Source organism: Ranitomeya imitator, chromosome 7 (assembly GCF_032444005.1).
Source record: "Ranitomeya imitator isolate aRanImi1 chromosome 7, aRanImi1.pri, whole genome shotgun sequence".
Lineage (NCBI taxonomy): Eukaryota > Metazoa > Chordata > Amphibia > Anura > Dendrobatidae > Ranitomeya > Ranitomeya imitator.
In genome coordinates this window covers 29,593,758-29,665,846 of record NC_091288.1, presented here as the reverse complement: position 1 = coordinate 29,665,846, position 72,089 = coordinate 29,593,758, and the positions used below count along the sequence as shown (strand labels likewise).

Genomic DNA, 72,089 nt, shown 5'->3' with positions numbered 1-72,089 from the left:
AGGACGAGGTTACAAACTATTGTGTACTCACTGTCTCTGTACTCACTGTCTCTGCTGCCAGGGTGGTTGGGGGCTGAATGGCAGATACACTCTATGGGCAACAGAATTTTTAATAATTTAATTTAAAAAAAAAATGTATTCCTATTGCCCCCTGTGCAAAACATTCGGCCACATTGCCCCCCGGTGTATAATCTCTAGCCCCCCACTATGCTTTCTGCCTTTACTAACATCGGTGACAGAACGGCCGGTGGAGCAGAACTCACTGATTCCAGCGCAGTCCTGTAATTGGAACCACCGGGGTAACAAGTCCTTCTGTGATATTTCTTCCCTCCTGGTATTAACATAAGCACAAAAAAAGTGCCCTCTCCAGGAATTTCCTAGCTGAGCAGCTGCACGCAGCCTTACATCACCAAGCACAATGCTGAGTGTCAGATGGAGTGGTGTAAAGCCGCCACCACTGGACTTTAGAGCAAAATTTCCACAGACGACTCCAAAATCACGTAGAAATTCTTCTATGATGTGTGGAAGTTGTTTTAGCTGTGAAGGAGGGAACAACTCCATATCGATGTCTGTGGATTTAGATGTGAATTTCATCAAAGCTCCTGAAGGTGTAAGGTGGAAGGGGCCCAATACTTTTATCCATATATTGTATGCACAGTAAGTTTTAGACAAATTGGGACCCTGGAAAATGTTCGAAGTGGGGCCCCCTATCCCAAAATATTCCATCAACAACACTGTTAGGCCCCCTTCACACGTCCGTACAAAACACATATGTGTTACACCAGTACCAGTGTCATCCATGTGCCGTCCGTGTTTTTCCAGTAAGGATACAGGAAATGAAATAATGCTTCGTCTATCATTTCAATGTTAAACACGTACAGCACACGGATGGCATACATGCACACACACGATATACATGGTCATGGCCAAAAGTGTTGGCACCCTTGAAATTGTTCCAGAAAATGAAGCACTTCTCCTAGAAAATGATTGCAATTATACATGTTTTGTTATACACATGTTTATTTCCTTTGTTTGTATTGAAAAATCACAAGAAACAGAGAAAAAAGGCAAATTGGACACAATTTCACGCAAACACCCCCAAAATATTCAGAACAAAGTTGTTGGAACTTTTCCAAAATTGGCGGTAAATAACTTTGTTTCAAGCATGTGATGCTCGTACAAACTCACCTGTGGCAAGCAACAGATGTGGGCAAAATCACACCTGACACCACATAAAATACTGATGAGGAAGGGGACAAAGACAGGACTGCAGTCATCTTCCTGTCCCACTGCTGTGCTGTGAGACAGCCCCCTGCCGGGGGAGAGGCAGAGAGATGAGCGCAGGGTCTATAGAGGATGCGCAACATTATTTACTGTAAGTAATGCACCCTCTGTGAACTTCATAAAGAGGGCCCTCTTTGTGCGTGGGGGCCCTGGGCATTTGCCAAGTTTGCCTCCCCTTAATGCCGGCCCTGATTGTATGTCTAAGTACGGAGTAATACATTGTCAGCTTCAATATTAGCACTTAAATGTGCAGATTTGCCTTTCAAGATTCAGAAAAAGCCAACTGTTGTGGGAAGTGGAATGTTGGTCTGAAAACTATTTGTATTATCGATTATGAAATTTCAAATGTTTTGTTTTCTTCTTTTTGCGACTGTCTATTTGATATTAATAAATATTGCAGTTTTCATACTCGCCGCTTGAGTAGGCACAATAAGCTGCAGCTTCCTTTATGGCTGTGCTGTGTAGACTGGAACAGAGTCAGCAGAGTCATCTCATTATCATTAGAGATCTGTTAAGCTTCAGGAGACTAGATAATGCCAGATGGTAACACTATACACTAAGCATATAGAGAAGGATATGCATGCACCTTTCTTGTCACTTCCAGGTTTTTGGGAATGCACGTATATTAGATCACTTCTTCTGCAGACTGCAATAGTTTGTTATTACAAGTCATCATTTACTCTTAAAAACAGCTTTAAAAAAGAGGGGCTGAGGGTCTCTTTAAGTAAGATTCTTCATGCCTATTGAAGTTTATAGAGAGGAAAGGGGACAAAGGAGCACAGTATGAAGCAGAGAGAAAGAGAAGGGCAGCGATACACACACAGACCCAGACATCATCTTTTTAGTAAGTGTTTTATCTCTCCCCACAGCTGGATTCACAGTTACACAGCTCAGTAAAGCTGTTTATTGTGCTCAATGCTGCTGCTTTTGAGTAAGTGCTTTATCTTTCCCCAGAGCTAGATTCACCTTGAGACTGCTCACTAATGCTGTAACATGTCATCAGTGCTGCTTCTGCTGTATAATGTCCTCCATGCTGGTGCAGCATTTAGAAAGATTTTTTCCTTCTCTCCCCAAAGCTGGATTCACAGCTACACTTCTCAATAATTGTGGATAGTGTCCTCCATGCTGCTGCAGCATTTTAGTAAGTGTTTTATGTCTCCCCAGAGCTGGACTCACTGTTTCACTGCTGAAAAATGCTGCATAGTGTCCTCCATACTGCTGCTTTTTATTGGTTTTATGTCTCCCCAGAGCTGGATGCACAGCTACATTGCTTAATAATGCTGCATAATGTCTATAATATCCTCTATGGTGCTGTGTTTGAACATGGGCTACATAGACACATGAAAGCAGGAATCCCTCATTCTGTGAGACCTGTGTATGGGAGCTATCATAGAAGATAGTCACCTGCTAATTAAAAATACCTGAAGATGGTAAACTGGAACTGGGACATACACATGAATACTGATTCTGATCAGTCACCTGAAAGTACCAATACAGTTTTAAACATTAGAACAAACATATAATTTTTACAGACTGGCATCTAAGGAGTTTAATGCATGAAACATTACTCACAAAGTTGTATAACCCCAAAGTGGGGACATTTCTACCCTCCCGGGGCTCTCCTGCTGTGCAGCTTTTTTTTAATATTTTTTTATACAAGTAATAAAATAGCCATGAGATAATTAAATATGAGCCTGCCTTACCATGCAAGATCTAAACACTGTTGAAATGGGAAATGGAGATGGTGAACAGAAGCAGAACCTGCACCAGCCTGTGACCTGACGAGACCCTAATGTATTTTATAGCCTCCGGAGCTTTGTCAAGCCTTTCTGTTCCACCGCATACATTTATGTAATATGCAACTGAGTATGTCGTCCACAATCTGTAAAACCATTTTCCTGGGACAAAGAGTTTTGCAGATTTGAAAATAAGTTGACAATAGCAGAGATTTTCAGCATCAAATTGTATCACGAATTTGCTGTATCCACGGAAATTGGATTATGTCTACGGTTTGATTCAGAAGAGGAGAAAAAAAAAAAGCACGAATGCTCTGCAACCGTAGGCGCTGCCGACTCTTCATCGTGCGGGATCTGAAATCTCTCAGATGAAAGGAACTATCTCAGGGGCTATTGCTGTGCTAAGGATCAGAAACTTTTTGTATTTTCATACTGGATATTTACAGTCCATTTCTACTTTTTTTTTTCTGTCAATAAGGAGCCAAAATAAACTCACCATTTATAATTAAATTAGGTGCACGGAGCTCCGTTCTGATCCCACGTTGTCACATAAATTAGTAAAACTAAAAAATAGGTCCAGCTCCCGATTTTAAAAAATTGTAAAATGTTATGTCAACAAATGTAAGGGTGATGGACTGTTTTGCTGCGTTTCTGCCCCTGAAGACAACAGTCGGGCAATGTGTACAGGGCCATGCGGTTTTACATGTAATGTGAATAGTGTTGTCCATTTTTTTATGTTGTATGATGGTAATGTACGGTGTGTAAGTAATGTAAAGTGTTAATGTACAATGTGAGTAGTGGATAGTGCGGAGAAAGCGCAAGCTAAGACTTGGAGAGTATATGAGTACTGTTCATACAGTTAAGTGGCTTACCAACGGCATAGGACATAAGATAAGGACAATGGATTTAGTTTATAGGATAGGATATAGTTCATGGAGAGAGCTAGTCCAGTGGGTGGGCACTAGTGTTAGTGAAGGGTGGGCACTTCCTGGTAATGAGTCAGATAGGGAAGTACCATGACAAGATCAAGTTCAGGTGCAGTGGGCTGCTAGGGCCAGCATGCGCCAGTCTTCCGAAACAGTGGGAAGCCCTATTGGAATCCTGAACGGACGCTCTTGTCGTGTCCGGAGCCCAGGTTCTGGTATAAGGGCTGCTGAGCACATTGTGTACTCTAATATACAGGGGAAGATGGACAGGGACCCGTGTAGACAGAATGTGGAGGATCCCGGGTGCACTGTTGAAGTGGATAGGTAATCCCTGTCCACTTTCTATTGCAGTTGTTCATTAAAAGAGTTGACTAAAATCATAAAAAAAATGGTTCTGCATGAGGAATGCGAGTGCACCCGATCTGACCCTGCGCACCCGTATGAGTTAATGGGTGTGTTTAAAAATTCAGACTGCACTCGGATGTCTATAAGAAAAAACTCCGTGTGCACTGCTATAGACCGATGCAGAGACTAGGTACCCAAACCATAAAGTGCAATATGAAAAAAGTCTCGCACTCAACTTTAGTATATTTTGTAGATTTATTACTAGAGGTAGCACTGGAAACGTTTCAGCCCCACAGTGGGCTTTCATCAGTCACGTGCTTGTGCCAACTAGTTTGTGGCAAAGAGTCCTTATATATTTAGGATGCAGACCTGAATATGGTGCAGGAGATGACCCCTTAAGGGAAAATTATAGTGGTAGATGAGAGGTGGATGCAGTTTCTGATGGAATGTTACTTAGAATTATGTGTAGATGGCTGGAGGTTATCACCTAGTACGGCCAAATAAGAGACCCGGGCTGTTGAGAAGCTTGGATAGTTCTCTCAGACGCGGAGTCCACCGCTCGTCTCGAGGGATCATCTCCTGCACCATATTCAGGTCTGCATCCTAAATATATAAGGACTCTTTGCCACAAACTAGTTGGCACAAGCACGTGACTGATGAAAGCCCACTGTGGGGCTGAAACGTTTCCAGTGCTACCTCTAGTAATAAATCTACAAAATATACTAAAGTTGAGTGCGAGACTTTTTTCATATTGCACTCGGATGTCATCACAGACTATTGAGAAGATGAAGAAATTACCGTATTTGTTGGACTATAAGACGCACCCCAAATTTTCAGAAGAAAAACAGGGAAACAAATTAATGCGTCAAATGAGGGTCTATGTGCATCATTCAGCTTACCTGGGTGGTAGGGTGTGATCGGGAGCTCTGGTGGAGCAGCTTCACAGGAGGTGTTCGGTGGTCTGGCTCACCCCAGGCTGGTGCTGCAGGTTCGGTGGCGCTGGGGCTCCGCCTTTTTGTGACAACCCCCACACATCCATCCCAGGCTGATGCGTGGCAGTTTCGCAGATGATGGGTGGTGCGGGGACTCTGCCGGCATACAAAAGTGCACACACCAGCCTGGGATAGATGTGTGGGGGCTCCAGGATTTCCACAAATGCCAGCGGTGCCCCCGTATCACTGATCATCTGCAAAACTGCCGCATATCAGCCTGGGATGTGTCTCCTGGTAAGTGCATCCGGCCTATAAAACGCACCCCCATTTTCCCCAAAAAATTTTTGGGAAAAAAGTGCGTCGTATAGTCCGATAAATATGGTAAGTTTTCCATCTTCTCCACACCTGTGCTGCCATTCACAGTAAACTGACAGTCAGCTCAAACGCTGACACATGGCACTGTGAGCGAGCCCACATGCTCCTGTTTCTATACTTTGCAGGCCTGAAGGCCATTTCTAGGCTTCCGAGTCCCATGGTAAAATATCAGTACTCTACAATTGTATCGTGGAACCAATGCTCTGACCAAGGGAGCTCCTTTCCTTGCTTAGCTTTGTAGATGTATCAATATTGAGCACTTATGGGGGTTAGGGTCAGGGACATCGCCAGTCCTGGCCATTATAGTAGGGTGCCTGCTCTATATCACATCTGGCACTTACAAATGATGCACTGCACTAAAACACAACTACGAATAATTCTACAGCATTAGTCCTGCAACATACTACTATGGAAAGGTAAAAGGGTAGAGAAGACCACCCCATATCGAGGGCAGATTTTAGGACATTTATAAGTTGAGTCTACTTGCTGCCCTCATCCCCACCACAAGACAAATCTCTTTGGTAAACATATCAGTCTAATATGTCGAGGAAGTGGCCCTCGACAAACGCCAATTCCCTCTCCAAACATCCATCTTTTTTAAGTAGGCGGTTCTACATAATCTTCATTTTTTTGAGCCCTATAGGTGCAGGAACTTCCTTTGCTCAGTTTATTTATTTTACTCACTTATATAGCACCTATAATTTCCACATTACTTTACATACCTCATCATTATTGCCTCTTTATGGGGTCAAAATCTAAATTTCCTATCAGTATGTTTTTGTAATGTGGGAGTAAACCAGAGAACCCGGAGGAAACTCATGGAAACATGGGGAGAAGATACAAACTCCTTGTAGATATTGTCCCTGATGGGATTTAGATCCAGGATCCCAACACTAAAAGGGTACAGTGATAATCGCTGAGCCACTCCGCTGCCCATCTTACAGTGTGGAAAATAAGCATTTGACACTCTGCCGATTTTGCAAGTTTTCCCACCTACAGAGAATGTAGAGGTCTGTAATTTTTATCGTAGATAAACTTCAACTGCGAGAGACAGAATCTAAAAATAAAAGCCAGCAAATCACATTGTATGATTTTTACATAATTAATTTGCATTTTATTGCTTGAAATAAGTATTTGATACAAAAGAAAAAGAGAACTTAGTATTTGGTACAGAAACCTTTGTTTGCAATTACAGAGGTCAGATGTTTTCTGTAGTTCCTGACCAAGTTTGCACACACTGCTGCAGGGATTTTGGCCCACTCCTCCACACAGATCTTCTCCAGATGTTTCAGGTTTCGGGGCTGTTGTTGGGCAATAATAAGTTTCAGCTCCCTGCAAAGATTTTCTATTGGGTTCAGGTCATGAGACTGGCTAGGCCACTCCAGGACCTTGACATGCTTCTTATGGAGCCACTACTTAGTTGCCCTGGATGTGTGTTTCGGGTCATTGTCATACTGGACAACCCAGCCACGACCCATCTTCAATGCTCTTACCGAGAGAAGGAGGTTGTTGGTCAAAATCTCGCGATACATGACCCCCATCCATCCTCCCTTCAAAACGATACAGTTGTCCTTTCCCCTTTGCAGAAAAGCACCCCAAAGTATTATTATGTTTCCTTCTTCCTCCAAGCACAGAGAGTGGAGTTGATACCAAAAAGTTATATTTTGGTATCATCTGACTGCATAACCTTCTTACAATCCTTTTCTAGATCATCCAGATGGTCATTGGGAAACTTCAAATGTGCGAGACTGTGGTCCCAGCTCTCTACAGGTCATTGACTAGCTCCTACTGTGTAGTTCTGGGCTGATTCCTGACCTTTCTCAGAATAATCCTTACCCCGTGAGGCAAGATCTTGCACGGAACCCCAGATCGTGGAAGAATGACAATCATCTTGTGTTTCTTCCATTTTTTAATAATTGCCTTCTCACCAAGCTGCTTACCTATTGACCTGTATCTCATCCCAGCGTGTGCAGGTATACAATTTTGTCCCTGGTGTCCTTAGACATCTCTTTGGTCTTGGCCATGGAGAAGATGTAGTGTGATTGATTGAGTGTGTAGACAGGTGTCTTTTGTACAATTAATGAGTTCATACAGGTGCAATTAAAACAAGTAATGAGTGCAGAGTAGGAGGCTTCATGAAGAAAATCTAAAAGGTCTATGAGAGCCAAAATTCTTGCTGGTTGGTTGGTGATAAAATACTTATTTCATGCAATAAAATGCAATTTCATTCTTTAAAAATCATACAATGTGATTTTCAGGTTTTTTTTAAATTATTTTTATTTCAAATTTCTGTCTCTCAGAGGTGAAATGTACCTATGATAAAAATTACAGATCTCTCTGTTCTTTGTAGGTGGGAAAACTTGCAAAATCAGCAGCATATTATTTTTCCCACTGGATGCTGCTCCCTCCTTTTCTAGTACCTTGTCTACCCCAAACTGTATGCCCAACTCTCTTTTATGTTTGTACAGTATGTAGTTTCACAGATAACAGAGCAGGAGCAGGGAGACAAAGACCAGCCCCCACTTCTAGCAGAAGGCTAGAGATCTAGCTCAATTCTTGTAGAGTCAAGGCTGCCTTCACTTGCTGTAGAGAGTAAAGGCCCCACATCTACTTGCTGTAGAGAGCAAAGGCCCCGTCTCCACTTGCTGTAGAGAGCAAAGGCCCCGTCTCCACTTGCTGTAGAGAGTAAAGGTCCCGCCTCTACTTGGTGTAGAGAGTAAAGGTCCCGCCTCTACTTGGTGTAGAGAGTAAAGGCCCCACATCTACTTGCTGTAGAGAGTAAAGGCTCCGCCTCTACTTGCTGTAGAGAGTAAAGGTTCCGCCTCTACTTGGTGTAGAGAGTAAAGGCCCCACATCTACTTGCTGTAGAGAGTAAAGGCTCCGCCTCTACTTGCTGTACAGAGTAAAGGTTCCGCCTCTACTTGCTGTAGAGAGTAAATGTTCCACCTCAACTTGCTGTAGAGGCTAAAGGTTCCGCCTCTACTTGCTGTAGAGAGTAAAGGTCCCACCTCTACTTGCTGTAGAGAGTAAAGGCCCCACCTCTACTTGCTGTAGAGAGTAAAGGCCCCACCTCTACTTGCTGTAGAGAGTAAAGGCCCCACATCTACTTGCTGTAGGGAGTAAAGGCCCCGCCTCTACTTGCTGTAGAGAGTAAAGGCCCCACATCTACTTGCTGTAGAGTAAAGGCCCCACCTCTACTTGCTGTAGAGAGTAAAGGCCCCACCTCTACTTGCTGTAGAGAGTAAAGGCCCCACATCTACTTGCTGTAGAGTAAAGGCCCCACCTCTACTTGCTGTAGAGAGTAAAGGCCCCGCCTCTACTTGCTGTAGAGAGTAAAGGCCCCACCTCTACTTGCTGTAGAGAGTAAAGGTTCTGCCTCTACTTGCTGTAGAGAGTAAAGGTCCCACCTCTACTTGCTGTAGAGAGTAAAGGTCCCACCTCTACCTGCTGTAGAGAGTAAAGGCCCCACCTCTACTTGCTATAGAGAGTAAAGGTTCTGCCTCTACTTGCTGTAGAGAGTAAAGGTCCCACCTCTACTTGCTGTAGAGAGTAAAGGTCCCACCTCTACCTGCTGTAGAGAGTAAAAGCCCCACATCTACTTGCTGTAGAGAGTAAAGGCCCCACATCTACTTGCTGTAGAGTAAAGGCCCCACCTCTACTTGCTGTAGAGAGTAAAGGCCCCACCTCTACTTGCTGTAGAGAGTAAAGGCCCCACCTCTACTTGCTGTAGAGAGTAAAGGTTCTGCATCTACTTGCTGTAGAGAGTAAAGGTCCCACCTCTACTTGCTGTAGAGAGCAAAGGTTCCGCCTCTAGTTGCTGTAGAGACTAAAGGTTCCACCTCTACTTGCTGTAGAGAGTAAAGGTCCCACCTCTACTTGCTGTAGAGAGTAAAGGTTCCGCCTCTACTTGCTGTAGAGACTAAAGGTTCCGCCTCTACTTGCTGTAGAGAGTAAAGGTCCCACCTCTACTTGCTGTAGAGAGTAAAGGCCCCACATCTACTTGCTGTAGAGAGTAAAGGTTCCGCCTCTACTTGCTGTAGAGAGTAAAGGTTCCGCCTCTACTTGCTGTAGAGAGTAAAGGTCCCGTCTCCACTTGCTGTAGAGAGTAAAGGCCCCACATCTACTTGCTGTAGAGAGTAAAGGTTCCGCCTCTACTTGCTGTAGAGAGTAAAGGTTCCGCCTCTACTTGCTGTAGAGAGTAAAAGTCCCGTCTCCACTTGCTGTAGAGAGTAAAGGCCCCACATCTACTTGCTGTAGAGAGTAAAGGTCCCACCTCTACTTGCTGTAAAGAGTAAAGGCCCCGTCTCCACTTGCTGTAGAGAGTAAAGGCCCCACATCTACTTGCTGTAGAGATCAAAGGTCCTGCTTCTACTTGCTGTAGAGAGTAAAGGCCCGCCTTTACTTGCTGTAGAGAGTAAAGGTCCCGCCTCTACTTGCTGTAGAGAGTAAATGTTCCGCCTCAACTTGCTGTAGAGGCTAAAGGTTCTGCCTCTACTTGCTGTAGAGAGTAAAGGCCCCACCTCTACTTGCTGTAGAGAGTAAAGGCCCCACATCTACTTGCTGTAGAGTAAAGGCCCCACCTCTACTTGCTGTAGAGAGTAAAGGCCCTGCCTCTACTTGCTGTAGAGAGTAAAGGCCCCACCTCTACTTGCTGTAGAGAGTAAAGGTTCTGCCTCTACTTGCTGTAGAGAGTAAAGGTCCCACCTCTACTTGCTGTAGAGAGTAAAGGTCCCACCTCTACCTGCTGTAGAGAGTAAAGGCCCCACATCTACTTGCTGTAGAGAGTAAAGGCCCCACATCTACTTGCTGTAGAGTAAAGGCCCCACCTCTACTTGCTGTAGAGAGTAAAGGCCCCACCTCTACTTGCTGTAGAGAGTAAAGGCTCCACCTCTACTTGCTGTAGAGAGTAAAGGTTCTGCCTCTACTTGCTGTAGAGAGTAAAGGTCCCACCTCTACTTGCTGTAGAGAGCAAAGGTTCCGCCTCTAGTTGCTGTAGAGACTAAAGGTTCCACCTCTACTTGCTGTAGAGAGTAAAGGTCCCACCTCTACTTGCTGTAGAGAGTAAAGGTTCCGCCTCTACTTGCTGTAGAGACTAAAGGTTCCGCTTCTACTTGCTGTAGAGAGTAAAGGTCCCACCTCTACTTGCTGTAGAGAGTAAAGGCCCCACATCTACTTGCTGTAGAGAGTAAAGGTTCCGCCTCTACTTGCTGTAGAGAGTAAAGGTTCCGCCTCTACTTGCTGTAGAGAGTAAAGGTCCCGTCTCCACTTGCTGTAGAGAGTAAAGGCCCCACATCTACTTGCTGTAGAGAGTAAAGGTTCCGCCTCTACTTGCTGTAGAGAGTAAAAGTTCCGCCTCTACTTGCTGTAGAGAGTAAAGGTCCCATCTCCACTTGCTGTAGAGAGTAAAGGCCCCACATCTACTTGCTGTAGAGAGTAAAGGTCCCACCTCTACTTGCTGTAGAGAGTAAAGGCCCTGTCTCCACTTGCTGTAGAGAGTAAAGGCCCCACATCTACTTGCTGTAGAGATTAAAGGTCCTGCTTCTACTTGCTGTAGAGAGTAAAGGCCCGCCTTTACTTGCTGTAGAGAGTAAAGGTCCCACCTCTACTTGTTGTAGAGAGTAAAGGCCCCACATCTACTTGCTGTAGAGAGTAAAGGCCCCACATCTACTTGCTGTAGAGAGTAAAGGCCCCACATCTACTTGCTGTAGAGAGTAAAGGCCCCATCTCTACCTACTGTAGAGAGTAAAGGCCCCACATCTACTTGCTGTAGAGAGCAAAGGTTCCGCCTCTACTTGCTGTAGAGAGTAAAGGTTCCGCCTCTACTTGCTGTAGAGAGTAAAGGTCCCGTCTCCACTTGCTGTAGAGAGTAAAGGCCCCACATCTACTTGCTGTAGAGAGTAAAGGTCCCACCTCTACTTGCTGTAGAGAGTAAAGGCCCCGTCTCCACTTGCTGTAGAGAGTAAAGGCCCCACATCTACTTGCTGTAGAGATCAAAGGTCCCGCCTCTACTTGCTGTAGAGAGTAAAGGCCCGCCTCTACTTGCTGTAGAGAGTAAAGGCTCCACCTCTACTTGCTGTAGAGAGTAAAGGTCCCACCTGTACTTGCTGTAGAGAGTAAAGGCCCCACATCTACTTGCTGTAGAGAGTAAAGGCCCCACCTCTACTTGCTGTAGAGAGGAAAGGCCCCACATCTACTTGCTGTAGAGAGTAAAGGCCCGATCTCTACCTGCTGTAGAGAGTAAAGGCCCCACATCTACTTGCTGTAGAGAGTAAAGGTCCCGCCTCTACTTGCTGTAGAGAGTAAAGGCCCCACATCTACTTGCTGTAGAGAGTAAAGGCTCCGCCTCTACTTGCTGTAGAGAGTAAAGGTTCCGCCTCTACTTGCTGTAGAGAGTAAAGGTTCCGCCTCTACTTGCTGTAGAGAGTAAAGGCTCCGCCTCTACTTGCTGTAGAGAGTAAAGGTTCCGCCTCTACTTGCTGTAGAGAGTAAAGGTTCCGCCTCTACTTGCTGTAGAGAGTAAAGGTTCCGCCTCTAGTTGCTGTAGAGGCTAAAGGTTCTGCCTCTACTTGCTGTGGAGAGTAAAGGTCCCACCTCTACTTGCTGTAGAGAGTAAAGGCCCCGTCTCTACCTGCTGTAGAGAGTAAAGGCCCCACATCTACTTGCTGTAGAGAGTAAAGGTCCCGCCTCTACTTGCTGTAGAGAGTAAAGGTCCCGCCTCTACTTGCTGTAGAGAGTAAAGGCCCCACCTCTACTTGCTGTAGAGAGTAAAGGTCCCGCCTCTACTTGCTGTAGAGAGTAAAGGTCCCGCCTCTACTTGCTGTAGAGAGTAAAGGCCCCACATCTACTTGCTGTAGAGTAAAGGCCCCACCTCTACTTGCTGTAGAGAGTAAAGGTCCCGCCTCTACTTGCTGTAGAGAGTAAAGGCCCCACATCTACTTGCTGTAGAGTAAAGGCCCCACCTCTACTTGCTGTAGAGAGTAAAGGCCCCACATCTACTTGCTGTAGAGAGTAAAGGCCCCATCTCTACTTGCTGTAGAGAGTAAAGGTCCCGCCTCTACTTGCTGTAGAGAGTAAAGGTCCCGCCTCTACTTGCTGTAGAGAGTAAAGGTCCCGCCTCTACTTGCTGTAGAGAGTAAAGGCCCCACATCTACTTGCTGTAGAGAGTAAAGGCCCCATCTCTACTTGCTGTAGAGAGTAAAGGTCCCATCTCTACTTGCTGTAGAGAGTAAAGGTCCCATCTCTACTTGCTGTACATCATAAAAGCCCCACATCTACTTGCTGTAGAGAGTAAAGGTCCCACCTCAACTTGCTTGTTGTTGAGGATAAAGGCCCCACCTCCAATTCTTGTGGAGAGTGAATTCCCTCCCCTCCACTTCCTGTAATCTTTCTCAGCATCTTTGCTGCTAGAGTCGGATTAACCTTGATAACAGGCAGTGGATATCAGGTGATATAGATGGGAGAAGCCTACGAGCTGGCACTTCAGAGTTCATTTTTGGTGGTAAGAGTATAAAATTTATAGATAAAGCCATTTGCAAATCGTCTGCTTATCATATTATCTATCAAATCAGATGAAATTGTCTGAAATTAAAGGGACAATTTAAATAATAATAATAAAAAAGTGCAGAATGTTCCATAATCTTACACAATTGCTACAATTCTTCAGCGCGCTGTCAATGCCTGGGCCCAATTATAGGAGATCGAGGATGGACTCACTTGTAGGTATGCAGATTATCCATCAGCATGCTAGGCTTTTACAATCCATTCGCATATATTAAACTCACACAAAAATAATAATGGACAAATCTCACCTTCTGCTACAATTTATTTCTTAAAATCTTAATTTTACAGTACTTTGAATAGTGGCAGGTGTACCCTTCAATTACTCCGGCGGTGACTGACAATCCATACACTTTCAACCTTTTCCTGCAGGAAAATTAGGAATGTAATGTATGTTAAACTGTTTGTTTTTCAACATTCATCATACACACAATACGGGGCTAATTGTAATTTCCTGTGACACAGCCGTGAGCGCGGCAATGTTTTCTGTCAAAGCCGTTGAAATTCTTAGCACAGTTTCAAGTTCAGACACATTTCAAATGCTGTCATACGACAAATGACACGAGAGGAACTTGCGGTGTTTCCTTAGTATTTAGCAAATGGCTTTGTAAATGTCTCGTTATATTTTGCGGAAGATGGGATCACACTTTTCAGGGGGGGGGGAAAATAGACTAATGTTTGTCAGGATGAGAGGAGAATTTTAAATGATCTGAAAGTCAAAGCTTTACCAAAATAGTTGATGCCGGTGGTAGAAAGAAGAGGAAAGAAAGCGACAGCCTCGGGCTCATGCGTTACACCACTCATGAAGCTTTCCACTTCCAGACAATTTCACCTGCATGACCTTTTTTTTTTGCCCATTTTTCTCCTAAACATACTACGATTAGCTGATATCAAACACTTTGCAAACAGTGGAATCTTTCTTTTGTTTTTCAACACCTTCTAGTGCATCTTTGGGGGGTCCTTCCCTTTTTTTTTTGAAAGCCCAAACAAATGTTGCCTTGAAGAGATTGTCCAGAATTTGGGTTAAACCTACAGAGTCCAAGAACAAAAAATGGAATCCGAATTTAAAAAAAAAAAAAGAATATCACAATTTATTAACAAACAAATATAGATATAACAGACAATGGTGCAGCTGAGATAGGTCACAATAGACAGAAAACAGAAGCAAAGAACTGAACACCAACAAAGGTATGATCTAAAGTGACTCCAAACATAGATGGTCATATATAATATATATTAAACTGGCATAGACAGAAAGCAAAAGGTAACTGGACAAATATCCTAAATATTAGCAGCTCAGTATGTGAAATCGTTGAGCCTATAATGGATCATTTGGCCATGTATATGATACAATTATATTGTAAATAGAACATTTAAGTACTAAGGTGGAATATAAGACTGACTATGATATGTACAAAACATCATGCAACCAAAAATATTTAACATTCCATATTATGCATTGATTAATTAATTAAAATGATTATAACCTGCGGTCATGGTGGATGAAAGTGGCAATAGCATAACCTCGACTATTGCTTCTTTTAAAAATATTTGTGGCGACCTAGCTTATGTGCGCCATTGCCTGTAATTATTATTATTTATTATTATTGTTTGCTATTATAGCGCCATTTATTCCATTACACTTTACATGTGAAAAGGGGTATACATAGCAAAAACAAGAACGGTAATCTTACCCAATAAAAGTGACGACCGCTACAGGAGGAGAGAGGACCCTGCCCACGCGGGCTCACAATCTACAAGGTAATATCTGTATATGTTTGTAAATGCATTTTGATATTTTTTTGTGAAAAATTTGGATCCAATTTTTCCATCTTGTAGGTTAGATACGATATTTCAATGAAGGGATTTTATATTTTTATAGAGGATTATTATATGTCCTTTTGGTTAAAGTCTGCAGTCACTGCAGGAATATGTATCGAGAAAGGAAGGATGGTCCAGGGTCAGGATCTTCTTAAAATCACCATGTATATTAGTTAAGTATAAAAATATATGATAAACAAGTCACAACCCCCGCGGGGACATTTTACAATAGCAAACGCGTTTCAGACCGAGCGTCTTCAATCATTGCAAAGACAGGTTAGTCGGCATTATGTCATGTCCTGTCCTGATCCAACCAGAAATGACAATCCAGGCATATTAAAAATCCGTGAAAACAGTTAAAAACAAATAAAAAAAACCTGTAAGAAGAAATACTAAATGTGACCAAACAGATCTGCAAACTTTCCTCCCTGCCCTGTTCTAACGAGCATGCTGATTAGTGTATCCCCTGGTAATGTGTTAGATCCTATCCAAGACGCCGTGTCCTGTGGTCCTAATCATTCACAGACTATCATCCAGTGTTAAAAGCCATGCTGCACGCTATACGTCAAGTGGTCCTTGATTATTCGGAGACACTTGTTGGCTCCTTATTCCTCCTACACCCTCACCATGGCCTCACAGAAGTCTGTTTGCATTAAAACAAACTCCATCGTGTTCCATAAAGTTATTTCCATGTGTGAAACATAAAGTTGTAAGCCTTTTCTGCGATATGCAAGCTAGATTCCTCCAAACTGGACCAGGCTCGAATTTTGGAAGCGCAGTTGACACTCAGCACAATGATGAAGCCAATATAGGGTTCCTATAAATTGTGCACGTGACATTCTGCCTCCCGGTAATGCACAGTGAAACTGGGTGTGCGTTCCTTGAATGTGCATGTCCAAGGACGTACAAGAATTTTGCATTTTGCAGACAAGGATTCTAACTTTCACCCAAATAAATACTTATATTGCACATTTGGAAGTTTGTTGCAATGCAGCAATGCTCTTATATAGAGTCATGATTGGGATTTTGGAGGTGTAGGGGAGCGGACAGGGTGTGGTTGAGATTTTGCATCCTGTGGTTCTTCAGTGTTGGGAATTATTCTGAATTCAGCTTCCGGTCGCCCTTCAGCATAGAGAGCTTCGTTGAGTCCTGCATGCCGTGGACCTCCAGTGCTAAAGAGTTATTAATAAATGCTGCACTTTGTAGTGGTCCTGTGACAAAAGTCATTTATGGCACCTCATGGGGTACCGTGGCTAACTGTTTTGCTAACACTTAGAGGACAGTGTGGGAACTCTGTGGCTGACACCTGTAGCGCCTCCGTCCCGCTCTGCTCCCCGGTCCTTACCTGTGGTCTCGGGGTCGCAGCTTCTGCGGGGTACCCAGCGGGGACGCTGGTCTCTGGGGGCTTCCGTCCCACATCCCATCTTGTCTGCCTCTGCTTCTGCTTCCTGGACTCTACGCGTGCCTCGCAGGTCTCCAGGCTCTTCTCTAAGGGCGCGCGCGTGCACTCCCGGTTTCTTAAAGAGAAAGAGGGCCATTTTCAAAATAGCTTTCAGCCAATGGCTGAGTGTCTCAGACTATTTCAGGCACCTCTGCCCTTATGGAGGTGCCTGAGCAACAAGTGTTTCCTGTTGCTGGTTCTCAGGTTCCTGTGCCTGTGTGTTATGCTCTGCTAGAACCTCGCTAATACTGGTTTGTTTCCTGAGCTTCTACTGTGCTTTCCCACGTCTTCTGGGACTATGCCAACATCATCTGCTGCTCTCCGTGCCTACTGTCGCCTGTTACCCACTAGAGCGGCATATCTAATGCCTAGTTCTCCACTACTTGCAGTACCTGCCTGCCCGCCAGTTCGGCCGAGTCAGCTTCCATGTACTCAGAGTCTAACTGGAGGTAGCACCTTGCGTCTCTCGAACTTTCAAATTCTGATCCTGTTCAAGGGGTCTTACTACGGGAGTACGGGGCTCGCTTATTCACACCCCCTTCAGAGCCCCCTGGGTAGTCGTCCCGTAGTTCCACGAAAATTTCAATAAACGAATGTGCACTTTACCATCTGTGCCTCCGTTTCCATTCGTTACAAAACCTATGGGGCATTGTATTTAACATTTATGGGGCACTTTGCAAACACATGGCAAGCGAGGAGGGGTTACTTGATAATAATAATAATAATAATAATAATAATGGAACTGTGGCACTTTAGAAGCACAGCAGTGCAGTACCAATCATGGCCACTACACAGTGATGGCGCTGTCTCACTTTAGAAGCACAGCAGCTCCTTTATTTAACTGATCGACTGATCTATAAGGTCATCAAGATTAAAACGCCTTTAATACTAAATATTAAAACTGATGCAAACAATGGGGTACAATCTATAATAGGAATGGACGTGACGTCCCATTGTCTTCTCAGCAAAAGCTTTTTTTATGGCTTCAAGTCTCTCCAGAAATTTCCGTTTTTTACATGTACAAGTTCCAATGACATTAAACTAGCAATTTAAGGGGAAAAAAAAAAATCACAATTATCTCTCCTTTATCTCACCCTAATTAAGGATATCCTCCACTGTGCTTAACTGCAAGATGAAAACCTATTGTAAGTGCTTTAATAGCCTTTTTGAGTAATGAGGACAGGAAATCATCCACTGTCTACTAACGCAGAGAAGTGCTAATGTTCTTTCTCAAAATAACTTCGAACTGATTCCTGTTTCCAAAACCACTTTCTATGGAAGGTGTAGTGGGCGCGAGGTTAAGTCATAGAAGTATCTGTGCTAGACGGTGACAACAACCTGTAGGCTGCAGCCGAAATCCTGACAACGGCTGATTTGCATAAAGTCTTAAGATCTAAGATCTGCTTTGGTGTCTTAGCGGAACATATATTATTTCTTGTTTATTGGCGCAGTCCACACTTATCTTTATTTTATCAAATACTAATTAAATAAATATATTTTATCTCCTTAACCCCTTCATGACCAGGGGATTTTTCGTTTTTCCGTGTTCGTTTTTCGCTCCCCTCCTTCCCAGAGCCATAACTTTTTTATTTTTCCGTCAATTTGGCCATGTGAGGGCTTATTTTTTGCGGGACGAGTTGTACTTTTGAACGACATCATTGGTTTTAGCATGTCGTGTACTAGAAAACGGGAAAAAAATTCCAAGTGCGGTGAAATTGCAAAAAAAGTGCAATCCCACATTGGTTTTTTGTTTGGCTTTTTTGCTAGGTTCACTAAATGCTAAAAATGACCTGCCATTATGATTCTCCAGGTCATTACGAGTTCATAGACACCTAACATGACTAGGTTATTTTTTATCTAAGTGGTGAAAAAAAATTCCAAACTTTGCTAAAAAAAAAAAAAAATTGCGCCATTTTCCGATACTCGTAGCGTCTCCATTTTTCGTGATCTGGGGTCGGTTGAGGGCTTATTTTTTGCGTGCCGAGATGACGTTTTTAATGATAGCATTTCGGTGCAGATCTTCTTTTGATCGCCCGTTATTGCATTTTAATGCAATGTCGCGGCGACCAAAAAAACGTAATTCTGGCGTTTCGAGTTTTTTTCCCGCTACGCTGTTTAGCGATCAGGTTAATACTTTTTTTTTCGGGCAATTCTGAGCGCGGCGATACCAAATATGCGTAGATTTGATATTTTTTTTATTGATTTATTTTGATTGGGGCGAAAGGGGGGTGATTTAAACTTTTATGTTTTTTTTATTTTTTTCACATTTTTTTAAACTTTTTTTTTAAACTTTTGCCATGCTTCAATAGCCTCCATGGGAGGCTAGAAGCAGGCACAGCACGATCGGCTCTGCTACATAGCAGCGATCTGCTGATCGCTGCTATGTAGCAGAATTGCACGTGTGCTGTGAGCGCTCACAGCGACGGGCAATCAGTAACCATAGAGGTCTCAAGGACCTCTATGGCTACAATGGAGACGCATCGCCGACCCCCGGACATGTGACGGGGGTCGGCGATGATGTCATTTCCGGCCGCCCGGCCGGAAGCGGTAGTTAAATGCCGCTGTCTGCGTTTGACAGCGGCATTTAACTAGTTAATAGGTGCGGGCAGATCGCGATTCTGCCCGCGCCTATTACGGGCACATGTCAGCTGTTCAAAACAGCTGACATGTCCCGGCTTTGGTGCGGGCTCACCGCGGAGCCCTGCATCAAAGCAGGGGAGCCGGCATCGGACGGTATAGTACGTCCGATGCCGGTAAGGGGTTAAGGACCCGGCGATTATTCACTTATGCGCTTTAGTTTCTTTCTTTGCCTTATTCCAAACTCTATTACTTTTTTCAGTTTTTCATCGGCAGTCATAAAATGGTAACAAAAATAGAAATTTACCATTGTTTTTTTGGTTTGGATTTTGTGGTGTTCATTGTATGGTAAAAATGATTTCCCAGGTCAATATGATTACGGTGATATCAAGCTCACATAAATTTATTTTTTTTTGCACTACTTAAATGAAAAATAATTTCAATTTCAGAAGTAAAAAAAAAAAAGATTGTTGGCTTGTGTCGCCATTTTCTGAGACCCATTATTTTTTTTACTTTTTCATCAATGGATTTGTGTGAAGGCTTGTGCTTATTTTTTGCATCCTAAATTAATGTTTTTTTATTGATCCCATTTTGGGATACATATAACGCTATTGTATTTTTTAAGGAGATGTTGTGACCTAGAAACCGACCTTAATTTGGGTGTTTTGATTTTATTTTTTCTTTATAGCATTTGCTTTTGGGTTAATGAATTTGATATTTTGATAAAACATACATTTATGGATATGGCAATATTGTAGATAAATAATGTTTTTCATTTATTTTTTTAATTTCTTTTTGTTTAGTGAGGGAAGAAGGGGATATTACATTTGTTATATTATTTTCAATTGTTCTAATATATTTTTACAACTTTTTAATTTTTTTCTGTTTAACTTTTAGTCCTCTTAGAGGTCTTGAACCTGCTATCATTGCAGTATATGTTGTAAATCTGGGTATCCTATAAAGCTTAGCCTGTGGTTGGGCTTCACAGGAGTACCAAGATTTCAGCCATGGGGGCTTTCAACAGGGGGTGCTAATAGGAGGCAGTGTGCTTGTGTACCTTCATCGGCTACATTTAAATGCCATTGTGAGAGATTGAGAGCATAAACTAAATGGTTAACAGCAGCGGTTGAAGCATCCACTACATTTAAATGCCATTGTGAGAGATTGAGAGCATAAACTAAATGGTTAACAGCAGCGATTGAAGCATCCACTACATTTAAATGCCATTGTGAGAGATTGAGAGCATAAACTAAATGGTAAACAGCAACGGTTGAAGTATCCACTACATTTAAATGCCATTGTGAGAGATTGAGAGCATAAACTAAATGGTTAACAGCAACGGTTGAAGCATCCACTACATTTAAATGCCATTGTGAGAGATTGAGAGCATAAACTAAATGGTTAACAGCAGCGGTTGAAGCATCCACTACATTTAAATGCCATTGTGAGAGATTGAGAGCATAAACTAAATGGTTAACAGCAACGGTTGAAGCATCCACTACATTTAAATGCCATTGTGAGAGATTGAGAGCATAAACTAAATGGTTAACAGCAACGGTTGAAGCATCCACTACATTTAAATGCCATTGTGAGAGATTGAGAGCATAAACTAAATGGTTAACAGCAACGGTTGAAGCATCCACTACATTTAAATGCCATTGTGAGAGATTGAGAGCATAAACTAAATGGTTAACAGCAGCAGTTGAAGCTCAACTCCAGCTGATGTTAGAGACAAATGCCGGCTATGTAATACAGCCGGTATTTACCATGTGTGAAGGGAGCTCAGCTCTGGTCTCTTGTTCTGAAAATGGCTCCCAATGGAGGTGCATGTATATCCGTCCTCCTCCATTTGAAAAGCGGCTTTTTCATTCTCAGTTCTTCTCAATTAGAAGAGACTGATGGCCAGATTTGAACACATGTTCCTCCATCAGTGTACCTCTGCCATTCCTGTTAACGGTGTTTCAACTCTGTTTTGATCAGTTCCCGTAGTTCCAAATCTGCTGCCTCATTTGCCGTCCTGCGACGTCGGTCTCCGTTGTTCCATGTGGATATTCTTACTTCACCAAAATAATCATCTATCCATGCCTAATAACTACTGATCCGGACCCAGGCCTTTGAGAATCAACCTCATCAGCTGAGATATAACAACAATTGTCAACATAAAGACAACCATGAGTAGGCATAAGCAAGTGGAAAATGTCACATTTATCAAGATATGCCATATCTATTGCATAGCCCGAGTCACTGTGATAAATTTGGCACGTTTTTTTCTAATGCTGGATTTGGATTTGCATGGGACGATCCATGCTGTTAAACGACATGCAAGCCGATCGGCGGTTGTTTACTAGCCTGTTCAGGCATTGCTAATCATCCTCTATATATCATACACGGCTTATCACCTATATCCAAAGTAATAATAATAATAATAATCTTTATTTATATAGCGCCAACATATTCCGCAGCGCTTTACAGTTTAACAAGTAAAGTGAATTACGTACCATACAATGCGGATTGATCCCTAACGTTAGTATTTGCATTGGCATTTGATTCTGTTTTCAAAGTTTCTAATGATAAAGGTTAGTTCTGGACTGGTCAGAGAGAACAACAATGAAAAATTATAGACTTGATGGGGAACAATGTAAATTATGAGGACAATAAGTCCTCTAACAGCTGTATTCATTTACATGGTAATGAAGCCAGCTGTTCTTCTGTAACCGGGATATTGAATGGAACATTAGGACTTTGTTAACCCTTCAGTGAACCAGAGAAAAGGCTGATATTATTCACATTAGAAGCATCACTGTATTTGCCTGTATAAAATATTGTGTATTATGGGATCATCAACAAAATTATTTGATTCGAACAGTTTGGGGAAGACCCTTTTCGGTTTCAGCATTACTGTACCCCACTGCATTAAAGAGGCTGTCCACTACTTTTACATTCATTGATGGCTTATCCTTAGGATAGGTCATCTACATCTGATTGGCTGGGGTCTGACACCGTCTGGAAGTACTCACTTTCCACTGGGCGGAAGTACTCACTTTCCACTGGCCGGAAGTACTCACTTTCCACCGGCCGGAAGTACTCACTTTCCACCGGCCGGAAGTACTCACTTAACACCGGCCGGAAGTACTCACTTGCAGAGCTTGTAGGGGCCAATGCTTAGTACTACACATCCACTTCTATTCAAATCAATAGGAGGCAGATGTGTAGCACCTTGCAGCAGCCACTACAAGTAGACGGCCAGCTCCACAAGTAAGTAGTTCTAGCCAACAGCTGCCGCCATCAATAACAGCTGATAGGCGGGGGTACCAGGTGTTGGATCCGATCAAACATTGATGACCTATCCTAAGGATAGGCCATCAATGTAAAAGTAGCAGACAACCTCTTTAAGCAAGGTCCATAAAGGTACATGGTTGGGGCAGTTTGGTGTAGAAGAAGATGACTGCCCGCATAGAGTCCTGACCTCAACCTCATCCAATACTTTTGGGGTGAACTTGGATGGAGATTGCACCCTCGCTTCCAACATCTTCCAAAATCTTATAGAAATTTTTCACACCAGAGTAGAAGCTGTTATAGCTGCAACGTGGTGTGGGTGGTCCTACTAGTGATTGGCAGCTTTCATCATATACGTGTGTATAAAGAGATAGCTGTCAATCACTGTTTGGACCACCCATTAAGCAAAAAAATACCCTGAAAGAGCAGAGATTTAAATGATTAAAACACAAGTTATACTGAGTTTTTTATAGCAAAATTATATATCAATCTTCTTTTCTCTCCCTGCTGTATAACATGGTGCATGCAGAATAGATTTTATTTTCATGTTGACAGGTTCCCTTTAATGCAATTCAAATGTACATGATGGCTGACCTGACTTTGCAATTGATCGCTGTATTCGTGTACTGATGACAACTGTTGTATGAATGTAGTGATGCTGGCTCTAACATGGGGGTTCTGGTTCTGCATTCATGTATTGTTGGTGGTTTTAGTGCTGCATTCATGCACCGATGGTGGGTCTGATGTTGTTTTCCTGTTCTGATGATGATTCTAATGCTGCATTTATATATTGATGGTATTTCTGCTAATCCATTCATGTATGGATGTTGCTTCTGGTGCTGTAGTAATGTACTGATGGTGGTCTGGGGATGTATTTGGAGCTCCCCCGGAGGGTAGTGGGGTACTTGGAACCGGGTCCTTCGGCTCTCAAGGGGGATGTCACGGTGGCTGACCTGGTCCGTGGGCCTCAGGAGGTCCGTTGTAAAAGGGAAAGGTCTTTAAGGGGGAAATGTTTGTGACGCCACCTGTGGTATTCGGTCAGGGTGACCGACGCTGCTTAGGGGTCCATTGGGGTGATGTTATGGCAGCTAGATGTTATACAGTACCTTCCCACAGGTGAAGTATGTCCCCAGAGCTTCCCAGTATGTAGATGGTGGATGGTGAATGGTGCAATGTGCAGAGAAGAACGAGGACACATGGTTGCAGTCTCTTTACCTTTTTACTGAAGACTTCAGCATCCACAGTCCAGAGCACAGATCACAGGGCAGGCAGAGTCCGACCGGTTTGGAGGCAAATCCAGAGTCCCCTTATCCAGGTGGAACTCAGTAGCCTTCCTCTTGCGCCTGGGTGTTGTAGTACCTTACTGCTAAGCCTCTCATAAGGTCCTCACAACTGTTGTAGATGTTCTAGATGTTATGTCTCTCTCTGTCCCCCAGATGGATAGGACAAACCCATATGACTGGTGGCTTGAGGCTTTTTACAAGAACTCTAGCATACCCCGGCCCCCGAGGGGTGCCACCGTGCCTCCTTGGTATAGGGTGGATCAGTAACTTGCAATTAGCTGTCTTGCCGGTCTCTGGAGCAAGGCATAAAGGACTGTTGCTCCCTCGGTGTTCCGGCTGCCGGATTCTGCGCCTCAGAAGGAGGCAGCCTGTGCAGGGCAGAACTCCTTCTGGTTTCCTCTCCTTTTGCTAAGACTTCTTCTCACTCTCTACAATAGAGTTCGCTGTTCGTGTCTCTTTCTTGGGAACTGCCGCACATGGGGCAGGCGCAGCTCCGTGTCCTTCTGTCTCGGCCTCTGACAGCATCCCACCCCTGTCAGGGACCAACTACCTGAGCACAGCTCAGATAGCAGCTAACTGGGAGAAGCCCAGCCAGCATCTGCCTAACTTCCTATCCAGACCACCAGTTTTACCTAATTGTGGAGTGCCCTAATAAATAGGAGCATAGCTCCCCCCTGGTGGACTGGAGTATGAAATTTGTTGTATGTTGGTGTTACCTGGTAGTGAGACCTCCAAACATAACATCACTCCCCCCTAGTAGAGGAGAATGATATTACTGCAACGACCAGGACCCTGGGGCGCTGCATATTCATGTACTTATATTGATTCTGGTGCTGTATTTACAGCATAATAGTTATGGTGCTGTTTTCATATACTGATGATGGTTTTGGTGCTGTATTCATGCACTGATGTGGTTCTGGGGTTGTATCCGTGTACTGATTGCAATTCTTATTCTGCAGTAATGTAGATGTAGTAATTCTTACTTTGTCAGGTGACATGCTATATGAGTATGTTATTAAAGTAGTATGCTATCTGACAAATTTAGGAGCACTAGATCTGTATTTAAATCATGTTAAAAGCGATAAGACATTGTTTATTCTGGGGAGCAGAAAAAGGGGAATTCTACCTTGGTGTTCTGTATAATCTGTGTAGATCCTGTATTCTCATGAAATTCCTGTCCATTAACAGTACTCAAATAGTTATTATTGTGTGCTACGCATCTTTAACACAATAGCGATTGTGACACTGAGGCTTACCTGCTGCTAGACACTGCTTGTAGATCTTGTCTCTTGGTTTAATAATGGCGATATTAAAATTCAACATTCTATATCTTGTATTACCTGAACATTAGACAATGGGGGATAGTAATATTTGGTCTCATACATGCATTATTGTTGTTAGAGCCTAGCCACAATTATGTAACACTTAGGTCTGGAGTCATCTAACTATGTATCATTCCTCACCACCCTGTGTGTAGTAGTAAGACAATTGGCTGCAGCAGGAGCCTCTCCCCTCTCCCCTGTTTAGAATTAGATAAAACTTGCTAAACCTGCTCTCCTGATTGTGAAGCAAAAGGGAGATTGGGCTTTTGTTAGCTATCAGTCAAACGTGTTCTTTGTAGGATTTCTACTAGACTGTTTCAGGACCAGGCAAAAAAATGTCAAAGTAAATGTAAAAAATGTAAATCGCACCCCCCATTACTAAACAACCGCAGACAATTGTATTTCTTGCCTATTTTAAACATTCATTTCTAGGTTCCATTTTCTTTCGAACACTAGTGGATAATTATTTTCCATACTTCACGAATGTCGTTACATCAAAATTAATTTGACAAATTAACAGAAATTCTAAATAAGAGCATTAATGCCGATGATGTTAATCATCCAGCAGACTCCAGGGGTCTTTGCATTGTCAGATGTGGGCATTTAGCTTCTCTTTGCTCATGACAGGTAAAGTGCATTGACAGTTTGCCATTTCAATGAGTAAATAAAAGTGGACAGTACCTTGTCATGTTCGTCTCCGGAGACTTCATAATGTAAACTTGGCTCGACAAAGTCAAGACTACGCAGAGTAAACATTTTAAAGTTGCAGATTCAGTTTTAATATATTGGACCTTGAAAGAGAAAACATAATTTTCCGCTGCATGTTAAGTTAACTAGTCTACTAGAATAAAATTATAGCCTGTTTGCAATACGTATGATATAAATAGGGTGTAATTTTGCCATCTTAAAATTAATTTGTCACCAAATCTGAGAGCAGCATAATGTAGAGACAAAAAAACTTGATTACAATGATGTGGTCACTTATTGGGCTACTTGCTGTAGTTTTCATAAAATCACAATTTTATCAGCAGAAAATTATCACCAGGGGACTAATAATCCTTCTACCATGTAGTCTTCCATATTCGTGAGCTCTGTACAACCCCGCTCCATCACTGATTGTCAGCTGTCTGCCTATGCACAGTGCACACAGAAAGCTGTCAATCAGTGGTGTAGGTGGGGATATTCAGGGAACTGGTAGATCTGCAGCAGGTAATACAGTGATTATATGAAAACTACAGCAAGCAGCCCAGTAAATTACACATCACTGGAGTCAGGGTATCTGTATCTAAATTATATTACTCTCAAATGAAGCATAAACTTGGTGTCCAATTCCCTATAGAGTCAGTTGTAATTATTTTTAGACACATCTTCAAGCTTTAGAATGAATATTTATCTGCACCTGCCTGTTGCTAAGTCAATGCTCACTGGTAGTGTTGAGCGATACCACTCCGATACTTGAAAGTATCGATATCGGATAGTATCGGCCGATACCCGATACCCGATACCAATACAAGTCAATGGGACACCAAGTATCGGAAGGTATCCTGATGGTTCCCAGGGTCTGAAGGAGAGGAAACTCTCCTTCAGGCCCTGGGATCCATATTAATGTGTAAAATAAAGAATTAAAATAAAAAATATTGATATAATTACCTCTCCGGAGGCCCCTGGACATCACCGCTGGTAACCGGCAGCCTTCTTTGCTTAAAATGAGCGCGTTTAGGACCTGAGAATGACGTCGCGGTTTCTGATTGGTCGCGTGCCGCTCATGTGACCGCCACGCGACCAATCAGAAGCCGCGACGTCATTCTCAGGTCCTAAATTCCTAGAATGAGGAGTTTAGGACCTGAGAATGACGTCGCGGCTTCTGATTGGTCGCGTGGCGGTCACATGAGCGGCACGCTACCAATCAGAAGCAGTGACGTCATGGAAGTCCCTAAACGCGCTCATTTTAAACAAAGAAGGCTGCCGGTTACCAGCGGTGATGTCCAGGGGCCTCCGGAGAGGTGAGTATATCAATATTTTTTATTTTAATTCTTTATTTTACACATTAATATGGATCCGATACCGGTTCCCGATACCACAAAAGTATCGGAACTCGGTATCGGAATGCTCAACACTACTCACTGGTGCTCACTCCTGTCCGGTTGGACCTGTCATTGTTTTTCAGTGGAGAGGAATAACTGTGTGAAAAGGTGCAAATATATATCTGAAGATAACTTTCTTTCAGTTATTTCTTTCACTAAATATATATATATATATATGTATATATATATATATATATATATATATATACAGTACAGACCACACCTTCTCATTTCAAGATTTTTCTGTATTTTCATGACTATGAAAATTGTACATTCACACTGAAGGCATCAAAACTATGAATTAACACATGTGGAATTATATACTTAACAAAAAGGTGTGAAACAACTGAAATTATGTCTTATATTCTAGGTTCTTCAAAGTAGCCACCTTTTGCTTTGATGACTGCTTTGCACACTCTTGGCATTCTCTTGATGAGCTTCAAGAGGTAGTCACCGGGAATGGTCTTCCACCAATCTTGAAGGAGTTCCCAGAGATGCTCAGCACTTGTTGGCCCTTTTGCCTTCACTCTGCGGTCCAGCTCACCCCAAACCATCTCGATTGGGTTCAGGTCTGGTGACTGTGGAGGCCAGGTCATCTGGCGTAGCACCCCATCACTCTCCTTCTTGGTCAAATAGCCCTTATACAGCCTGGAGGTGTTTGGGGTCATTGTCCTGTTGAAAAATAAATGATGGTCCAACTAAATGCAAACCGGATGGAATAGCATGCCGCTGCAAGATGCTGTGGTAGCCATGGTGGTTCAGTATGACTTCAATTTTGAATAAATCCCCAACAGTGTCACCAGCAAAGCACCATGATACCTCCTCCTCCATGCTTCACGGTGGGAACCAGGCATGTAGAGTCCATCCGTTCACCTTTTCTGCGTCACACAAAGATCCAAAATTTGGACTCATCAGACCAAAGCACAGATTTCCACTGGACTAATGTCCATTCCTTGTGTTCTTTAGCCCAAACAAGTCTCTTCTGCTTGTTGCCTGTCATTAGCAGTGGTTTCCTAGCAGCTATTTTACCATGAAGGCCTGCTGCACAAAGTCTCCTCTTAACAGTTGTTGTAGAGATGTGTCTGCTGCTAGAACTCTGTGTGGCATTGACCTGGTCTCCAATCTGAGCAGCTGTTAACCTGTGATTTCTGAGGCCGGTGACTCGGATAAACTTATCCTCAGAAGCAGAGGTGACTCTTGGTCTTCCTTTCCTGGCGCAGTCCTCATGTGAGACAGTTTCTTTGTAGCACTTGATGGTTTTTGCCACTGCACTTGGGGACACTTTCAAAGTTTTCTTAATTTTTCGGACTGACTGACCTTCATTTCTTAAAGTAATGATGGCCACTCATTTTTCTTTACTCAGCTGCTTTTTTCTTGCCATAATACAAATTTTAACAGTCTATTCAGTAGGACTATCAGCTGTGTATCCACCAGACTTCTGCACAACACAACTGATGGTCCCAACCCCATTTATAAGGCAAGAAACCCCACTTATTAAACATGACAGGGCACACCTGTGAAGTGAAAACCATTCCCGGTGACTACCTCTTGAACCTCATCAAGAGAATGCCAAGAGTGTGCAAAGCAGTCATCAAAGCAAAAGGTGGCTACTTTGAAGAACCTAGAATATAAGACATAATTTCAGTTGTTTCACACCTTTTTGTTAAGTATATAATTCCACATGTGTTAATTCATAGTTTTGATGCCTTCAGTGTGAATGTACAATTTTCATAGTCATGAAAATGCAGAAAAATCTTTAAATGAGGTGTGTCCAAACTTTTGTTCTGTACTGTATATACAGGGCATGTGTCCTTCCCTTTGATGTGGGCTCTGGCCGTGAGTCCACATCTTTCCTGACACATGTCAGCTGTTTTGAACATGCGCTGACAGCGGCATTTAATGTGATCGTGGCGGAAGCACGTCACTAATCCCACCTATTGGTGACCCCTCTATGGTTGTCATTGCCAAATTGCTATGAGCACCGCCTTGTGGTCGGCGCTCATAGCAAGTGAGCAATTCTGCCACATACAGGCGATCTGATCATCACCTGTATGTAGCAGAGGCAATCGGGTTATGGCAGCTTCTAGTCTCCCATGGAGACTATTGAAACATGCAAAAAGTAAAGAAAAAAGTTTTTATATATATATATATATATATATATATATATATATAAAAATATATATAAAAGTTCAAAGCACCCCCCCCCCCATTCACCCCATTTTATATAAAATAATTAAAAGAAAATATATAAACATATTTGGTACTGCTGCGTTCAGAATCACCCGATCTATCAAGCTATAAAAAGAATTCATCCAATCGGTGAACGGCGTAGCAAAAAAAAAAAAGTCAAAACGCCAGAATTAGGTTTTGGTTGCTGCAACATTGCATTAAAATGCGATAATGGTATAATTAAAAACGTCAGCTTGACACACAAAAAATAAGCCCTCATCCAGCCCCACGTCACAAAAAATGGAAATGCTATGGGTCTCAGAAAATGGCGCAAATTTTTTTTTTTATAACATACTTTGGATTTTTTTTGCCACCAATTAAATAAAAAACAATTTATACATGTTTGGTATCTCCGAACTCATAATGACAAAAAGGGCTGCGACGTGAAGGGGTTAAAGGGGTTTTCTGAGCTTGACATGAAACCTTTGGAATACTCACGGTGCGCGCCTCACACCCTCCAGTGCAGGCATCGGTGGGTGAAGTTACGTGACCCCAGGTATGCTACTTGTATACTCCCGGCCACATTTCCACTAGAGGTGCCCGGCTTAGCTTATTACGCTCATATTGTTCAATTAATAAATTTGGTAATTCTTATTAGTGGTGTGTGGCTCTTAATGAATTTGGTGCCTCATACTCCATTGAGCCCTTACATTAGATTAGATAAAAGTCATCAAACCCAAGCTGATTTTGTTGAGCATGTGTTGGGTCCTCTGGTCCAGGACGGAATTCTTGCAGTTAGGGGTGTGTATGGTCACTTTTCCGCTGATCTAATGGTTTTGCCAGACTATAGCATTAATCACTTACCACATTCTTTTATGTCTTCATGCAAGATAACCTGAGAGACATCTTCCGTGGGAGACAATTTTTAGTTACGAGAACATGAGATGTTTGTGTCTTTAGGTGTATGTGTCTTGTGGTCCAAGTAACTAGAGATGGTTGAATCAATTGAAAAACAAGTTCTCCACATTAGAAAAATATATCTGAAAGTTCAATTTGTTGAGAACTGAAATACTGCAAAGCCGTCAATTGCCCTGGAAGTACCTAACACTCTCAATTCTCCTAGGACAGAATCCAACCAATTTCAAGCTCTTTAACACTAAAACAGCCTTACTAATGTCCAAGTAACCAGCAGTCTACTTAATAGCAGTGGACAAAGGGAATTTATATGTGTTTTTTAAATTAAAATTGTCCAAAAATTATCCCTGTAGGTTGCAATCTCATCACGTTGTTGCCACAAATCAGTGGCTCCATCACAGTTTTGATGTAAAGCCATGAAAAACAGGATTCAGCTTTATCCACCGACTGGGCCATTGATTTTTAAGGAAACCGATTGTTAGGTGCCGGGATTCTCCCGCTGCACGGGCTGGATCCCAAGCCTTGTTTGCATCTGCAGTGTCACATTCTGCTTTGACCGCTGCGGGTGCTGCTGAACATAGATGTCGGTCCCAGCATCTTGCTCAGGCTCATGCTATTTGTCTGGTTACTGCTGGCTCTTCAGCCAAGCCTATGGTAACCAGCGGTAGTCAGCGATGAGCAAACGCTCTAGAGACTAAGTCCAGAAATCACCATACTGAGCATGCTCATGATGTAGCGATGTCTCATTGATGGTCGGTCGTCAGCTGCTCTGTTCATGTGGCAGCTCCGGATTGGTCCACGGGCAAGGTCCTGTCTGACCGGGCCAGTATCAACTTATGTTCATGTGTGTATGAACTCTGCTACTGTGTGGTCGGTGTCAGCATGTGCTCAGGGCTGGCACATAGCCGTTAGAATTCTGGCACCTCCAGAGAGGTGTTTGTATGAATTCAGGACTGGCATATAGCCACTAGAATTCCGGCACCTCCGGAGAGGAGTTGTTGCTGACTGTATGACCACTGTGTGCTACCTGCTCCATTAGTGAGCTTCAATCCTCTGTGAGGTTAAGGCTTCTTTTACACATAGTCCGAGGTTAAGAGCTAGGAGGGTACATCATAAACAGAGGGAAGAGACAAAGTCGTAAACAGGTAATGGTTCCAGGTCAAAATACCAGGAGGATAGTGGATCAGAGCAAAGGGCTTAAACAGACGGATGGTCAGAACGAGGTCCAAGGTCAGGCAATGATACATCAGCAAGCAAAATACAAGGCACGGAGTAAACCTACCACACTTAGCTAAAACTACGGCTGAAAGCTCACTGGAAATGCCAGGTCAGTTAAAGAGCTGAACAGCCAAGGGAACCTGGAGCACCCTAAGAGAGCTCAGCACCTTACCAGTCTCAGATTTGACTGCCGAGCTTTCAATAAAAACACAGACAACTCAGCACGCCATTCTCAATGGACCCATAGAAGCGTCAGTCAGACGTGAAATGGCCATAGTCCGTGTTCCTCCCTCCACCTTAATTCCCTTGTTTTTACCTGCACGCCACCAGGAAGATGTCCACATGAACGCGATAAAGGACTTTTAGCCTAAGGATATGTGTGAGTGCTACTTTTCTGTTGATGCTTTCTTGGGTACATCAATGGGACCCTGGAGATTTGCAAACTCTTAAGATAATCTGGTAGGTCTGACATGAAGCGAAGTCTGAGTATAGACTGTTATTTCTGGACCAGCTGTGGGTCTCTTTACCCGAACTCAACAGCCTTATTGGCATATATGAGGCAATCGAGTTTGATTCAGAAGACCCATGGTCAGTCGTGATGACGCAATCCATGATATACGCAGGTCACAATGAACCTTACCTTCAGTCTCCAGGTCTCCAGGGTGGCCTGGTAGAGTTGGAAAGTATGCCTCTACGATGTCCAAGTAACTATTGGGTCATATTTAGAGATTGTTGTAGTCAAGCAACCCCTTTAATGAAGTTGGCATTTTTTGTATTTTTTGTTTCTTGGAGGGTCCACAAGACAATAGTTTCAGTCAGATTTTTTTCTATGCTGAACAGTATAATGATTTGTGAATGGTGATAAATTAAAACGTTCAGAGGAATAGATTATTATACAGGCAGTTCTAATCAATATTTGCATATTTGGCAAGCTCCACATACACTATAGTAGAATTTAATTGGTGTTTTAATATTTGTGCAAAAACAACTAGCGAACCATAAAATCCCAACAATGGTAAAGATCCCTCAGGACTTTTAGCAATTTTTGCTACTCATTTGAAAAACACTGTGTTGTGTATATTCAATTTCGATCTTTCGCAAAAGCTTCCGATTGATTCAATTCAACATCTATTAATAATGAGGGAAGAGTTAAAGGTGGCTGTTTACAGAGGGAAATATATGCAAATGGCGCTATTGTTTCTTTGCAACTTACTCGGAAGTTGTTAATGAAGATTAACAGATTGTTTTTGCACACATTGAGATTTAATAGGGATCAATTAATGTGGTGGTAAATGGATAGGGAATCATATTCATAGAAACACATTTCAGAAATGCAGAGCTATGGAGTAGGAAAAACTCTGGGGCTGTGTTCATCTGGGAACTTTTTAAGTTTCCCCTGACCATGTGTGCTTTCTATGGTTAGACTAAAGCTCCGTGACTCCTAGAGCAGGCGTGATTTTGACACTGTGTTCTTGGACAAATCACATTTCTGTGCCAGGTGCGCATGTCTGATGCTGTGCCCTCTGGCATTGCAGGCCGCCTCCGGCATAAGATGGTCACCTGAGTATTCAGGTAGTTGGCATCCGGACAGTTTCCCTGCACCAGTTCTGCATCGGCCACTTGTCAAACCCAGCTCTGTTACGCTAGTGGGTACCCACTGACCTGCTCTACTATTTTGAACATTATGACATATCCAACACTGCTATACAAACTGACCAGCACTGCTACATCATTGGGCTCTGTTACATTTCTACAGTAAAGGTACCGTCACACTAGACGATATCGCTAGCGATCCGTGGCGTTACAGCGTCCTCGCTAGCGATATCGTCCAGTGTGACAGGCAGCAGCGATCAGGCCCCTGCTGTGCTGTCGCTGGTCGGGGAAGAAAGTCCAGAACTTCATTTGGTCGCTGGACTCCCCGCAGACATCGCTGAATCGGCGTGTGTGACACCGATTCAGCGATGTCTTCACTGGTAACCAGGGTAAACATCGGGTAACTAAGCGCAGGGCTGCGCTTAGTAACCCGATGTTTACCCTGGTTACCATCCTAAAAGTAAAAAAAAACAAACACTACATACTTACCTACAGCCGTATGTCCTCCAGCGCTGTGCTCTGCACTCCTCCTGCTCTGGCTGTGAGCGTCGGTCAGCCGGAAAGCAGAGCGGTGACGTCACCGCTCTGCTTTCCGGCCGCTGTGCTCACAGCCAGAGCAGGAGGAGTGCAGAGCACAGCGCTGGAGGACATACGGCTGTAGGTAAGTATGTAGTGTTTGTTTTTTTTTACTTTTAGGATGGTAACCAGGGAAAACATCGGGTTACTAAGCGCGGCCCTGCGCTTAGTTACCCGATGTTTACCCTGGTTACCAGCATCGTTGGTCGCTGGAGAGCTGTCTGTGTGACAGCTCTCCAGCGACCAAACAGCGACGCTGCAGCGATCCGGATCGTTGTCGGTATCGCTGCAGCGTCGCTAAGTGTGATGGTACCTTAAGTCTCTTGGCCTACTCAGCTCTGCTACATATCTATAAATAAATAAAAGGCTGACCATCACTTCTAAACAGAGAACAAGTGTGAACAGGTGCATACAAGGCGTAGCCACCACCATATATAACCAACAAATAAAGTTGCACTCTGTAAAGCTATAACATGGAAACATGAAATATATGAAATTGGAAATGCATGACTGCTCTAGAAAATAGGAAAAAAATGAATATACTTAGCGCATAAATTGGCCAATTCATGTGTGCCCAGCAGCCAACAACAAGGTGATCCTCTTTGCTGGGAACCTACTGCTATATCACCAGGCTCTGCTACATTTTACAATGATCCTCTTGGTCTGCTATCCTTGCTGTCTGATCCATTGGTAAAATGAATCTTCTGACCTAACTCTGCTATATTGCTGATCTCTGCTAAATTGCTACAGTGTCTGGTGAACTTCTTAGCTCTGCCACATCTTCTCTGCTGTGCCATTTATTAAACTCTGCTTCATCGGTCTCGGGATTCCTTGTTGAATAATACTTTGCTTCCCCAGTTGCCATCTAAGCCTTTACAGCCGCTTTTGCCCCAACCTGCTCATCTCACTGCACCAATGTCCTCTGTCTCTGCTGCCCAACAACCACTAATCCGGACAGAGGGTTTGGAGAATACAACGCGTTAGATGAGTCATAAAACCGTACACATGGCCTTGTGTACATGACTGTATTTTCAATCTGAGTGGGATCTGACAAAACCCTGGATTGCACATGGCCGATTATTTTCTCGTACCAAGCCGGTCCACGGAAACGAATTGCAGCAGAGTTGGATTCAATTATATTGAATTGCACTTGGTTATGCAAGTCAGTGAGTGCATGGAAAACATCAGACTGCACTCGAATGACATCTAAGTGCAGTCTGATTTTCACGGACTGACAGAATGGAGAAGATGGAAATTTATTTTTTTCCCATCTTCTCCTTATTCGAGAAAATCGGATCACACTACGAACAATATCTAAATAAAATGTAATTAGCATAATCGGCCCGATTTTCTCAGATGAAACAAAATACGCTGGTGTGTCCCCAGTATATGGGTGAGGCTTTCAAAACCCCATTTACATGTAGCAGAAAAATCTGTGCATGCCTATTGTGTCACAGATTTGGATTTTCCTTTTACAAAATACAAGACGAGATGTAGAGTAAGTTCACACTCGGCATTCTTTCAGCGAATATTTGATAACTAAAATTAATCGAAAAAAAGACGCTGCAGGAAAAAAGCATGTTTTTCTTGTTTTTTCTTGTGTTATGATGCCTTTTTTTGTGGGTGCTTTTTTGCTGCAGTTTTGGCATGCTAGATGTGTCTCTTGTGCATGCTGATAAATTTTAGCATTGAAAAAGCTGCAAAACAAGATACCTGCATTTATTCACCACTAGGCTTGAGCGAAACGGAACGGACAAATTCAAAAGTCGCCGACTTTTGGCAAAGTCGGGTTTCATGAAACCCGACCCGATCCTAGTGTGGGATCGGCCATGCGGTCGGCGATCTTCGCGCCAAAGTCGCGTTTCGTATGACGCGTTTGGCGCCATTTTTTCAGCCAATGAAGGAGTAAGGGCAGAGAGATGACATAGGTCTTAGGGGCGTGCACGCCTATCGCCATCTTCTCGCTTGTGCGCTGTAGCGATTTGCAAGAGAGAGGGAGAGAGAGAGATTTGCCAATTGACTTTGCATTGGGTTTCGTGTTTCCGTCGATCCCAGACTTTTCGCGATAATCGGCCGATTTTACTTGACTCGACTGTTGAGATAGTCGGGTTTCGCGAAACCCGACTGGACCCTAAAAAAGTAAAAGTCGCTCAACCCTATTCACCACCCATTTAAGTTAATGGGTGAAAAACGCTGATAAAAGAAAGAAGAAAGAAGTGACATATTTTATGCCCAAAATCCACGCAAATCATAAAATACTGATGGCAAAAAAAAAAAACCCCAATGTGTGTGCATGAGATTTCTGAAATCTCATAGGCTTTGCTGATACTATAAAATGAAGCTGAAAACCGGCATAAAAAAACGTATCAAAAATTCCTAGTGTGAACTTAGCCTAAAGCAAAGGGAAATAGCTGGAACGAGCCATGGATTTGCAAATTGGATGAAAACGCACCAAACATCTGTTTAACAATTTAACGTCAATTTTTGTATTTACGATGGGAAACTTTTAATATCAATGCAACGTGTGTGCATGCTTACAAAACTTCATTTCATAAGACCACGCTGCCTGCAAAATTTTTTTTTTTTCAAAGCTCCCATCTTAACAGTGGTTTTACAGGCCATATTGATGTTAGATATAAATGTGCCTTGTGCTTACCCTAGCTAGATTTCGCTGGCTTAGCCTGATAACAAATGTCAACATTATTGAAGAGTACGCCTGCCAAGATTCGGTGTTTAGCTGATCTGGTCTGTCATCGCATTGTCCCTGCTCAGGTGGAGAATCACAATTCCACAACATTAGTCAAGAGCTCTTAATGAAATCCACAATCTTTAGCGCTGGGGAGAAATTGTAAGAACTGCACAAATTATATTTGCACAGACGTAATGCAGCATTTCCCCATATTACTTTGTTTGCACGTGTTTGGAGATTTATTAAACCTGCCTCTCTCTTTTATGAAATAATTAATCTTTTTTCTTTACTAAATTTATGAGAAAACACATCGATGGTTAGAAATAAAAAAAAAAAAATGTAATGAATAAGAAAATGACTTTAAAGTAGAATGTATCCCTAAAAATGGATAGGAATCTTTTTTTTTTTTACCTTGGGAATTTTGTGGGAATTCCAACAATCTTACTAAATAAAAACAAAACAAACAATCAAAATAAATAAAGATAAAATAAACAAAACATTACATCAAAGTTTATTGTGATTGATTTTTTTTCTAGCAATTTTTTACTCTCTTTCATTAAGTGCGGACAAGAGGATCTGGTTGATTATGCTTATCACACTCTGATCAAACTGAGGTGAAGATGGAGAAAAAAAAAGTCTCCTTCTTCTCCATTGTTTCAGTTTGTAGAAAACAGGCTGCACTCAGATATCACCCGAGCGTAGTCTGATTGTTTCCACGGACTCATTGACTTGCATGACTGAATACAATCCAAATACTGAATCACGCTCATTCACTTAAGGCATGTGCACGGCCCCATAGAATAACATTGGTCCGAGTGTGAGCCAATGTTTTGTCGGTTCACACTCGGATCAAAAATACAGCCATGTCCGCGAGATTTATAGCGAATCTATCATCAGATTTAACATGATAACCTGCATAAATCATTTCATAGATCTTAGACCTGATGAAACTGGACTACTTTACATATTCATGTTAGGCTATGTTCACATGTTGAGTTCTTTCTGCAGGACTTTAAAAAAAATGCAAATAAAAAGCTGCTTTTTTTCAGTAGCAGCAAATCTGTGAGATGTCAGAAATCTCATGCACAGGCTTGTTTTATTTTTCCTGACCTGGTTTTAAGAACTGCAGTGTTTTTGAAATCTGCAGGATGTCATTCCATTCCGCATCTTTGCAGCATTTTTTCACCAGCAAAAACTATGAGAATGGAAAAAATGCTGCAAAAAACACAAGCGTTTTTGTGATGATTTCACAGCATTTTTGAGGTGTTTATGGTGAATAAAAATAAATTTATTGAACATGTACTGTAAACAAAAAACATGTAAACCTCAAAAAATCATGGCAAAATGCCACAAAAAAACACAACAAAATGTATTTTTACTTCCAAGAGAGCATGTTTTGGCTGCAGAAAAAATGCATGAAAAACACTGGGTGTGAACATAGCCTAAAGGCCCCTTCACATTAAGCGATGCTGCAGCGATACCGACAACGATCCGGATCGCTGCAGCGTCGCTGTTTGGTCGCTGGAGAGCTGTCACACAGACAGCTCTCCAGCGACCAACAATCCCGAGGTCCCCGGTAACCAGGGTAAACATCGGGTTACTAAGCGCAGGGCCGCGCTTAGTAACCCGATGTTTACCCTGGTTACCAGCGTAAAAGTAAAAAAAAAAAACACTACATACTTACCTACCGCTGTCTGTCCCCGGCGCTGTGCTCTGCACTCCTCCTGTACTGGCTGTGAGCACAGCGGCCGGAAAGCAGAGCGGTGACGTCACCGCTCTGCTTTCCGGCTGACCGACGCTCACAGCCAGTACAGGAGGAGTGCAGAGCACAGCGCTGGAGGACAGACGGCGGAAGGTAAGTATGTACTGTTTTTTTTTTTTTTTACTTTTATGCTGGTAACCATGGTAAACATCGGGTTACTAAGCGCGGCCCTGCGCTTAGTTACCCGATGTTTACCCTGGTTACCAGTGAAGACATCGCTGGATCGGTGTCACACACGCCGATCCAGCGATGTCTCCAGGGAGTCCAGCGACCAAATAAAGTTCTGGACTTTGTTCAGCGACCAACGATCTCCCAGCAGGGGCCTGATCGTTGGTCGCTGTCACACATAACGATTTCCGTAACGATATCGTTGCTACGTCACAAAAAGCAACGATATCGTTAACGATACCGTTATGTGTGAAGGTACCTTAAGAATGTCTGTATAATCCTTATATTAAAATTAGCATTTTATGATCTCAGCTATGGAGTGAGAGCTCATGAGTCCAAGGGTATTCAGTCTCCGTCCACTTTAACTTATTGTTTTCACATTCCTTGACACACCCACAGTGCACTTACAGACTGATTTGCATATAGCTTCTATGGCAGTTTACTCAAGACTGGCGCACCGGTTATCTATCACCATTGACAATAGTGATGTTGTTTCTGAAAAAAGAAAAACATTTTTTCCAACCCCGATAAATTCTTCATAGGCTTCTTACCTGGACATCATCACAAGTTCAAGTTTAGTCTAGGCTGACACAAATCCTGCAAAATAATACTAAAATGACCATGAATTTTAATGACACTGGACAATATGGAAATAAAAAAAATCACTGTAATGACTTGGAAAAGATTCTGAGAAAGTATGATCTAGTGTGATTATTGTGTTATTATTTTTAAAAATGTTTTACATATTTATTTAATAAAATTAAATACTTAGAGACGGCCATATTGGATACACATGTTTTTGTCCTACATTGTCGGTAAAGTCAGTGCTGCAGGGTGTGTAAGCCTTAAAGGGAACCTGTCACCTGAATTTGGCGGGACTGGTTTTGGGCCATTTGGGCGGAGTTTTTGGGTGTTTGATTCACCCTTTCCTTACCCGCTGGCTGCATGCTGGCCACAATATTGGATTGAAATTAATTCTCTGTCCTCCGTAGTACATGCCTGCGCAAGGCAAGATTGCCTTGCGCAGGTGTGTACTACAGAAGAAAGAGAATGAACTTCAATCTAATATTGCGGCAAGCATGCAGCCAGCGGGTAAGGAAAGGGTGAATCAAACACCCAAAAACTCCGCCCAAATGACCCAAAACCAGTCCCGCCAAATTCAGGTGACAGGTTCCCTTTAAGGCAGCAGCCATGAGTATCCCATAGTGTCAGGTCTTTGGCTGCTTCTCCACACCCCGCTCCTCTTGACTGACAACACTCTTGCTGTACAATAACAGAGGGAGAGACCTGTCAATATGCATAAGTAGGGCACGGACAGGCCTCTAGGACTAGTCCTTGTAGGTGCATCATTCCCATCCAGCTTTTAAAGCATATTTTCTCTGAAAAGCTGCAGCATTATAGAGTAAAACATTCATGGAAACAAAAAATGACCCAAGAATTCAGGCAACATGGATCAGCTGTAAGTTCTCTTTAAAGGGAACCTGTCACCCCGAAAATCGCGGGTGAGGTAAGCCCACCGGCATCAGGGGCTTATCTACAACATTCTGTAATGCTGTAGATAAGCCCCCGATGTATCCTAAAAGATGAGAAAAAGAGGTTATATTATACTCACCCAGGGGCAGTCCCGATGCTGGTCCGGTCCGGGGCATCCCATCTTCATCAGATGACGTCCTCTTCTTGTCTTCATGCTGCGGCTCTGGCGCAGGCGTGCTTTGTTGAGGGCAGAGCAAAGTACTGCAGTGCGCAGGCGCCAGGAAAGGTCAGAGAGGCCCGGCGCCTGCGCACTGCAGTACTTTGCTCTGCCCTCAACAGGGCAGGCAAAGCACGCCTGCGCCAGAGCCGCAGCATGAAGCCAAGAAGAGGACGTCATCTGATGAAGATGGGAGGCACCGGACCCAGACCAACAGTGGGACCGCCCCAGGGTGAGTATAATCTAATGTCTTTTTCTCATCTTTTAGGATACATCGGGGGCTTAGCCACAGCATTACAGAATGCTGTAGATAAGCCCCTGATGCCGATGGGCTTACCTCACCCGCGATTTTTGGGGGTGACAGGTTCCCTGTAATATCAGCAAAGTATTCATAGATTAAAAGGCATCTGTCAGTAGGATCAACCCTCCTATGGACATACAGGTCATAGAAAGTTGAATAAATGACACTTTGATGTCTACGATTTGATGTTTTATTATAAAGTAATCCACATTTTTAAAAAAAAAATATGTAAATTGACTGTTAATATCTATGGGCCGGATATAGATCCCCCTGAGAATCTGTTTCAGAGCTTATTTTAAATGAAAGGAAGCATTACCAGTATGAGACATGTAATGACAGATAGTCTGCTCCCCTGATTGAAAGGTCTTACACTGATAATTCTCCCTTTCATATGAAATAAGCTCTGGAGGCAGATTCTTGGGGAGATCTATGTCTGGCCCATAGATCTTATTAGTTATTTACATATTGAGAAAAACTTGGATTTTTCTGGAATCAGACATTGGATCACAGAGATCAAGGGATCATTTTATTAAACTTTCTATGACCTGCATGTCCATATAGACGGCTTAGGAGAGTAGAGCCTGCTGACAGATGAGATTGGGAAAAAACAGGTTTGTAAAGGTTAACTTTAAAGGCAGAATCATTTTGTTTTCAAGGGAGATAAGTCACTGACAGAGGTGTCTTTTTTGTTTTCAGGGGGAAAGTCACTGACAGAGGTGTCTTTTACTGACGCTTAGAACATGTGTATGGAAATTGTTTATACAGTCTCTAGGAAAAAATGGAGTACAAAGCATGAATGTACTTAATGTTATTTGTAGTGTACTGTATATTGTTGGTTTACGCCTTATCTCACCTTCAGCAATAGAATAGAGTTGTAATTCATTGAATTCCACACCCACTAATCAGAATGACATGACTCTGCTCACCCTGTCCTATTCTACACAGCAAAGCTACAAAGCAAAAACTAAGAAATTTACCACTATCCATTTTCAGCTGGTTGACTATGTGTTGTATTGACTTTTTGAGTCTTGCTGAAGAGTATGTAGAAGTAGAGATCTGTATCTATCCCATTTTAAGTGGTTCTTTTTTGGCAATTGGGAGTCATGACCCTGCAATTTAAAGCGGTTTAACAGCTACAAAAATGTAAGCTTATTTTAATTTAGTGTTATTTAGAAAAAAATGGAGGCTCAACAAGTACACAGAGCTTAAATCAATACTATTGAGTGACCTTAGAGAACCTTTTACATTTAATGAAACTTGATAAGAGCACTTGTTTATAGGAACCGCACTTAACCGGCACTTTGGTTCTTCAAAGTTCGTCAGTCTACAGGAAACTGTGGGATACTTATATTGTTTTATCCAAAGCTCTCAGTAAACAAGTCACACTTTTTATTCCATATAGTGGTGATCAACTGTACAAGGTAATATCCTTCTCCCTGAAGATGAAAGTAAGGACTTTAACTATTTTCATGTGTATGACGACTTTGCCAGCGAGAACCATTGGCTTAATGTCAGAAAATAATTAGAAGTAGAGCTGATGGTGGGAAATGATTTCAAAAAGCCTTGGTAATAATTATAGGCAAATTAACTGCTTTAATGAGCCACTTACACAGCAGCAATGCTGGGGAAGGAGAGATTGAAGCGGATCGTGTTTCATTTCTTAAGCTTGAGTGTCTTCCTTGCTTTCTCCTCGGGGATTATGCACACGACCATTATGGTTCCGTACAACTTCTGGGTTTTATGGAGCCGTAATAAAGCACATATTTAAGTCTAAAGGTGTCCCATTGTACCTCTGTACAAATCTGACAAAAATAGTCATGGCAGGAAGCATTGTTGTATGGAGGCACCATATGGTAGCTCCATAGTGAATTTTTGATACTTTTATAGAGCATGGGTTGAGTAATCCTAGAATTTACCTTGAATCTGTTCAGACAAGAGATAATTTTGTTATGAGATCCCTCCACAATTCGCATGCTAATTTACATAATATATATAATATAATGATATAATACATAATATTATAATTTCATTTATATAACGCCAACATATTCCGCAGCAGTTTACGATTAAGCGGGGACATGTATAAACAAAGACATTACAAAGTAACACTTAATTCCAGTTACAGGAGGAGCGAGGGTCCTGCTCGCAAGCTTGCAAACTATAAGGAAATTGGGGGGACACAATAGGCAAAAAGTGCTTGTCATGTACGGTTCGGTCATCAACATAATAGAGGTTTTTAAATAAGTTGCATGACCCGGTCATCAGTCAGTGTCAAAGTACAGTCGGCAAGCGCTATTGTGTGCATGGATGAATTTGAAAGGGGAAATGGGTAAGAGTTAGACTAGTGAAGAGAGGTGATAGATACACCTAAAGAGTTGTGGTTTTAGAGCACACTTAAAAATGTGGTGGTTAGATACATATCAGTCTGATCATCTGGAGTTGTGCATTCCAGAAAACTGGTGAAGCTCAAGAGAGAGTCTTGGAGACAGAAGTCGAAGATTTGAATTACAGAGGATGGTAGTCTTAAATCAGTTTCAAAATGGACAGCATGGGTAGGGTGATAGATAGAGATAAGGTAGGAGATGCAGGGTGTTGCATAACTGTGGAGAGATTTGCGGGTGAGAGAGATAAGTTTGTATTGTATTCTGGGCAACTAGTGCAATGACTGGCACAGGGTGGAGGAATCGGTGTAGCAGCTGGACAGGAATATGACCCGGGTTGCTGCATTCAGGATGGATTGGAGAGGAGAAAGTTTAGTAAGAGGGAGACTGATTAGTAGAACATTGCAGCAGACAGTAACAGTTTTTTGTGTTTCAAAGGTGAGAAAAAGTCTGATTCTGTAGAATTTCTTAAGGTGCAGGTGACATGAGTGAGTGATTTTATATGGGGAATAAAGGAAAGTTCAGTGTCAAATATGACGACTAGAGAGTGAGCATGCTGCTTGAGAATTATGGTTGAACCACCCAGGGCAATTACAATATCAGGTATAGGTAGGTTAGTAGAGGGAGGAAACGTGTGAAGTTCAGTTTTGGAGAGATTCAGTTTCAGAAAGGAGGAGGACATGATGTTATGCTGGTGTGATGTCAGGAGAAAATGTTTATAATTGGGAGTCATCGGCATAGAGATAGTACGGGAAACCAAATCTGCTAATGGTTTGTCTAATAAGGGTAGAGTACAGAGAGAAGAGGGGTCTAGGACTGAACCCTGAGAGACCCTGACAGTAAGAGGATTAGAAGACAAAATAGAAGACCTCCATGGTGAAGTCCTGGTAATAAGAAATAGGGCAGAGTTGATTCAATCTGCTAACTTGGTGGAGTTGTGCAGGTCAGGCACAACTTTGATGAGAGTAGTAGTGAAGTGGTATTCTTTGCTGCTCCACCAATTGAAGCTGAAAAATTAAAAAAAAACAAGAGAGAAGTTTCTTTGAGATCAATACAGTGGCGCATAGTGACGAGGAGCTGGTGATCCACAGTATTGAATGCTGCAGAAAAATCCAGGACAATCAGCAGGGAGCAGTAACCACTGGATTTAGCTGTTAGTAGATCATAGAATCATAGAATGTTAGAGGTGGAAGGGAACTCAAGGGTCACCGTGTCCAACCCCCTGCTCAATGCAGGATTCACTAAACCATCTCAGACAGATGTCTGTCCAGCCTCTCTTTGAAGACTTCCATTGAAGGAGAACTCACCACATCTTGTGGCCGCCTGTTCCACTCATTCATCACAGTCACTGTCAAAAAGTTTTTTTCTAATATCTAATCGGTATCTTCTCCCTTTCAATTTCATTCCATTGCTTCTTGTGTTTCCATGTGCAAATGAGAATAAGGATGATCCCTCTACACCGTGTCATCCCTTCAGATATTTGTAGACAGCAATTAAATTTCCTCCTTAGACTTCTTTTTTGCAAGCTAAACATTCCCAATGCCTTTAACCATTCCTCGTAGGACATACTTTGCAGTCCGCTCATCATCCTGGTAGCTGTTTTCTGGACTTGCTCCAGTTTTTCAATGTCTTTTTTAAAATTTGGTGCCCGGAACTGGACACAGTATTCCAGATGAGGCCTGACCAAGATGGAGTAGAGGGGGATAATTACTTAACATGATCTAGACTCTATGCTTCTCTTAGTACATCCTAGAACTGTGTTTGCCTTTTTTTGCTGCTGCATCACACTGTTGACTCATGTGTACTCTGTGATCTATTAGTATAGCCAAGTCTTTTTCACATGAGCTGTTGCTTACCTCTATTCTTCCCATTCTATAGATGTAATTTTCATTTTTCTTGCCCAGATGTAGAATCTTGCATTTCTCCCTGTTAAATACCATTCTATGTTTGTTAGCTATCCCTCCTAGCTTTGCATCGTCTGCAAATTTGATTAGTTTACCTTCAGTTCAATTAACTGGGTCACTTATAAAAATGTTGAACAACACTAAGGCTAAGACAGAGCTTTGTGATACTTGAAATACTTTTCCACCTTATTATCACTCTTTGAGTAAGATCACTGAGCCAGTTATGAATCCGCCTAACCGTAGCCTTGTTAATCCCATACTTGGTCATGTTTTCAATAAGGATAGTATGAGATACTTTATCATATGCTTTGCTGAAGTCGAGACATACTATATCTACCACATTTCCCTGACCCACCCAGTCAGTGATTCCATCATAGAATAAAATTAGATTAGTCTGGCATGACTTGTTTGCTTCAAACCCATGCTGGCTCTGGTTAATTACTGTATTCTTATCAAAGTACTTACATACATGCTGTTTAAAAAACTGTTCAAAATATTTCCTGGTATAGATTCTGGAATTTCCTGGCTCCATCTTCTTTCTTTTTTTGAACATAGGGACAATATTTGCCCTTCTCCAATCTTCTGGGACTTCTCCTGTTTTACGGGATTTTTCATAGATTCTGGCTAGTGGTCCTACAATTTCCTCTGCTAACCCTTTCAGTACTCTATGATGTAATTCATCTGGACCAGAAGATTTAAATTCATTTAAATTAGCTAAGTGTTCCCTCACCATTAGAAACTTTAGTAAGGGCAGTTTCAGTAGAGTGTAAAGAGTGGAAACCGGATTGTAAATAGTCAAGAGAGTTATCTGAGAGATAGCGGATTAAACAATAGTGGAACAGGCATTTCAGGAGTTTAGAAATGAGCGGGAGATTAGAGACATGTCAGTAGTTAGCAGCGCAGGTCTTGTTGAGTGATGTTTTTATGTATGAGGGAAAGATTCTGGAAGAAAGAGAGAGGTTACATATTTAAGTTAGGTGGGCTGTGGCAGCCGGGGGAAGGACTGAAGAAGATGTGAGGGAATAGGGTCTTTGGTGCAAGTTTTAGGTTGAGCAGGGTTGCAAACTTAACTTTTTATTTTTTCCAGACAAAAAATCACAGATAGACATGATTTTTTATGGACACATTGCAAAACTATAATAAGGCATTATGATTATATGTGATACATGTCTACAGCCCATAATCCTGATATGAGGACATTAGCTACATTCAATGTAAATTGTAAATAATGATTATTTCAGTCACAATAATCTGCATAAGTTTCCTCAGCCTTAAAAAATCACAGATGTCTTAAATTTTTTAGTGCAAAAAAGTGACCTATTTTTACAAACTCTCTAGGAAATTCAGGACGTTTGCAACCCTGAGGGCGAGACGATGTGAGGACTTTGGTAACTTCTTCTGTGACAGGTTCAAAGGTGGAAAGTGAACTTGAAATACACTCCCTATAGTACAATGCACAGCCCATAGTCCTCCAATATAGTATAATGCACAGCCCATAGTCTTCTCAATAGTATAATGCCCAGTCAATAGTCCTCCATATAGTATAATACATCCCATAGTCCTCCATATAATATAGTGCACAGTCCTCCATTTAATATAATGCACAGCTCATAGTCCTCTCTATAGTATAATGCACAGCCCATAGTCCTCCATATAGTATGATGCACAGCCCATAGTCCTCCCTATAGTATAATGCACAGCCCATAGTCCTCCCTATAGTATAATGCACAGCCCATAGTCCTCCCTATAGTATAATGCACAGCCAATAGTCCTCCCTATAGTATAATGCACAGCCCATAATCCTCCATATAATATACTCCACAGTCCTTAGTCCTCCATATAGTATAATGAACAGACCATAGTCCTCCATATAATATACTGCACAGCCAAAGTACCACCCTATAGTATAATGCACAGCCCATATTCCTCCCTATAGTATAATGCACAGCCCATAGTCCTCCCTATAGTATAATGCACAGCCCATAATTCTCCATATAATATACTCCACAGTCCTTAGTCCTCCATATAATATAATGAACAGACCATAGTCCTCCATATAATATACTGCACAGCCAAAGTACCACCCTATAGTATAATGCACAGCCCATATTCCTCCCTATAGTATAATGCACAGCCCATAGTCCTCCCTATAGTATAATGCACAGCCCATAATTCTCCATATAATATACTCCACAGTCCTTAGTCCTCCATATAATATAATGAACAGACCATAGTCCTCCATATAATATACTGCACAGCCCAAAGTACCACCCTATAGTATAATGCACAGTCCATAGTCCTCCATATAGTATAATGCACAGCCCGTAGTCTTCTCTATAGTATAATGCACCGTCAACAGTCCTCCATATAGTAAAATGTATCCCATAGTCCTCCTTATAATATAATGCATAGCCCATAGTCATCCATATAATATAATCCACAGGCTATAGTCATCCATATAATATAATGCACAGCCCATAGTCATCCATATGATAAAATGACCAGCCCATTGTCATCCGTCTCTGCCATGCACCCCCGGTCACGTGCTTGCTGACGTCAGCTGCTGGCCATCACTGCTATGCACCCCTGGTCACGTGCCATACACTTCAGCTGGAGGTGTGACCAAAACGTGACTGCAGACTAAAACCCCAAGCCTGGACAACCACTTTAAGATGTCTTACAGATTTTGGCTTGAAAAATAAATGCAAACATTTACGGTAAATGTTTCTACGTAAGCTCAAAAATGGGACCTCATAGTTTCATACAAGAAGTCACCTTTCTTCTAGTTTGTCAAATAGGTCACCCACAGTCTGAGCCAGGGGTTAGTTTTTCCTTCAAGGCTCTTTCCATAGTCTTTGTATTTTTGGAGTAGCAGTTTCTACACAAGTTCATACTACCAAATAGCAAAGAGAATAGTGCCAACAGTCCCCTATCTCCAAGGGCCCCATAGGAGCTACATCTTTAAGTTACTAAAAGGGTGAGATTCTTTACATTTTTCTCTGCAGTAGAATCTACTATAAAGAGAAGCAATAAATGACAACACTTTATGACTAATTATTTGCATAATGCAAAAAAGCATACCATGGAAAATATTAGTGCAAGTTGCATAAGAAGCGAGAGATTATTGTAACCTGGTTTTGAAATGGGTCAAGTATTTACAGCAAAACAATGCGTCCGATTTATTTTAATCTGTGTAGATTGTCCTTATTTAATTTGCATCTATTAAGATTTAACTAAATTTACCTAAGCTGATTCTTATTAAACCCAATGGATTCAATCCAATGAAAACAGTTTGAAGTATATCCGGTGTATTGACATTAGATTATCGTTGGGGTTTGTCTATCACAAGCCTCGTTTTCCTTCGTTAAAAAAATATTTTTATTTTTTGCTAAATCACAAATATGTGTTGAAAGAAGTAAATGATTCCCCAGAGAAAGTTTTGAGAAACTGGTATAACAGCCATGAGCCCGATCCTCGTTCTTGGTGAGGAAATACTCAATGGCTACAGCAGCCCATTTATATAGTAAGTGGTAGCTACAGACTCATTTCTCGAGAGACCACATAAATAGGCGCATCTATCACACTTATCTTACCCTATGGTCCTCTTAAGAGTTATCTTATTCCATCAGTCCTTCGCCGCTGTATCTAACGTTACACACAGGTAGGATTTCACTTTTTATTATGTCCTGTATAGTTTCAGTTCATACAGTAAATGCAATAATTACATAGTATGCAGTATGTTCCCTCTAGTGGAGGATGCAATTTTTTTTCTAATTAATTCTATGTCGGTTCTGAGGATTTGGATAATTGTATGAAAAATATAAAGTTCTGACCATTATTAAGATCTACGTCATCAGCAAGGAATTCTGTCCCATTTTAGGTAACTAAACTGAACCAAATTTTGTTTGATGATGGACACTTACTTTTTGCAAAGTGTTAAAAAAAACAAAACCTGTATTCTGGATATGAGCGTTCACCTTAAAAATGATGTTAAACACCTGTCCCGAATACCCCAGGCTCTGTTTCCCTCCCCTGGATCTGCTGCCCTCTGCTATACGCCATGTCAGGTTTTACAGGCTGACCGTAGAGTATCAATGATATCATCTCAGAAGACTTATTTAAGGCCCATTTGATCAGATACCGTATTTTTCGGACTATAAGACGCACCGGACTATAAGGCGCACCCAGGTTTTAGAGGTGGAAAATAGGGAAAAAAATATTTGAAGCAAAAAAATGTGGTAAAATATTTAATAACATACTATTATATGTGGTGTTATTATATATAATAGTATGTTATTATATTGAAAGCTGCGGGACCAGTGTGGTGTCTGTAAAGTACTATATAAAGATGCTGGAGGGTGAGTATAAGAATGGGGGCATAGGGCTTATATTTAAAGCACCACTCCAGCACTGCAAAATAACACTGGAGTGCTGCTTTAAAATCCCATGGGAGAACTATAACTCCCAGCATGTCCTGCAGATCCTATGGCATGCTGGGAGTTATAGTTCACTAAAGAAGTGGCAGAGTGCTTTATTGTGTTTTGGAAAGACTAACCTCTTGTGGCAGCCAGCCACACTGTGGTGAGGTAAAAGCATCCCATGACTGCACACAGAGCCCTCCCTCTTGTTGCCTTTCCACTGCACAGGTAATGGAAGCCAGCAGATTCTAGTGTTGGAGTCTGAAGGACCTGTGATGATGTCAAGAAGAGGGAGGGCTCTGTGCTGCCATGTGATGCTCCAGCCCGCCCACTTCTGACATCATCACAGGTCCTCCTTGTGCACACTGCACAGCACTCAGCTTCAGCCCAGGAAGGTACAGAGATCTCCTTCCCCGGACCCCGCTGCTGCTGCCTCCTCTCCCCCGGACACACAGATCTCCCCAGCTGCTGCAGGAATCAGCGCTGGGGAAGCCATGTGTGTCCCTGCTTAAGTGCACTATTCATTTGCTGCGGCTCACTGCTCAGCTGATAGGTGGGTGGGGAGTAGCTAATGAATATTCACTGCACTTAATCATCGGAACCACATGGTTTCCCCAGCACTGATTCCAGGCAGCGGGGACATCCTGAAGTGGGATAACAGTGCGATCCCACTCACTGCTGCCCCCCTCCCCACATGCTACATCCGTACCATAAGATGCACCCACACTTTCCTCCCAAATTTTGGAGGAAAAAAAGTGCGTCTTATGGTCAGAAAAATACGGTATGTGTCTTGGGATTGAGACTCCGTGTTTAGTTTGCTCCATTACTTGGGCTCGCTGTGTTTTCTTTTTTCATCCATCACTGCTATACTCTGTCAGGTTTCACAGGTTGACCAGAGAGGATCAATGATATCATCTCCCAAGACTTATTTAAGGCCCATTTTAATAAACACGTGTCTTGGGATGGGGACTCTAGTGTTCCACATTTGGTTTGCTCTACTACATGTGCTTGCTGTGTTTTCTTCTTTCATCCACCACTGCTGGGTTCTTCTTCATCCATCACGCTGCTCCTGAGATTCAAGTGTGTGCTAAGTCCTCGCTGCCCATGAGCCTTCTTGCTCACTGCATCAATGCCCGGAGTCCATGTGCTCTCCTAGACCTAAGGCGTAGGGGATCCACCTCCTATTGATTAGCTTTGCTATACTGAGTGATAGCTGCAAAGAATTAAGGGAAGCCTGGGCAGCCCCATCTGAGGTCATGGGAGCCTTCCCTCGTTTAGGCAATCTTTTGCCTTGTGTAACATGATAGTGGGCATTATTTTGGCAGCTCGAGTGCATTGAGTTCAAATTTGGGTTCGAGAGAATTTTCTAAAATTCGACACAAATTCTTTCTTCACCGGTACTAACCACTTCATACTGAGAACACTGGAAAATTGACTTTTTTTTTAAATACTGTGAATCGATCATCTGTTGAAATTTGGTCTTGGTCATAGTCACTGAGATCATACACTTGGTTCATATTGCCTAGAAGCTCCAAACCCTCTTCATCCGCTTTCGGTAGGACATAACCTTTGGAGACATGCACATCTTTTGCAATCATAAGGTCTGAAGTCAATTACCATAAGTGGAGAACCCCTTTAAATAAAGACTTGTTGGGTAAAGATTATGAGTTATGACATGGAGTTTAGTAAGTTTGGTTTTGACATGAATGAAAAGAATTCTTTTGTTGTGTGAAAATTATACTTGTATTACTTGAGCAAACAATGAAACTAAACTATCTTTACATATTTTCAAAACATGTTAATTTTGAAACATTCCTTTTTTTTTTTGCAATGAAGGCACCTAAAAATTGCCATTCAGGTGATACACACCTTCTCTTAAGACCCAGGCTGATGACAACAGCTGAATTTCATTGAATGGGGTGAGGTTGGCAGGTGAAAGCAAGGTTCACTGTATTCACCCTACGGCAAGAAAAACTGGATGGGCGGCTTTTCCTTTTGGTTCCGGCACCACCGTGAACTTGTCAGATCAGAATGTGTCAGAGTGTGTTTGCGGTTATTATTATTATTTTTTATCCTCTGTTGAACGGAAGCATGACCGAGTTACGTCTTTCTACGTTATGGAAATCCTGAAAAGACGAAGAATGACTGAGCAAACACACGCACACTCCTAAGAAGCTGCTGCAACTTCTCTTTTGTCTCAAGATTGCAGAACACACAGAAAATAGTAAAATAGGGGGATCACTGTCCAGTTACCATAGATAATTACTAAAATAGGTCAGACATAACAAATGTGTTCCAAGCAATTGTCCTATGTTGCATTAAAAAAATAAAAAATAAAATATATATACAGTGTGTATATATATATATATATATATATATATATATATATACTAGATGGTGGCCCGATTCCAATGCATTGGGTATTCTAGAATATGTATAGTAGCATATAGCACAGCCCACACAGTATATAACACAGCCCACATAGTATATAGCACAGCCCACATAGTATATAACACAGGCCACGTAGTGTATAGCACAGCCCACGTAGTATATTGCATAGCCACGTAGTATATAGTACAGCCACGTAGTATATAGCACAGCCCACGTAGTATATAACACAGAGACGTAGTATATAATACAGGCCGCGCAGTATATAACACAGCCCATGCAGTATATAACACATCCTACGTAGTATATAGCAATGTGGGCACCATATCCCTGTTAAAAAAGAATTAAAATAAAAAATAGTTATATACTCACCTTCTGGCGGCCCCCGGATCCAGCCCAGGCGTTTAGTGATGCTCCTCGCGATGTTCCGGTCCAAAGAATGCATTGCGGCAATAACATGTGATGATGTAGAGGTCTCGCGAGAACTTTACGTCATCTCCAGTCATTGCCACAATGCATTCTTGTGACTGGAGCATCGCAAGGAGCGGGAAAGGCGCCGGAAGGTGAGAATATAATGATTTTTTATTTTTTTAATTATTTTAACATTAGATCTTTTTACTATTGATGCTGCATAGGCAGCATCAATAGTAAAAAGTTGGTCACACAGGGTTAATAGCAGCGTTAACAGACTGTGTTACACCGTGGTAACAGACTGTGTATAAATACTTATCTTCGGTTGCAAAGCCCCTAGACATTCCATCCAATGATTATCCAAACTTCATAGAATTCCAAAAAAGAGGCAGCACTCCATTGTTTCAGTGGAAAAATGTGCAGGATTTTAATCAACCCACATGTCTGGGCAACGTTTTGGCTACAAATGAGCCTTTCTCATAGGCAGCATCAATAGTAAAAAGTTGGTCACACAGGGTTAATAGCAGCGTTAACAGACTGCGTTACATCGCATTATGCCACGGTGTAACGCAGTCCGTTTAATGGACTGCTAAACCGCTATGGGGGCACTGACTGGGGAGTAGGGAGGGGGCACTGACTGGAGGGGAGTAGGGAAGGGCAAATTCGTGGCCGGACTGTGCTCGTCGCTGATTGGTCACGACCAGCCGGCCGCGACCAATCAGCAACACAGGATTTCCGTTACAGACAGACAAACAGACAGAAGTACTCCTTAGACAAATATATATATATATATATATATATATATATATATATATATATACATATACATAGATATACACTGCTCAAAAAAATAAAGGGAACACTAAAATCCCACATCCTAGATATCACTAAACGAAATATTACAGTTGTAAATCTTTATTCATTGCATATTGGAATGTGTTTAGAACAATAAAACCTAAGAATGATCAACGTAAATCACAACTAATATCCCATGGAGGTCTGGAGTTCGAATGATGCTCAAAATCACAGTGGAAAATGAAGTTACATTCTGATCCAACTTCAGTGGAAATGCCTCAAGACAAGGAAATGATGCTCAGTAGTGTGCGTGGCTTCCACGTGCCTATTTGATCTCCCTACAATGCCTGGGCATGCTCCTGATGAGGCGGCAGATGGTCTCCTGAGAGATCTCCTCCCATACCTGGACTAAAGCATACGCCAACTCCTGGACAGTCTGTGGTGCAACGTGACATTGGTGGATGGTGCAAGACATGAAGTCCCAGATGTGTTCAATCGGATTCAGGTCTGGGGAACGGGCGGGCCTGTCCATAGCTTCAATGCCTTCATCTTGCAGGAACTGCGGACATACTCCAGCCACATGAGGTCTGGCATTGTCCTGCATTAGGAGGAACCCACGGCCAACTGCACCAGCATAAGGTCTCACAAGGGGTCTGAGGATCTCATCTCGGTACCTAATGGCAGTCAGTCTACCTCTGGCGAGCACATGGAGGGCTGTGCAGCCCTCCAAAGAAATGCCACCCCACACCATTACTGACCCACTGCCAAACCGGTCATGCTGAAGGATGTTGCAGGCAGCAGATCACTCTCCACGGCATCTCCAGATTCTGTCACTTGTGCACAATGTGAACCTGCTTTCATCTGTGAAGAGCACTGGGCGCCAGTGGCGATTTTGCCAATCCTGGTGTTCTGTTGCAAATGCCAATCGTCCTGCACGGTGTTGGGCTGTGAGCACAACCCCATCTGTGGACGTCGGGCACTCAGAACATCCTCATGGAGTTGGTTTCTAACCGTTTGTGCAGACACATGCACATTTGTGGCCTGCTGGAGGTTATTTTGCAGGGCTCTGGCAGTGCTCCTCCTGTTCCTCCTTGCTCAAAGGCTGAGGTAGCAGTCCTGCTGCTGGGTTGTTGCCCTGCTACGGCCCCCTCCACATCTCCTGGTGCACTGGCCTGTCTCCTGGTAGTGCCTCCAGCCTCTGGACACTACGCTGACAGACGCAGCAAACCTTCTTGCCACAGCTCGCATTGGTGTGCCATCCTGGATGAGCTGCACTACCTGAGCCACATGTGTGGGCTGTAGAGTCCATCTCATGCTACCACGAGTGTGAAAGCACAACCAACATTTAAAAGTGACCAAAACATCAGCCAGAAAGCATTGGTACTGAGATGTGTTCTGTGGTCCCCACCTGCAGAACCACTCCTTTATTGAGGGTGTCTTGATAATTGCCAATAATTTCCATCTGCTTCCTAAGTGGAGAGTTTGATTTCACAGAAGTTTGATTTACTTGGAGTTATATTCTGTTGTTTAAGTGTTCCCTTTATTTTTTAAGCAGTGTATACAGTATATATCAACCACAATGCTGTAAAATAATAAAGTTTTCATACCTTACTGATGTCCTGCCTCAACTTTTCCTAAACTATCGAGGTCTCCTTCTGGTCTCTGGACTTCCTGTTTGGCTCCTATAGGAATATGACTGATTAAGCCAAGCACCTTTACAACATTCTTGATATGTTTTTTTTATTTAAGGCTGGCCATCCACTTTCAATAGTTATTTTCTTTTTAACATTTTTCCAGTTTTAAAAAAAAGTAGGAACATTTTTAGAACAATTTTGAAAACATTTTTTCTAGGTGGTGTACATAGAAGATATATCAGCGATGATCAAAGTTCCTCCCCATAATACTGTACAAGTCCTAGCTGCTAAAGGGAATCTGTCAGCAGGTTTGCCATATAATCTGAGAACAGCATGATATAGGGGCAGAGACCCATATTCCAGTGATGTATCACTTCCTAGGCTGTGTTTTGCTTTTTCAATAAAATCAGTGTTTTATCAGCAGAAAATTATCACTACAGGACTAGGTGCATTGTGCCTCCTGGTCCAACCACATCCCAACCACTGATTATTAGCTTTCTGTTAATATACAGTGTACTCTGAAAGCAGCCAATCAGAGGTGTGGGTGGGGTTATACAGAGCTCAGCATTTAGAGCTCTGCTAGATCAGCTGAAGAGAAAAACTGTGATTCTTTCACAACTGCTGCACCCAGTTAACTAAGGGACACATTGCCAGATTCAGGGTTTCAGTCCCTAATCATACAGATTCCCTTTAAGTAGCATAGGGTATAGTCCAGCCATGGTTGAGCTCAATATCAGTTACCTTTGTGATACTCCCTTTAATTTTTATAAATGCATGATTGATCTTAGGTGCACAATTTCCAATTATTGATGTTTATAACTAACTAGATGGTGGCCCGATTCTAACTCATCGGGTATTCTAGAATATGCATGTCCATGTAGTATATTGCCCAGCCACATAGTATATTGCCCAGCCACGTAGTATATTTCCCAGCTACGTAGTATATTGCCCAGTCACGTAGTATATTGCCCAGCCACGTAGTATATTGCCCAGCCACGTAGTATATTTCCCAGCTACGTAGTATATTGCCCAGTCACGTAATATATTGCCCAGCCACGTAGTATATTGCCCAGTGACGTAGTATATTGCCCAGCCACGTAGCATATTGCCCAGCAACGTAGTATATTGCCCAGCCACGTAGTATATTGCCCAGTGACGTAGTATATTGCCCAGCCACGAAGTATATATTGCCCAGCCACGTAGTATATTGCCCAGTGACGTAGTATATTGCCCAGCCACGTAGTATATTGCCCAGCCACGTAGTATATTGCCCAGTTACGTAGTATATTGCCCAGTCACATAGTATATTTCCCAGCTACGTAGTATATTGCCCAGGGACGTAGTATATTGCCCAGCCGCGTAGTATATTGCCCAGCCACGTAGTATATTGCCCAGCCATGTAGTATATTGCCCAGCCACGTAGTATATTGCCCAGTCACGTAGTATATTGCCCAGCCACGTAGTATATTGCCCAGTTACGTAGTATTTTGCCCAGCGACGTAGTATACAGCACAGAGCCACGTAGTATATTGCCCAGTCACATAGTATATTTCCCAGCTACGTAGTATATTGCCCAGGGACGTAGTATATTGCCCAGCCACGTAGTATATTGCCCAGCCACGTAGTATATTGCCCAGCCACGTAGTATATTGCCCAGTCACGTAGTATATTGCCCAGCCACGTAGTATATTGCCCAGTTACGTAGTATTTTGCCCAGCGACGTAGTATATAGCACAGAGCCACGTAGTATATTGCCCAGTCACATAGTATATATCCTAGCTACGTAGTATATTGCCCAGCCACGTAGTATATTGCCCAGCCACGTAGTATATTGCCCAGTGACGTAGTATATTGCCCAGCCACGTAGTATATTGCCCAGTTACGTAGTATATTGCCCAGCGACGTAGTATACAGCACAGAGTCACGTAGTATATTGCCCAGCCATGTAGAATATTGCCCAGCTACGTAGTATACAGCACAGAGCCACGCAGTATATTGCCCAGTTACGTAGTATATTGCCCAGTTACGTAGTATATTGCCCAGTGACGTAGTATATTGTCCAGTCACATAGTATATTGCACAGCGACGTAGTATACAGCGCGGAGCCACGTAGTATACAGCACAGACACGTAGTATATTGCCCAGCCACGTAGTATATTGCCCAGTTACGTAGTATATTGCCCAGCGATGTAGTATACTGCCCAGTCAAGTAGTATATTGTCCAGTCACATAGTATATTGCCCAGCTACGTAGTATATTGCCCAGCCCCGTATGTAACAGGTTCCGAGGGGCGCCTTGTAGTCCTCTCGCCTGTGTGCGGTGCACGCGGCAGCTTCCGGTCCCAGGGTTGGTATGAGCGCAGGACCTGTGATGACATCATGGTCACATGACCGTGACGTCAGGGCAGGTCCTTCTCGCATAGCATCCTTAGCACCGGAACCTGCCGCTTGCACTGCCAAGGACAGGACGCGATGCCAGAGGGTGAGAATAACGTTTTTTTATTATTATTATTTGTAACATTAGATCTTTTTACTATTGATGCTGCATATGCAGCATCAATAGTAAAAAGTTGGTCACACAGGGTTACTAGCTGTGTAACCGGAGTAACGCTGGCATTAACCCTGTGTGAGGGCTGACTGCATGACTGGAGGGGAGTATGGAGCGGGCACTGACTGCGGGGAGGAAAGAGCGGCCATGTTGCCACCGGACTGTGGCCATCGCTGATTGGTCATGGCAATGGTCATTGGCGTTTTGCCATGACCAATACAGCGACTTGGATTCCAGGACAGACAGAGGCTGCGACCAATGAATATCCGTGACAGACCGACAGAAAGACAGACAGAAGGACAGACGGAAGTGACCCTTAGACAATTATATATAGATAGTATGTATTATGATGCCTCCTAGCTGCATTCCTTTCATAGACTAAAATTTACTGTAATTTGTTTGATGCTGTTTACATTACAAAAAAAATATCTGCATTGAGTGATGGCGTCATCATCATCCATATTTGTTAGCTAATATTTCAGGACTAACTGAGTTGAAGCCTTTGCATCTGAGACTTTTTTTGGTAAATTCATTTAGACAATGGATCTATCCTTTTTAAAGTGTTGTCCACTACTTAAATAATGATGGCCTATTCTTAGGGTAGGTCACTAGTATCAGAGCGGTGTGGGTCCAACGCTTGTTACACCTACAGTTCAGCTGTTTGCAATACTGGTGGCCAGATGTTAACAGTTTCCACAACTAGGACACTAAGGATCCGCACACAATGTAGTGGTTATTCTCAGGCACTGCAGCTCAGCTCCTATTCAGTTCAATAGGCTGAGCTGACACTCCTGAGAATGGTCATTACACAGCGGAGGAAGTAGTGCTGTTCCTGCTTCGTACACTGTCTACATATGGCTACCACAAGCAATGCCAAGAGCTGATTGGTGGTTGTGCCGGGTGTTGGATCCCACCAGTCTGATATTGATATTTTTGGCTACTGAAAAATAATGCCAGGATCTCACCAGCATATACTTCCTCATCCGAGAGAATTGGCTAATTAATCTAAACAAACTCAGATCAGATTTTGATCAGACTATGAGCATAGTGTGCTCCGATTTCCTCAGATGAGGAGAAGATGTAAAAAAATGTTGTCCATCTTCTCCAAACTCATTGACTTGCATGGGTGAGGGCGATCCGAATGCAAATCGTGCATGTTGGAGTTTTTACTTTGGACAGATCGTGTCCAAGGAAAAAATCAAATATGTGCACGGCTCCATAGTATAACATTGGTCTAAGTGCGATCTTACAAAACATCAGACCGAAAGTATGATCAAGGGCACAAGCCCTGATAATGGGTTGGAGACGGGGAGTCATGAAGTGTTTGAGAAAGGCTGTAAAGTTTATATGGTGTATTTTGGCAGGTCTTAGAGACGGAAGTGGTTTGACCACTTCACAGAGCTAGGCCTGGTTGTCACGGAGCAGCCGGTGAACCACTTGTGCGTAATACACGCATGCTACATTTTGTTCCTTCCTTTTTTAAAGATACAACTTAACGTGTAATGAATTAATGTAGATATTTCTTGGGATCACCAAAGACCTTCAATTAGATTTGAACAAAAAGATTTGCACTACCTACTTCAGTACTCCATGGTGGCCGGACTCGGACAGTGCAAACCTCCTTGAATGCTGGCATCCTGGGCGTCTCTTGCATCACTAAGCGTCATGCGCTGTCAACAAGTGTGTTGCACCAAGGACAAGGCGCCTAGGATGCCATAATTCGAAAGGAAATTCATATCCAATAGTTGACGTCAGACAAGGGCAGTGTAAATCTTTTTGCTTAGCTCTACCCAACAGAAACAGTGGCCAACAATATGGCTACTGACTCTTCTGAGGCTGCTAGCTCCATTGTTATGCAGCAACATCACTTTGGAGGTATGCAAGAGGTTAATCCGGCCAACCATTTCGTGGTGCCACACTGACAAACTTTCTCGAAATAAAATAAACAGACATAATGTGAATGTCAGGCTTCTCAGGCGACAATATCAGTAAATAGTTACAAAGTAGCCGGGGCAGAGCCATGCGTCTGTATTAAAGAATTCCGCCTCCCTCGGAAACTAATGGATGCTTTCAACTATCATGGCACGGCTCCTTTATCATTCATATGACTAAACAGACAATCAATTCAGCTGCAATGTACTAGAATGAACAAATAAGCTATGAATGATGAGAAGGGAAGGAAATCGGCCTCCTCCCATTTTCCCTTTTTTAATGGCTCTAATACTGTCAGGGACAATACCGGCAAGAGGAGGTTAATGAATTGCAAAGATCCTTTAGAAAGTGATTGACTCGTATTGGAGCCCACTCAAATAATTCATAAATATTTACTTTTATTAGCAACAGTGGGTCGCTTGTTATTTCAGATTGATTTCCTTCCCCTCCGCAAGCTGGTGAAAACCTACCACTGTGACCATTACCAAGTGGTTCATTTTGTCAATATCTTCAAGATTAACCTACAAAAATTAGAGACTTATTAAACCGCTCGTGTTTACAAACCTCCTGAAAGGCGAAAATTATCCACAATTTGAGGTTTAAAAAACACCTAATTATTTTAACATTTTCTGTTTGACATTTTGGAGGGATTGAGCTCAGAGTAGAAGGCAACTCGGACCCGTTCATGGCAGGAATAAGCAAATAGACGTTCTCCTACAAATTGATTGCTCCCAGCATATTCAAGAAAAAATTTTTTCAGGATGAACACTGTCCATTTGGCGTTTTTCTTTCAATATTTTTTATACTTTTGTTTACTATCCTGTTACTGAAGTCATTGTAGAAGACTGGAAAAACATGGTTGCATGGTTGCTTTTGTTTCCTAAAACAATGTCACTGCTGTCCACCACCGCTCAGCCTCATTTCCTTAATTAATGCTTAGCTGCAATATCGGACACAACCTATGGTCAGGTGAAGCATTGTTCCTTCTTTCTTTACCAGTTCCTCACTGGCTGCAACAATCTTGTCATTCCATTGGAACCTTTAAATTATACTTTCAGTGGATATTAAACTGTCCGGGTCTTGTGATGGACCCACGGGTGCTCGGCTTATTACTAAAGGAATCTCTGATAACTGTACAATGGTGTGTCAGGACAGATAAGTTACATATAATGATAATACACTACAATAAGGAGAAAGATGAAACAGTACACGGGTAAGGACCAAAGTAAAGGAACAGTACATGGAGTAAGAATCACAGTAAAGGATAGGAATGAGGGATCCCTAATTTGGAGTGTATATAGCATTGCAGAAAGTTTTTTTTCATAGCTAAACCATTCCCCTAACCTCACCCCCAGAAATAGTGCCCATAAGGAAGCCCCTTAGCGTCCTTACACAGTTTAATATCCCTTATGTCTTGCATGCAGTACGATGCCTTTATAAAGCCCCAGCACATAGTACAATGCCCCAAAATGCCCCCACACATACTGATGCCCTACAGTGCCTCCCTAAACACTATACACGGTATGATGCCCCATACAAATTATGATGCTCCCATAGTGCCCATTTCACACAGCATGTTGCTCCTACAGCACACACAACACATTAAGCCCCATAGCATGATGATTCCAGACATGTGGGAGACTCCCCAATTGTATGGAGGAAGGTGCTGTGGTCAGATGAGACCAAAATTGAATTTTTTGGCCACAAAGGTAACCGCTATGTCTCAGTGAAAAAATAATCCTGCACTCATTGAATTGGAGAAAAATAATATCAGAATTATTAGTAAAGCAATCCAAAAACAGTGAAGTTTTGGTCAAAAGGACCTTCTTCAGACAGATTGCATTTGGTGCATTGCATGTAACAGCACTGTGGGGAATAGGTATTCAATGCCCATAGGATTTGCCCTCATGGGCATTGAATCCCTATTGCCTTAAAAAAAGGTGGAATTCCAGGTTGTGAGGTAGCAAAACACGAAAATGCCAAGTAGGGGCGAATACTTTCAAAAGCCACTGTAGTTAACGTCACAAAAACTGTGATTCCCCCCCCTAATCCACACACAACATGATGTCTCCATACTGCCCTCTACACAATGTTGCCCCTCATAGTACCCCACACAGATTGTAATTTCTCCATTGCCCCCATACAGTATGATGCTCCCATACATTATGATGTCCAAACATGACACCCCTATAGTGGCTCCCTACAAATACAGTATGATGCTCCTTGCTCCACAGTATGGCGCCCCTCCACTTACTTGCAAAGATCATGACACACTCATTAGGCTTTTTCAATTATACTAATTGAATTAAAGAAGTTTTTTTTGCATATGAAAAAAAAAATCACTGCCCAAACAATGATTTAAATCTGACCCAAAATACTATTGAAAATTGGTCTATTTCTTTAAAGAAAAAAATGATTATGAATGAAATCTTAAGGAGGATGGAATATAAAAACACAACTGCCTTCTTGCAAAAAAGCAACACTATCTTCTACAAGTTGTATATGGTATGGCAGCACTACCCCACTCCCTTCAATGAAGACGAGCTGCAAAATCAAACATAACCTGTAGACAGGGGTGGCACTGTTTTTGGAAGAAGGCAGCCATGTTTTTCTATACCTTGAAAACTCCCTTCAGTTCAGGCTTCATTCATATGTCCTTTTTTAAAAAAAATACATTTGGATGACATATGGATGACGAGTCCTACTGTACTGTGTGTGTACACTGTGTCCCCGGCATCGTGCTCATGCGCAGGCATACTTCTCTCTACCCTGTTAAAGGCAGATGAATTTACTGCAGTGAGCATGCGCAGGAAAAGGCCAAAGAGCCCCGGGGCATGCGCACTGCAGTACTGGCCACGCCAGAGAAGTACGCCTGCACAGAAGCGCGATGCCGGGGACACTGTGTGGATGACGTAGGATGCGTCATCCACACGAAGCACGGAAGAAGGGTCGTATTGCAAAAAGAGAGGAGGTGCATGATGAAGACAAGTGATGCCCATCGGACCCGACTGCCCCATAGGTGAGTATAATAAAAGTTATTTTTCTTGTCTTGCAGGTCAGATTGGGGGCATATATACATCATATTAGAATGCTGTATATCAGGCCTGGAAGATGGTGGTTTTAACTCATATGGAAGGTTGATATCAGTATGCTCGCTGTCCGTGATTTACACAGAGCCATATATTTATATGGGTGATGTTGGTCCATGACTCAAATAAAAAACTGACATGTTTCCATGATTTTTTAGAGACACACGCACTTAAAAAATACAAACATATTCTATAGTTGAAAAACATGGATAGAACATGTAGGGGAAAAATGGATGTCTTATAAGGCCTGGGATAGGTTCAGTGACATGTTTTCAGTTTTTGCAAGAGAATTGACCAATTTGTGACAGTTTGCATGAGTTTTTCAATCTGTTTTATGTTCCTTAAAAAAAGTGCAAATAGTAATTGTGGCACACAAAACATTATTGTAAAATTGACAAAAAAAAAGATAATTTGAATTGACTCTAAACTAAGGTCAGGACTCATTGCTGGACATTTTAAAACAGTCCATTTTTTGTTTTGTGTACTTTTGGATGTGTGATTTGCATCACTGTCTTGCTGAAGGAACCATGATCTTTGACTCATACCAAGTTTTCTTACATTGGGTAGGACATTTCGCTTTAAAATGTCTTGATAATTCTCTGATTTCATGATTCCTGTGATACGGTCAAGGCCTCCATTACCATATGCAGCAAAGCAACCCAATAGTATTGTTGCTCCTCCACCATGCTTAACTGTTGGTAGGGTAGTATGTTCCTTATAAGCTTCATTGTGTCGTCTGTAAACAAACTGTTGCTTTGAGTTGCCAAAAAGATCTATTTTTGTTTCATCTGTCCACAGAACATTTTCCCATAAGGATTGTGGTTTGTCAAGGTATTCTTTGACAAAGATAAGTTGTTCCTTTTTATGTACTTTGTTCAGCAATGGTTTCTTCTGTGGCCTTTTCCCATAAAGCTCTGCTTGGTTTAGTGTGCGGCATATGGTAGACTGTTCCAGGTTGGCCTTCAGGTCTTTGGATGTTTGACGTGGTATTTTATCCACCATTCGCACCAACTTTTAAAGACATCTTTGATCAATTTTCTTCTTTCCCCCACGTCCAGGGAGGTTTATGACAGGTCCATGCTTGGCAAACTTCTTAATAACATTACACACTTTTAAAACTGGTATAGCAAAGTCTTTGGAGATGGCCTTATGCCCTTTGGAAGTGTTGTGTTTGCTCATAAGAACAGTTCTGATGTCCTCAGACAGTTACTTTGTCTTCACCATTGTGACAAAGGAACAGGGCAGACCATGTGGCTTTTTAAAACACTGAAGTCATCATTCATTGGCTAATTCATGTCACATGGACACCGACAATTAATCACAGGTAATTCTCATTTGTGATTTTTCACAGGCTAGACAAAATGTGTTTCCATAATAATTTAATGTAAACGGTGCAAATACCAGTGTTACATCAATATTTGGGTTTTTCTATTTTTCCCTCCCATTGTTTTTTTTGTTTAAAATTATTGTTTATTCATTTGCTCTTTTGTATTTAACACGAGTGCTCTATATAAAAAAAAATGTTTCACTTGATTCTTTTTTTAGGAGATATTCCACATTATGTACTTCGTGGGTGCCAATAACGATGAGCAGGACTGTATTTAATAGAAAGAGATATAATTCATTGGAGCTTTAGCTTCTTTACTATATTGTTTTTTAAGCTGCAGCTTAATGATTGCGATAGACGTAGGGCTGGATCTGACCACTGCTGTACTTTACATTTTTTTGCACTATGCTCTTTGGAAAGTAAGGAGACCCATCAATGGCCTAATATTTGTAAGGAAAAAAATATCAAAACTTTCTTAACTTTCAAAACGGATGCATCGACATTTTCAGATAAGCTTGATTTCATACTAATTAACTCTTTCACGAATGATGACTTGTGATGAGCGAATATACTCGTTACTCGAGATTTCTCGAGCATGCTCGGGTGATCTCCAAGTATTTTTTAGAGCTTGAAGATTTAGTTTTTATTGCCACAGCTGAATGATTTACATCTGTTAGCCACCATAAGTACATGTGGGGGTTCCCTAGCAACCAGGCAACCCCCACATGTACTTATGCTGGCTAACAGATGTAAATCATTCAGCTTCGGCAAGAAAAACTAAATCTCCGAGCACTAAAAAATACTCGAAGGTCACCCGAGTGTGATCGGGAAATCTCGAGTAACGAGTATATTCGCTCATCACTACTGATGAAGTATATTTATGTAATCGGCCGTGTGCCTGCCTTAGATACAGGCTCGCCTGCTGAGCCTGTTTCTTGCACTGTACTTGATGGCATATTTAATTGCCCATTAAGTGTCTCTAACAGCCAAGGGTGGAACCGATATCCACCCACGGCTGTTAACCAGTTAAATGCTGCTGTCAGTTACTGATAGTTGCCTTTAAACACATGCAGACAGGAAGCACGTCATTGATCCAGCCCATCGGTGCCCCTGCTTGCGGCTGACATTTATAGGAGATCGTCATTTTTGCTGTACATAGCAGTTCTGAAGCACAACCTCAGCTTCAAGTCTCCTAAGGGGATTATTAAATACCTTAAAAAAAAGTTTAAAAAAATATAGAAAAAATAAAAAAACAAAAGCTCAAATCACCACCATTTTACCCCATTAAAAATAAAACAATAAACAAAAAATATATATATTTATAAGTATTTGATAGAGCAGTGTTCAGAAATGTCCTATCTGTCAAAATATAAAATAAAGTAAATTACTGTGATCTATAAATGGCGTAATGAGAAAAAAAAGTCAAAATGCCAGAATTATATTTTTTCGGTCACCGCAACATTGCAATAAAATGCAATAAAAGGAGGTGAAAATATCAAATCTACAAAATAATGGTATCAGTAAAAATGTGAGCTCAGGCATAAAAAAATAAGCCATCACCCAGCCTAGCCTAGATCCTGAAAAATGAGAATGCTACCAGTCTTGGAAAATGGCGTCAAAAGCAAAATATTTTTTTGACAAATTTCAATTTTTTTTCCAACACTTAAATAAAAAAAAATCTATACATGTTTTTTATCTTAGCGTACTCATACTGACCTAGGGAATCATATTGCCAGGTCAGTTTTACCATATATTGAACATGGTAGATAAGACCACCACAAAAAACATTGTTGAATTGCACTTTTTTGGCAATTTCACAGCACTTGAAAACTTGTTCTGCGAAAAAAACAAGCCCTCATCATAAGGCTATGTGGCTGGAAAAATAAAAAAAAGTTGGTGCTCTTGGAAGAAGGGGAGGAAAATCAAAAATGGAAAAACAGAAAATCGCTCTGGGGTGAAGGGGTTAAATCAATTTAAATTCTCCAAAACTAATTTTGTCCAATGGCATTGCTCAAATTGTGAAAAATGATAAAAAATTCCTCTGAAAAGTAAACTAAAACCTTAACCGAACTGTATATTGTCCTGCTATTATCGACTAAGTATATAATTACCAATGATTCACGGGCTTAAATTAGAAAAAAAATGTGGAAAATCTTGTGTAACAAAGTGTCAAAGTCCACTCCATATAGCATAAATGTACGTAAAAATACTTTGCTAGAAATGTTTAGACATCAAATATTCTTTTTTTGTATTCATATTATGACAAATCTAAGGATTTAGCTGAATGAAGCTTCTACCGATGGTTATAGGTGGGACAGAAGTCAGCACATCACTGTCAGACAAAAACGCACAATAAAAGAATTTCTTTCGAGCTGCCACAAAGAGTTAATGCTTCCTTGGGCAGACAAGTTTCCAATTCAATTAGTTTTAATGAACCTTCTGCTCACTGGTTACTGAACTAGAAAGAACAGCAATAAATGCCCAGAGGAAGGAGTGAGGATATTAAAGGAGGGTTGGCGTATAGTATATAAATTTCGTAGTTGACTATAAGAGTAGACTTGGTCAGGATTTGGGATATATGGGCTACAAGAAGATATATTATGATATTCGGTGTGAACAGATTATTTTGGTACATGTTGAAGACTGGAATAATTTTAACGTTACTCTCGGAGACTGTGATACTTGATAAATACCAATAAGGTTTACAAAGCATTTGAAATCTAGAGAAAAATCCTTAGAATATCAAAATCAGATTGATGTAAATTTTCTAGAATCTTTTGATTAAGTGTCCATGAATAGAAATGTTTTAGATGAAGACCTTGAAATATTTATGAATTTACAGTATATATAACATCTATGCTAAAATTGTCAAGCTCGCTTCATATTAATATAATATCTACTGACACTAACCAAGAACTCTAAAACATTTTTCTTACCCTCTGCAATTGGTTTAGTGCCATTGATCCAACAATTTTCATCACAAACAATGATGATACATTATAACAGATGGAAAATTTTAGGGTCTTTTCGTTATCATCTTTATCGACATATTCATTGTCTTTACAGAGGTTGTCCCGTTTTAAAGACTACTGCTCAAAAGGCTAAGGGTCACAAAAAAACTGTGAGCTTTTACTCACGCACCTGAGTTCCATCTCTACCTCTCACCAATTGCCAATTTTTGGTGATCAACTGCATCGATGACATTACTTCACGTCAACAGCACTACAGCCAATCACTATGCTCAGTGGCTCATGTTGTCTATATTGATAGGGTTCTAAGGTCAGTGATTGGCTGCACCACTTTCAATGTGACACCACCACTGCAGCTGGTACACATTGAGCCTATAGATCGACTGCAGCGCTGTTAATGTGATGTCAATGCTGCAGGCTATCATCAAAGACCAGAGCAGTGGAGAGAGGAACCTTTGGAGCCCAGAAGAATAAGTAAAAGCTCAGATTATGTATTCTTCTTTCTCTATGCCTTCAGAGAAATATTCTTTCAAATTGTCTTCTCATTTTTCTACTGGTTAGTCTAAAAACTGGTGACAGGTAGCACTGGACTCCGGGAGGGTTAGTGAATGCTCAGCTTGTTTTTCTGTGTTTTTTTTGTGTGTCCCTGAGTATTTTTGCAATAGTCTTTGAAATGTAACAACCCCTTTAAAGAGGATGAAGACGACAATAAAGTTGATAAAGAAAAGGTCCTAAAATTGTCCATCTACATAATAAGTTCTCTTCTGATTTTGCTATATTAAAATATGTGAAGACAATTGTTGCGTCATTGGCACAAAACTAGTTACACAAAATAAGAAAAAACCCTTTACATTGAGTATCGTGTTTCCGTGAACTTGACAATTTGAGTAGTTGTTATTCATCACGATGGATATATTACAAATGCTTCATCTTACAGTTAACCATTTCTCTTTGTCCTTCCGTCTGCCTCTTCTTTTCCCACTTCATCCCCTTCCCTTTTGACCTTGCCAACCTGACTTTTATCCTTTCTGGACAAATTATCCAAAGATCACAGCCGATTTTTGTAATGGACACATGACGAATCATAAAGGTTATACCTAATATTTATCTGTGGGCAATAATACTAATATGAAAATATCAGTAGTAGTTACTGTGACCTGTTAAATGCTTCATAAAAAATATTGGACACACTCGTTTATTTTTACAGACAGGGAGAGAAAATTGCAAATTTTAAAGACTATCCAACGAATTTATAGACCCTGATCTCTTTATAGAGTCTTCTTGTTAGTCCATATGGGCTCACGAATATGAATATATTAGGACTCTGTACAATGTCCATGTTGTAAAGGGCCATATTATGGCATGTATAGACTTCTGTAAGACCTTAGTATACCTCTGCCTGCCTCTGATTCCATAAAGTAGCATGCTAAGATTGGTTTTCCTAAATTAAGCCGGCAATATATATTAGGTTTTTGTTGGTCGAATGTTTGACCGGCAACCAACTTGGCTGTTTTTCCACACTTTCTCTACGAGAAAGCCGCCTATAGACATCTCTGCTTGTGGCTTATCTGCAGGAAAAGAAAGTGAACAGCAGTCCTAAATTGAAAAAGCCCAATTGACATCTTCCACGAGGACCAGTTGGCTTGCGCCCCCTTACACATTAGAGTATCGGCTTAAACGGTCTATATCGGCAGGTTCATCCGACAATAGTCTATTGTACATGTGGGCCTTATCTATGTGATATATTAGTACAGAGCTTGATACATCAGCAATCTGAGTGCCTATGCCTTTATAACACAGTTCTGCCGTGGTTGCCCCAGAGAAGTTCATGAATACTGGTCCTGAATTCTGGTTCTTTTTTTTCCCAGACCATTTAAGTCTACCCAATATTTTTTATACAGTAGGCTAATTTGCTTTTTAAAGCAAGCTACTAACCAATTTTACAATCAAAGGGAACTAGTTCCCCAAGGCCTCTTAACTACCACTAGTATCATAAAAAGCCATATTCAACCCTTTTATCTTGCCGTTCATGAAATGCCAAAAGAAATCTGCCATACTCAGGGTAGGGTGGATTATTTGCAGCAAGCAAATTTGGTAGCAAGCAAATTTAGAACAGTGTCTCAAATATACCCTGTCCTCTTACTCTCTGAAGAAGCAAGTTGCATATTTAGTTTCCAAAAAGAGAATTGCATGGCCTATAAGTCTCCTTACGCTGGCATGTCAGGCATGTCACTCTCCACAAGGAGAGATGTTACCCCTTAGACCTCAGATATCTTTTAGGATTTTCAGCGTCATAGACTTATCTTCTATCTAGTGGACAGATGGTAACTTCAAGTTGGAATACCTGCTTCAATTTAGCATTTTGTTTATTACTGCCGAAAAAAAAGGAGAGCACTGAAAAGTCACAATGTTTCTAATGGTAGATATTATTTTCATGAAAAACATTATTTTGCATTTCGGGAAATATATTTTTTTCATATTGCTTCTGCAATTAAAAAACCCAACATATTTTTGGTTCATCTTTAAGACTATGACCATTTTAATACCATGTTGTTTTAGGTTTTTCTCAATCATGCAACAGAAAGAATGAGAAAATTGTGTCAATAAAAAAAATCATACAAAGTAAAGTCCTGGAACGAGATACCATATGCTTGTTACGTTAGAGAAAATAAGCTTTGAGCAGATATTTTGTAGCAAATGGAGATAGACTTTTGTGATCACCGATTATCTAGTAAATGTAACGTTTCTCCAAAACACTTTGACTCACACCTTCTGTCTTGGACCATAAAATGAGCCTTGGGGAGGGTACGTTCTGAAAAATGTATCAAAATAAATAAAAACATCTGAACCTCAAGCAAAATAAACTCTGACTTGCAGACTCCTAACTCGCGACTACATGTTAAAACTCCAGAACTTGCCTTAAAGATATTACAATAACTTTGTCAAGTAGCACATGAGAAAAGACTGCCCCTAGCCATAGAGTAAGCACAAAAATTCTCTTTGAGTATTGACATGACAGTTTTTGAAAGTTCAAGCAGAAAACCAATTATAATGAGCACCGAAAAGCCCCAAGCCCTGCTGTTCAATAAATAAAAAAGTACAACAAACTATTCTCCAAAAAGGTTCTAGAGAGTTTCCTCTTGTCCTGCTACTTACAATATGATTACATAAATAGTCTCTATTTGCAGTTGTCTTGCCAGGCAGCTGTATTAAAGCACAAATCAAATCAAGTCAGGATTAGACAGTAAAAGAGCATGGTTTAAAGTAAGCTATCCCCTAGGAACTGTTCTCAGATTCATCAAACAGAGCTTAAAGTACAGTATATCTTATACCCCTGTGTTTCCGAGCTGCACCATAGCAAAAGCGGTTATTATTTTTGATATCTCGAGAATGTTGATAGTAGCTTTAGAAGACCGGCTTGCTTATTAAAAAATAGAAAAAAAAGTGATATGAACTACATCTAACACATATTATCATTTCCACCAGTTAGGATTCCCGGGACGGACATCAACAGATAAATCCTGGTAGTCTCTAGTGTGAGGTTGATCTATTTTTCTTGGGTTTTCTATTTTAATAATTACTCATAATTAAGAAATGTTTGCCATAGTTGTCTTTCAAGGCATTAGACATTGAGTCCATTGATGAATGACAGTGACAAGCTTTGTTGTACATGCTATAGAAGTCATTTAAAAGCCTTTCTGATTGCTGAGAAAGACGGATGAAAAATGGGAGAATTCAATTTACAGAAGTATTGCAGGTCATCAATTAAAGGCAATGAGAGAAGGCAAATATTGCATAGTTTATTGAAATACAATATGTAATTAATGCCATAGAACAAAATGGTTGACACTTGATAAACAACGTCGTAGACATTAGAAATGAAAATAAATCTGCTATACTATGCGTCGCAAAGCTGATATAAGCCAGAGTGCACAATTTCAAATATTTAAGTAAAAAAATTAATATAAAATTGGGTTTTTATTAACTAATAGAAACTTATAGAAATAAAGTAAATTTGGGCTTAATTTACTTTCATTGTATAGTATTTTTTGACATCTGTACTTGTCCTATTCTGAAAAAAATAGCACGAGTGGAACCATTTAAAGAAATAATTATTGTTGATGATTATTATATTTTTTCCGGAAGAAACATTATGACTATGGAATAAAAAAACTTGAATCACTAGAAATTATAGATATGATTAGAAATTAAATGAATGTTGAAAAAAGTTATTTCTGAATGAAAATAAAGGAGCAAGAGAAACCGACTAGAAACTAAAATGTGTCTATGCAAATGCAAAGCACGTGGAAAACAAACAAGAATTGGAGATGCTAGCATGGGAAGAGAGATATGATGTTATACAAATCACTGAAACTTGGTGGGATGATACACATGATTGGAATATAAACCTTAAAGGCTACAACTTATTTATCAGAAACAGAATTAACAATAGAGGAGGAGATGTTGCATTGTAGAAACATGTATATCTGCACAGAGATCCAAGCTTCAGAGAATGGTAGCTCTGCAGAAACTGTTTGGGTAAGAATACAAGGAGAGAAGAGCAGAAAGGACACTATTGTAAGTGTTTACTATAGGCCACCCAGACAGACTGAAGATATGGATGAACTTTTTTACTTCAGATGTCTCTGTTCTGAAAAAAGTATGACACAGTGTCCAAGGGAGATTTCAGCTATTCAGAAATTTGTTGGGAATCTCTCTCAGGCAAAAGCAATGGGTCCAGAAAATTCATATCTTCTTTTGCTGACAACTTTATATTTCAAAACGTAGAAGAGAAAACAAGAGGATCTGCAATCTTGGACCTAATTCTTAGCAGCAGGGATTAAATGGTTGATGAAGTAAAGATGACTTGGAATTTAGGAGGCAGCAAACACGCTATCCTTGAATTTTGGATTACAAGAGGAGGAAGACCAGCCAGGACTCAGCCTTTAAAGTTTGACTTCAGAAAGGCAGATTTTAATGGACTTATAAACAGGGTAGGAAAGGTCCAATGGCTCGATGTTCTAAAGGACAGAAATGTCCAAGAAGGCTGGGAGATTTTGCTAAATGAAATTCTCATTGCACAATCAGTAACAATCCCGAAAAGAAGGAAGAATTGGAGTCATATAAAGTGACCCGGATGGATGAATACAGAACTTAAACACTTGTTAAAAAGGAAAAAAGAAATGTGTATTAAATGGAAAGAGGGGGGCATATCTAAAGAAGAATATAATGCTGTCTGCAGGGAATGCAGGGGGAGTGTTAGAAGAGCTAAAGCCGGTAATGAATTGAGACTTGCAAAGGAGACCAAAAGCAATAAAAAAGGATTTTGGGGGCATGTCAAAAGCAAGAGAAGAGCCAAAGATGCTACAGGAATTTTACAGGATGAAAAAGGGTGAAGTTGTCAAAAATTATGTTGAGAATGCCGATCTTTGAAATTCCTATTTTGCATCAACTAGCAATTGTAACATCAACGGATCTTGATGGTGCTATCGAAGGGATATAATAATCCACACTATCTATAATCAGAGAGATTGTCAGGGAACACTTAGCTAATTTAAATTAATTTAAATCTCCTGGTCCAGATGAATTACATCCTACGGTACTGAAAGAAATAGCAGAGGAAATTGTAGAACCAATAACCAGAATCTTTGAAAAATCCTGGAGAACAGAAGTCCCAGAAATTTGGAGAAGGGCAAATGTTGTTCCTATCTTCAAATAAAAGGAAAGGAGATGGAGCCAGGAAATTACAGGCCAGTGAGCCTTATCTCTATACCAGGAAATCTTTTTGAGCAAATTTTTAAACAGCATGTATGCAAGTACTTTTGATAAGAATACAGTAATTAACCAACATGTCAACATGGGTTTGTAGCAAACAAGTCATGCCAGACTAATCTAATTAACTTCTGTGATGGAATCACTGACTGGGTGGATCAGCTATAGCTTGCCAAATAAGAGGACACCCCAGAAAATTCATTCGTCTCTAATTCTGAGTATTTTTTTAACCCCTTCCTAGCCATAGAAGAATTCTGAAAAATGGTAGCTCTCTGGTCCGTATTCTGCTGGATCTGATAGGATTAGAACACAAAGAATAAAATCCAAATTTGTGGGAAAAAGAGCAAATTCAACTATTTTCGAATAAATTCACTAATTTCTATTAACTTTCATATTGTGTAATCAGTAATAATTATAATTAGAGATAAACGGATAAGTCAAAATTAAAATTCATCTGCTTGTGCGTTTTTTTCTCGGGAAAA

The 72,089-nt window shown here is 41.5% G+C and overlaps 1 long non-coding RNA gene across 1 annotated transcript; it reads right to left on the bottom strand.

Moving 5' to 3' along the window:
- Nucleotides 1-13,405: 13,405 nt before the first annotated feature.
- Nucleotides 13,406-49,014, bottom strand: LOC138645834 (uncharacterized). Its single transcript, XR_011314772.1, has 3 exons — nucleotides 48,881-49,014; nucleotides 16,322-16,493; nucleotides 13,406-15,353 (listed from the first exon to the last, which is right to left on the bottom strand). It is a non-coding gene; the product is annotated as an uncharacterized lncRNA (long non-coding RNA).
- Between the last annotated feature and the right edge of the window lie 23,075 nt (nucleotides 49,015-72,089).